This window comes from Arachis hypogaea, chromosome 14 (genome assembly GCF_003086295.3).
Source record: "Arachis hypogaea cultivar Tifrunner chromosome 14, arahy.Tifrunner.gnm2.J5K5, whole genome shotgun sequence".
NCBI classification, from domain to species: Eukaryota; Viridiplantae; Streptophyta; class Magnoliopsida; order Fabales; family Fabaceae; genus Arachis; species Arachis hypogaea.
In genome coordinates, this window is record NC_092049.1 from 57,037,050 (window position 1) to 57,109,138 (window position 72,089).

The 72,089-nt window shown below is 35.2% G+C and overlaps 4 protein-coding genes across 4 annotated transcripts; all 4 read left to right on the forward strand.

The window, feature by feature from the left end:
- Nucleotides 1-2,435: 2,435 nt before the first annotated feature.
- Nucleotides 2,436-39,363, forward strand: LOC112742049 (MLO-like protein 6). Its single transcript, XM_025791265.2, has 15 exons — nucleotides 2,436-3,026; nucleotides 3,175-3,232; nucleotides 3,338-3,588; nucleotides 4,425-4,541; nucleotides 4,667-4,727; nucleotides 14,493-14,581; nucleotides 18,317-18,391; nucleotides 18,492-18,586; nucleotides 35,628-35,677; nucleotides 35,999-36,039; nucleotides 36,128-36,301; nucleotides 36,967-37,002; nucleotides 37,668-37,735; nucleotides 37,846-37,906; nucleotides 38,749-39,363. Exons 1-15 carry the CDS (start codon nucleotides 2,904-2,906, stop codon nucleotides 39,169-39,171), a joined length of 1,722 nt encoding a protein of 573 aa, XP_025647050.1. The 5' UTR covers nucleotides 2,436-2,903; the 3' UTR covers nucleotides 39,172-39,363.
- Nucleotides 32,592-33,737, forward strand: LOC140178294 (uncharacterized). The gene is made up of 2 exons (XM_072214105.1): nucleotides 32,592-33,349; nucleotides 33,427-33,737. Exons 1-2 carry the CDS (start codon nucleotides 32,737-32,739, stop codon nucleotides 33,585-33,587), a joined length of 774 nt encoding a protein of 257 aa, XP_072070206.1. The 5' UTR covers nucleotides 32,592-32,736; the 3' UTR covers nucleotides 33,588-33,737.
- Nucleotides 39,364-40,365: 1,002 nt separating the features above from the next.
- LOC112742050 (uncharacterized) lies at nucleotides 40,366-45,157 on the forward strand. Its single transcript, XM_072215793.1, has 9 exons — nucleotides 40,366-40,493; nucleotides 41,061-41,209; nucleotides 41,408-41,469; nucleotides 41,681-41,761; nucleotides 41,844-42,041; nucleotides 42,374-43,705; nucleotides 43,802-44,085; nucleotides 44,427-44,525; nucleotides 44,867-45,157. Exons 1-6 carry the CDS (start codon nucleotides 40,366-40,368, stop codon nucleotides 42,569-42,571), a joined length of 816 nt encoding a protein of 271 aa, XP_072071894.1. The 3' UTR covers nucleotides 42,572-43,705; nucleotides 43,802-44,085; nucleotides 44,427-44,525; nucleotides 44,867-45,157.
- LOC114925258 (nudix hydrolase 14, chloroplastic-like) lies at nucleotides 42,574-44,899 on the forward strand. The gene is made up of 7 exons (XM_072215794.1): nucleotides 42,574-42,587; nucleotides 42,940-43,045; nucleotides 43,208-43,270; nucleotides 43,613-43,705; nucleotides 43,802-43,885; nucleotides 44,427-44,525; nucleotides 44,867-44,899. The coding sequence occupies exons 1-7, from the start codon at nucleotides 42,574-42,576 to the stop codon at nucleotides 44,897-44,899; spliced, it is 492 nt and encodes a 163-aa protein (XP_072071895.1).
- Nucleotides 45,158-72,089: the final 26,932 nt, after the last annotated feature.

The following is a 72,089-nucleotide window of genomic DNA, read 5'->3' on the forward strand; positions in this document are numbered from 1 at the left end:
GCTTGGAATAGCTTGGTCATTCATACTGTTAAGAAAAACTTATAATATTTTGAAATAAAAGGTTTCGGATTTTTGAATGTAAACCTTTAGTTTTTTAAAAGATACATAAGGCGAACAACGATCACTGTACTCTGAAAACAGTTTTATTTTACGTATTTTATTATAGTAATTCTGTAACCCTATAGTGAGAACCAGCTAGGACGATGTTCTCACTCCCCTATAGGTGTTTCCTTTTTTGGATATCGGCAAAGAAGTCACGAAGAGTATCTTTCATTTTTGTTTATATGATGTATTGCATTGTTTTAGATATTATATTTTTTCCTCACCTTTATCTTTACATATTTTGTAAGAGGGATAGGATTTGTATTATGTAATGTTTGTAAGTTAATGTTATATATATATATATATACATATTCTTGTTAAGTGTGGTATATGGTTTATGACTATGTATTTATGTTTTCAACAAAAATTCTTTTGAAAAGTTATACGGTTTTAAGTTTTAGCTAGGCTCCTATCTTAGTATTAAATATATTTAGAGTCGTCGTAATATCCGAGCTATTAGAGTAGCGCAGCCAGAAGCGTGACATTCTGATAATGAGGGTGTTAAAAGAAGAGTGGCGGCGGCTAGGGGTGAAGGTGGCTGGTAGGGCTTCGCAACGAGCACAGAGACATTGAGGAAGAAAAGAGTCGCGGCGACTAGGGGTGACGGTGGCTGATGGGGCTTCGCAACGAGCACAAAGACAGTGAGAAAGAGAAGAGTGGCGGCTACTGCAAACTGATGGTGGCAGCGGTGTTTGTTTTGATAAGGTTAGTTGGGTGAAATTAGGCATTCATTTTGGTGAATGTGAGAGTGAGAGAGAAGAGAAAGGGGTAGGGTGTCATGCTGTTTGGGAGGTGGGTTTTTTTTTTTATTTTTTTCCTTCATCAAAACGATAGTGTTTTGATGCTGAAGGGGGAGAACCGGGCCTTTAAAAAATCTGGCCGATTCAACTGGTTCACCAGTTAACCGTCGATTCGACTAGTTTTATAATCGGTTTTTTGCCAAGCGATTTTGGGAGTCAACTGGACCGGCCAAATGACTGGATCCCGTTTAACCCGGTCGAACTGGCCGGTCCGATCCGATTTTTAGAACCTTAATTTGTAGTAAATTTCGGTGTAAAACTAAGACATTTTTGTGTATTGTTACAAAATTTCAGTGTATTTGTACTAATAAGTTCTGCATAATTCAAAACTCTTCTTCTTCCTCCTTCTTCTTCTCCTTCTCCTCCTCCTCCTCCTCCTCCTCCTCCTTCTCCTTCTCCTTCTTCTTCTCCTCCTTCTCCTTCTCCTTCTCCTTCTCCTTCTCCTTCTCCTTCTCCTTCTTCTTCTTCTTCTTCTTCTTCTTTTTCTTCTTCTTCTTCTTCTTCTTCTTCTCCTTCTTCTTCTTCTCTTATTCATATTTTCTTTTTTGTTTTACCTTCTCAAGTTTCTTCTTATTTTACTCTTTTAACAAGAATAAAAACAAAAAAATATATCAAACAAAAAAGAAGAAAAACACATAATGCTGCAAAATTACCTGAAAGAGGATGAACCTACATTCATTTAACTAAAAGAAAGAAAGAAATTTAAAAAAAAAAAGAAGAAGAAGAAGAAGAAGAAAATACAGCATTATTAAAGAATATAATTTTGTGTATTTGTAGCAAATTTTGGTATAAAACTAAAACATTTATGTGTATTGTTAAGAATTTTTTATGTATTTGTACTGATAAATTCTACATAATCCAACTTCCTCTTTTTCCTCCTCATCTTCTGCTTCTTCTTCTTCTTATTTTTCATCATCGTCATCATCATCATTCTTCTTTTTTTTTATTCATTTTTTTCTTCTTATTTTACCTTCTCAAGTTTCTTCTTATTTTACTCTCTTAACAACAATAAAAAAAAAATCAAACAAAGAAGAAGAAAAAATACATAATACTATAAAATTATTTAAAAGAGTATGAATCTACATTCATTCAACTAAAAAAAAAAAGAAATAAGACAAAAAAAAACTTATTTAGTCAGGGTTAATTTGTTTTTACTTGTTTGCCAAAAAAAAATTATATGTATAGTAAAACTGTATCACTAATTGATTCAGATACAAAAATTTTTTATAACAAAAAAAACCCATAAAAAATTAACCACATTTGAATTTAATCATTGTCACATGTCAAGTGTTAATTGGTGAAGATACTATGTCTTTATAAAAAGATGTAAAAAGATGTTCTTCGCAGTTTTATAGAAGTGGCTCCCATTGCGGAAAATTCAACTCCCGTTATTATCTTCTACTACCAGCCAGGAAAAAAGAAATGCATTAATTGTTGACTTAAAAAGAAGTCCACTTGTCATGGGTACGGAACTTCGCCCGTCGCTCACTCTTGTGTTTATTTCCTCCTTCCTTCCATTGACCAGACAAAAACATATTGCTCTCAACTTGTCAAATAAAATGAATATAATCTTGCTTTCTCTAATATCTGATGTGCGTTACCTTCTTTCTTTCCTTTAATATCTATCTCTCTCTGAAAATTTCACCGTCATGAATACGACGATATTCCAACTTGTTTAATTTTACGTTGAATTTGAATGCTATCTTCCATAAAATAAAAACAAATTTTTTTCCTATCGCTACCGTGGAACACTTTCTATTTTCATTATCTATATGTTTGTATCAGTAATAATATCCAAACCAACTTTATATATTTAATTTCTTTAAGCTAAACCAAAATACACGACACAATCACTTTCTAGTGTTCCGTTAGATGTCCTTCCTTGAGTTCCTTCTTATATATATCCATCTATGTATCTATCCAATCTTCTGAACCTCTGCTTGCAATTCTTTTCTCTCTTTTAAGTTTCATAAAATTTTACAATAAAAATATTATATAAATATGGCTGGTGGAGAAAAAGAGCGAACGTTGGAGGAAACGCCAACCTGGGCTGTTGCAATTGTGTGCTTTGTTTTGCTTGCTATTTCAATCATCATAGAACATATTATTCATGCTATTGGAAAGGTAATTAAATAAGCTTTGGACAGGTTTCAATTTGTCAAAATTTCCATTTCGTAAATGTTAAAAATTGATATGGTTCTAACTATATATATATAATCATAATGAATTTATCATATTGTGAATTTGTACTTTACTCGTTAATTGTCTGCAGTGGCTCAAAAGAAATAACAAAACTGCTCTTTATGAAGCATTAGAGAAGGTTAAAGGAGGTACTTGTATTTTTTTATTTTCTTTTTTCAACTTCACCTCCAATGTTAAATTCTATAAAAAAAAAGAAGCAAAATTTTCTAACAACTTACTATGTTCTGTTTCAGAGCTTATCTTGTTGGGATTCATATCTCTACTCCTCACGGTGTTCCAAAATCCAATTTCTAGAATATGCATATCAAAGAATGTTGCTTCAACGTGGCATCCATGTGCCGTCCCAAAGAAAAGTAAATCTGGTTACGAAGATTCTGATGATGATGATGGTGATGATGGTAATCGTCGAAAACTCTTAGAGTATTTAGGCCACATACCTCGCCGTGTTCTTGCTACAAAGGGATACGACAAGTGTGCAGAAAAGGCAAGTTTCAACACCTTTAACAATTTTACTCTTCAATCTTTTGATTCTAATTTTTGCCCAAGAAGAAGGGTAAGAATATTAAAAGAGTAAAAGAGGTTGATGATGATGATAATGAAAATCAGAAGGGTAATGTTTGAAAAATTAATCTAATACCATTTGAAGTTTAGCTCTTTGGCAAAAATTATTCTAAATCTTGAGAGTAAAATTAAATGGAATTAAATATTTTAAATAATTTTAAAGAATTTTTAAAAGAGACCTGCTACACATACAAGTCTTTTTGGCATACAAGTTTATACAAGTTAACCCTAACTCAATAAAATTCACTTTTATAATGCAAGAAAGAAGAGGAAGAGTTTTAAATTATACAAAACTTATTAATACACATATACCAAAAATTTTTAAACAATACAATATAAATGACTTGTATAAACTTGTACGTGTAAATAACTTGTATGTGAAGAATAATTCATTTTAAAATATTATAGAACAAAACTATATACTTCGATCAATTAATAAAAAAAAAGTCCCCGTCCTAATGTTTTCTTTCTTATTAATGTTATTTATTGGGTTAATGCCCATGAATTATCGCCGGCCGGAAATAATTAATAATAAAATTACCAATAAAAATGAATTATGAAACTTTTCTTTTATTAAAAAAAGTCAAAACTAATTATATAATTTGTAGAGAAATGTTTAATTAGTCAATAATTTAAAATTTGTCATGTGTTATGTTAGTAGAACTTATAAGGATGTTTAAAAAATTATAAAATCGAAAATAATAATAATAATAATAATAATAATAATAATAATAATAATAATTTCTCTTTATCTTCCAGGGAAAGGTTGCTTTTGTTTCTGCATATGGAATTCACCAGCTCCATATATTCATTTTTGTCCTGGCAATTTTTCATATACTACAATGTATTATAACACTAGCTTTGGGAAGAACCAAGGTACACTTCTATTTTCCCCTTACATATACTATGAAATTGAATATCATGGGACCTTATTTCTGTCCTTCGTTTAGTCATGGTATTAGAAACTTAATTAATTGTGTGATTTAATGGATCCATAACAGATGAGACGATGGAAGAAATGGGAGGACGAAACAAAAACAATTGAATATCAATTCTACAACGGTAACGTTGACTTTAATTGCCTACATTTAATTAAAATAATTAAATGACTAATTTTATACGTGAAACCAACTTGCCAGTTGCCAAAGAATCCCAGCGATTCCGTACTCTCGGCGTTTACGTTGTACGCCGTGGCTGATAAAACGCTGCAATAATGCCACGTGATAAAATTAAGCATAAAATAATTCGTATTTTCTCAAAATTAGAAGAAATTATAAAAGCGTTTTTTTGACAAAATTAAGCATAAAAATATTCATAATTTTCTCGTAATAAAAAAATTAGCAAAATTGTTGGTTAAGTAACAAGATTGTTTTCTTAAAACTTAGAAGAAATTATAAATAAATATCATTTTTTTTCTTTTCGAAATGGTCTCTCGTAATAAAAAAATATATATATTCTAAGTTTTGTTTGATAATTTTTTGTTAAATAAACTAGTTTTTAGTAAAAGAAAATTGACAAATTAGTTTTCGACTTTTTAGAATATTAGATAAATTAGTGTTAGATAAAACAAATAGACAAATTAGTCTCCTAACTTGTATATTAAAATTTTAGAGAATTATTTAACCTCTCAGTTATATTCCTTATTTAGAAAATTAAAGACTCAATTATTTCTTTTTTAGAAAAAAAAAATCGAAGTTGATTTAACTTTCTTAGTTGATCACAAATTAGTTTATTTGATATTCTAAAATATCGGAAATCATTTTCTCAAAAAAATTATTAAGAACTAATTTGTTCTATATATATATATATTTTAAGTCTATTCAAAATGAGGGACGCTTTCACCGCAGGCATAGTGCATTTGAATCCAATTATCTTTGTCCACGTCTAGTAGTTTTACTTTAGTTTTAGAATAATACCTAAAGGTAAAGTATATTTTTTGTCTTTGAAGTTTGTTAAAAATTTTAAAAATACCCCTAAGTTTTATTTTGTTTCAATTTTGTCCTAAAAGTTTTCGATTTGCATCAAATATACTCTCAGAGGCTAAATTTTCAAAAAATTTAAGACCAATATAACAATAATGCATGAAAATTATGCTTGATTTGCTTGTGTTGAGAGGTTGTTCTTATGAAATTGTTGTTGAATCGATCTTAAATTTTTTGAAAAATTAGCCGTCAGAGGTATATTTGATGCAAATCGAAAACTTTTGGGACAAAATTGAAACAAAATAAAACTTAAGGATATTTTTAAAACTTTTATCAAACTTTAAGGACAAAAAATATACTTTACCCTACCCTAAATTAAGATTTATGATGTATGTTTTTAGATAAGTTAAAAGAAAAAACATATTGGTCACTATTTATTTAGATGATACACAATTAATTGTTAATAATTTTTTAAATTAATCCATAACATTTTTAACAGAGACAAATTCATTTTTTTTTCTAAAAATGAATATAGTTGAAGAATTAAATTATCTTAACTTTTAAAAGACTAGTATCCAATTTATTTTTTTAAGTTTAATTATTCTGCAAGTCTCTATAATTTTATCAAATTTTTAATTGATTTTTTATATTCTTTTCTTTTTAATTAAGTCCCTGCTAACGTTAAACATCTAAAAAACTTTAGTGAAATATAAATTTATTTATTTATGTATATCCTACATTTATAATTTTCACCTTCATCGCCATCCACTACTCTCCCTTGCCTCTCATTACCATCTCCTCACCCTTCTTCTGTTTGAGCAATAACACTAATATAACACCTCGGTAAAATTTTGATTTATATGACAAATAAAAAAAATAAACATTTTACACAAACAATTCAAAATTATAAATGGACACTGCATGAAAAGAAGACAAAAAAAAAAAAAACTACGCAAACTGATTTCTTTCCTAATCATGCCTCCAAATACCAGAGGAAATAACTAAGTTCTACTAAAATAGCTCATTTATAGATTTTTGTATTCTAACAAATTGTTCAATTGTATTTCAACACCGCCGTATTTGTTTAACTCATACTAGATCTGAGGCCAAGTAAAAGGTATGTAAAATTTTAAATTTCACCATCTTTGAGAGGCACAATACCACTTTTGTTAATTTTACCAGGAACTCAGTCTGGATGCAGGCAAAAAAAAGAAACAATTGTATCAGAAAAAAATATGCAACCGCAGAATTATTTCTCAATAATCAGAATAAAATATTTTGATTCTCAATTATACAAATTTCAAATTAGGTTCAACAACAAAACTACCACAAATTCAAATTACAACAATAATGCTAGATCTGTAATTGGAACTTCTGATTCAAGAACCAGCCTACCTAAATGCGAAATACAAGCTCTGAATGTTGGTGATCGTACGTGGTGGGAACAGAACCGGCTGAGAAAGACAACAATATCCACAGCGACAGTAAAGAAAATCTCATGTCCTAAAATATTCAAGCTGTGATGTTAATGATTTGATGAACTAGAAGAGAGAGAGAAAGAGTGAAAGTTAAGAGAATGAGAAAATTAAATTCTTCTCATTTTGAAAGCTTTTAGATGAATGAGAACAGAAAACTAAAAAAAATGTTTGGTAGTTAACCTTATATACTTCTTATGTACTCCTACTATAATTAATTACCATTAGTATTAAACTAATAAAAAATAATCTATATAACACCCTCCCGCAAGCTAGAATTGTATAAATTAAATCTAATAATCCTAGTTAGGAAACATTAGAAAAAAAAGAATCCGGTGGCAGAGCTTTGGTAAGAAAATCAGTAAGTTGGTCTTTAGAATGAACCGTCATAAGATGAATGAGATCAGACAAATATTTTTCACGAACAATATGATGGTCTACTTCAATGTGTTTAGTTCTTTCATGAAAGATGAGATTATTGGTAATGTGAATGGATGACTGGTTTTCACTAGAGTGGTAGACTTTGAAAGCGACAAACCAATGAAATCCATTAAGAAAGATAATCAACTAGCTTCACAAGTGACAACAGCAAAAGACTTGTATTTAGCTTCTGCAAACGACTTGGCAACGGTAGTTTGCTTCTTACTCTTCTAGCTAACAAGAGAGCTCCCAAGCATGAAGCAATAACCGAAACAGAGCAACGGGTATCGGCACAAGTAGCCGACTCAGCATCGGTAAATCCAGTGAGATGCAGATGAGAAGTAGAGAAGAAGAATAGACCAGTTGCAGATCTGCCTTTTAAACATCGGAGTACATAGAAAGTAGTCTGTAGGTGAGAAGTAGTTGCACAATTCAAAAACGAGCTCAAATATCCCACAACATAATATAATCAAATGGAGTGGAGAGAGGCTTGCAATCTAGATAACAAAAATCCTTGAGAAGGTCCATGTCGTACTTTCGCTGATAAATGTGAATTCCAAAGTTAGAGCGTGCTACTTTCATTCCCAAGAAGTACTTGAGATCACCAAAATCATTTATTTTGATTTGTCATCCAAAATTTTCTTAATGGAATTGATTTCGCCAATGTCATCCCTGGTTAAAACTAAGTCATCCACATATACTAGGATGATAGTGAAGATTTCGGATTGTTTCTTGATGATGAGGGAATGATCATTAAAAAACTGCTTATAACCAGCATCAACAAGAGTCTAAGTGAGCTTAATGTTCTATTGCCTGCTTGCTTGCTTAAGCCCATATAGAGAATTTTGTAATTTACAAATCAAACCTAGTTGTGACACAACTAAACTGGGTGGTATCCTGATATAAACTTCTTTATCCAAATCTCAATGAAGGAAGGTAGTATTGACATCCAGCTGTTTCAAATGTCATTTATTTGCTGTTGCTAATGCTAACATTACTCGTAGAGTAGTCATTTTGACAACTGGACTAAAATTATCACCATAAGCCACTTCTTACACTTGAGTGAATCCTTTTGCAACTAGCCTGGTTTTGTACCTATCTATGGTGCCATCAAAATTGAATTTTACCCGAAAAATTCATTTGCAATCCACACCCTTCTTGCCTTTTGGGAGTTTAGTGAGACACCAAGTTCTGTTCTAATCTAGAGTTGCCAATTCAGCTTGTATTTCCTTTCTCCAATATTCATGTGCAGCCGCTTCCTCATAAGTGTTAGGTTCTAGATTTGAGGTGATGGCTAGAGAAAGGGACTTGTATTTTGGGGTTAGTTTATCATATGACAAGTGTTGTGAGATATGATATAAAGAATTAGAGTTGACAAAGTTGCAAGTGCGAGCTACGTGGGTTATCATACAATGGTAGTCCTTCAAATAAGTAGGCGGTTTCTTGATTCTTTCATATTTTCTAGTGATGCAGTCATGTGTGATGTCATAGTTTTGTGATGTAGGTGCATTGTTAGTATGTGATATGGTAATGGATGCATGATGTGTGAGAAAATTGGTAAATGCATTGAGCTTGAGAAATGTTCATTTGAATCTATGAGTGTGGTATGTGTGGGTGATTACATGATGTGTGAATGGTGTTGACAGTGGTAAATTCGTCGGTAAAGATTTTCACAAATATAGTCGCATTGCAAGTATAGTTCTAAACCGACAATTAAACCTCAATCAAATTTAAATAGTTTGTCACTCAAGCAAACCCAATAAAAATCAACCGAAGTATTTAAATCTCGGGTTGTCTCTCAAGGTATTGCAGGTAAGTGTTCTTATAATTGGTTATGTAAAAGTATATTTTTGGGTTTTTGAAATAAGAAACAAGAAGGTAAAATGGCAAGAAAATAAATCACTAACTAAGAAAGCTCCTAACAAGGAAAGAGAATTAGAAGTCCTATCCTAACTATCATTATCAATTTTGTGATGATAATTTCCTTTTGCTTTCACTTAGTTAACCTCTAACAATGAAGGAAAGTCAAGTGAGCAAAATCAACTTAGGTTCACAAGTCCTAATCAAAGACTAGATTTAGTGATGCATAAGCTAACTAGCAAGTCTCAATTACCAATCAACAAAAGACTTTTGATAACTCAAGAGTCTCTAAATAATCAATCCAAGTTAAGAACATAAAAATCTAATTTAGAATCCTCTCAAGCATTTTATCAAACACTTGGAAGGTACAAAATAAAAGCATGGAGAATTACTAAGAGATAATAAAATCTAAACTAACAATTGCAAGCAATCAGTAACAAAAAATAAAGAAAGAAGCAATAAACATGAAATACCTCAAATTGCATTAATAAGAAATTGAATCTAACATGAGAGTTCATAAACCAAATTAGCAAAATAAGGAAATCACAAAGGGAAATAGATAACTAAAGAACTAGAATAATAGAATGTAGAAGAGAAACTAAATTAAAGCAACATGGAAATCTGAATTAGAGAAGAAATAAAGCTAAAAATCCTAAAACCTAGAGACAGGAGAGAGTCTCTCTCTCTAGAAAACTACATCTAAAACTTAAAATTGTGTATGAAAGTGTGAATGAGTGAATGCATCCCATTTTGCTCCACTCTGCAGCCTCTAATCTGTGTTTTCGGGCTTGAAACTGGGCCAAAAATAGCCCAGAAATTACCCCCAGCGATTTCTGATACGTACAGCACGTGTCTCTATCACGCGTACGCATCACTTGTCTGCCGCAGTATCCACGTGTCCGCATCATCCACACGTACGCGTCGCCTAACAGTAAGGCAACTATGGCAAATTTCATATCATTTCGAAGCCCCGGATGTTAGCTTTTCAACACAACTAGAACCGTCTCATTCGGACCTCTGTAGCTCAAGTTATGATCGATTTAATACGAAGAGGTCAGACTTGACAGCTTTGCAATTCCTTCAATTTCTTGTGTTCCTTCCACTTTTGCATGCTTCCTCTTTATCCTTTAAGCCATTCCTGCCCTATAAACCCTGAAAACACTCAACAAACATATCACAACATCGAATGGTAATAAGAGAGGATTAAAAATATCTAATTTAAGGCCAAAGAAGCATGTTTTCAATCATAGCACAAAATTAGGAAGGAAAATGTAAAACATGCGACTTTTATGAATAAGTGTGAGAATAATGGGTAAAATCTACTGAATTAAGCACAAGATAAACCGTAAAATAGCGGTTTATCAAGTGTATCATATTGAGAAAGATCAATACATTGTGAAGTACGAGTGGGTGCTATAGGAATGTCAGTGCTGGTGGAATGTGAAAATGGAAAGTGAGTTTCATAGAAGGTTATACTTCTAGATATAAAAATTTCTTTTGATTTTAAATCAATATGACGAAAACCCTTTGTTCTAAATTTAAAACCGAAAAAAGTTATTTTCCTAGCTCTTGAATCTAATTTTGTTCTTGAATTTATTAATGTGGAGGCATATGCAAGAGAACCAAATACTCTTAAATATGAAAGGATAGGTATGTTACCATACAAAAGCTTATAAGGACTAGTATTATCCAGTTTAGTGTTGTGCAACCTATTAATTAGGTGAATAGCATGAGCAACTGCGTATTGCCAAAAACAATATGGAATTCCTGATCGAAATAACAGTGCTCTAGCAACACCTAAAATGTGTTGGTGTTTTTGCTTTACAATCTCGTTTTGTTCTGGTGTTTCTACACAAAAAAATTGGTATAAAATTCTAGTTGATATAAAAAATGATATTAGAATGAATTTTGGCCTATTGTCAGTTCTTATACACTTAACTTATTTTTTTAAATTGTACTTTGACAAAATTCAAAAAATTAATAACCAATTGTGATGCCTCAGATTTGATTTTCATAAAAAATTCAGGTGAATCTGCTTTTACCATCGACCACAGTAAAAAAGTACATATGTCCTTCATTAATAAGGATAGAAATGGGACCCCACATATTCATGTAAACAAAGTCAAAATAATCTTTTATTTTAGTTGTACTAAGATCAAAAGATAATTTTTTTTGTTTTTCAAAATGACATGAGTTACAAGGAAGTTTTGAAGCAATACAATCTATAAAACGGATAATATTTCTTCATTAAAATTAGTTTATGCATGGGTATGTGTCCTAATCTAAGATGCCAAATGTTGTTGTGCTCAGTGTGTGAAGGTGTTATGTGATGAGTAATAGTCAAAGTTGCCGCCAATGAAGCTTGTTTTGTTGGAGGAGGGAGAAAGTGAGAGAATTCTAGTTCTCTACTCATTGTATATAACCCTTCTCTATACTTAGTAATGCTAATCATCTTTGATGTGGATTAATCTTGTCTCTCCCCACACTTATTATTGATTAACCGTTGCCAATATAAGTTTGAGGTTAATTTTGACATAGAGATCAATTTGAAATCAAAAGAGGGAACGTATAAAACATTTTTGAGAAAATTTTTTTTATAGAAAGTAATTATGCCAATTATGGTACTGACAGTTTTCGTCCCATTTGGCAATATCACATTGATTGGAGCAATGTTTTGAAAGCTTGCAAAATATTTTAAGTCGAAAGTCACATGACCCATAGTGCAGATTTTAGAGTGATAATGTTCATAATTCTTCATTAAAATGTAATGCAATGGTATCATCATGATCCTCAGTGATCACGTGATTGATTGTGGTGTTATGTTGCTGTCGTTGCTGAAAATGGGAGGACTACCCATACTTCTTATAGCACACATATTCTGTGTGGCCTTGCTTGTTGCAATGAGAGCATGCCATTGTAACTCTACGACCTCTACTACCTAGATTTTCTCTAGGGTGGAGAAAATAAGGGTTTGATTGATTTGTGTTAATTTTCGAAATTTGAGATTGAAGATTCGTGAATTGATGAAGGAGATTGGCATTGCTCTAGTTGTCAAAACCACCACTCGAGGATATCTGTTCACCATGTCCGCCATTTTTGAGAAATCAATGAATCACAGAATAATAAGAATTCAGATCTTCTTCTTCCTTCCAATTCGTTGATATGGAACAATTATGTTCACCAAGAAAGAACTTGTGAAATAGCCTCTCATCAAACTCTATTGGATGAGTTTGAAGGAAGTGGTAAGAAAGGGGAAAAGAAAATGTCGAAGGAAAAATAAAGGAAAGAAAGAAAATGACGTCATTGGCAACTATTGGCAATTCACAACCTTTTAATTCGATTCACAACTTGATTGCTCTCCACGCTCACCGTACCATGAAGAAAATCTCATGTCTTAAACTATTCAAGTTGTGATGTTAATGGTTTGATGAAAGAGGAAGAGTGAAAGTTGAGAGAAAGAGAAAAATGAGTTCTTCTCATTTTGAAAATTTTTAAATGAATGAAAACAGAAAACTAAAAAAATATTTAGTGGTTAACCTTATATACTCCTTATGTACTCCTACTATAAATAATTACCATCAACATTAAACTAATAAAAAAATAATCTAGGTAACAGGCAGAACCACCCAACGCGACGATGGCGGCCCAATACACGGTCAGAAACTATGTAACAACCCAGACCACCCGCTAGCACGATATTGTCCGCTTTGGCACACAAGGCCTCACGGTTTTGCCTTTGACGATAGGGATGCTAGCCGAAGCCCCCCACACTCACTCGTCAAAACGCGTCATGCTAGGGAGAGGTATCCACACCCTTATAAGGCATGCTTCGTTCCCCTCTCCAACCGATGTGGGCCTTACAATCCACCCCACTAAGGGAGCCCAGCGCCCTCGCTGGCACATCGATCCGGGTCCCGGCTCTGATACCATCTGTAACAGCGCAGACCACCCGCTAGCACGATATTGTCTGCTTTGGCACACAAGGCCTCACGATTTTGCCTTTGACGATAGGGATGATGGCCAAAGCCCCCCACAGTCACTCGTCAAAACGCGTCATGCTAGGGAGATGTATCCACACCCTTATAAGGCATGCTTCGTTCCCCTTGTAAGGCCCACATCGGTTGGAGAGGGGAACGAAGCATGCCTTATAAGGGTGTGGATACCTCTCCCTAGCATGACGCATTTTGACGAGTGAGTGTGGGGGGCTTTGGCCATCATCCCTATCGTCAAATGCAAAACCGTGAGGCCTTGTGTGCCAAAGCGGACAATATCGTGCTAGCGGATGGTCTGGGCTGTTACAGATGGTATCAGAGCCAGAACCCGGATCGATGTGCCAGCGAGGGCGCTGGGCTCCCTTAGGGGGGTGGATTGTAAGGCCCACATCGGTTGGAGAGGGGAACGAAGCATGCCTTATAAGGGTGTGGATACCTCTCCCTAGCATGACGCGTTTTGACGAGTGAGTGTGGGGGGCTTTGGCCATCATCCCTATCGTCAAAAGCAACACCGTGAGGCCTTGTGTGCCAAAGCAGACAATATCGTGCTAGCGGGTGGTCTGGACTGTTACAAACTACACCGAGGATGGTGCCGTCGTGAAGGGGAAAATGGAAACGAAGGTTTGCAAAATAGCTGGTGTGGCGATACCAAGGCAGTGCCTCCACGAAGGAAAAGTAGACAATCACAATGGTGGATGGCAGAACAACGACACTAACGGAAGGCAGAACAACGATGGAGGAGAAGAAGAAGCAGAACTCACGATCGAGAGAAGAACCATTGAAGATTGAAAAAAAAGGGTGATTTTTAAAATTTAAAAAAGTATTCAGGTGTCCTCAATTAAGTTTAGTATCCTTAATTTTAGAATATTAAAATTTTTAACCGAATATTCAGATATTTCAAATGTTTTTGTAATAGTAGAGATTTAATTAAAAAAAATTAAATAGTATAAAAATTTAATTAAAAAAGTATAAGAATTCAATTAAAAAAAATTATAAAGTCTGCAGGATAATTAATTTTTTTTTTATTTAGAGATTAATTTTCTTTCTGCGAAACTAAAAATGATAGGATCAATGGGAGTATGTCTATTATTTTTACTTTCAATCGTTTATACATAGACGAATCAGATGGCTCAACTTTATTTTAAATCTGAAATGCAGATCCTGAAAGGTTCAGGTTTGCAAGGGACACAACATTTGGACGAAGACACTTGAGTGCATGGAGTCGGACGTCAGTTTCCTTATGGATTGTAAGTTCACAATTATTATACATTAATCATTTACTTAAATTTTTTAAACTGGGTTATTATTGCCAGATTAACAAATAAGCTATACGCGAGTTCTGAATCTTGGGTGGTTAGAATTAGTTTGCTATAAGAACAATTATTATGAAATATTTTTGGAGTATTATTTTTTATATTTATAAAAAATAAACTGATTTAATATTGAAATTAATAAATAAAATAAAATTAATCTAACTTTAAAAAGATTGTATCATCTTAATAAAATATTAAAAAAATATATTTATATAATTATATTAATAAGATAATTAATATAAAATTTAATTAAATTATTATTATTGAGATCTAAATAAAATAAAAATAAAAATTAATATTAGAGTTGTTCTAAGTGACTCTAAATGTCAACAAATAAACTCTTTTTTCTATTTTTATGTTGATGGAATAATAATTAAAAGTAAGTATATATTTAAATAGGTCTTTAAAATATTTTATATTGATATTTTTGTTTACAAGAAAATTTTATTACGTTGAGTTCTTTGAACTTTATAAACGTAAAACATATAGTTTCTTCCGTCACACTTTTAACGATCTATTTGTCTAAGTGAAAATAATGAATCTGACTAAGGTAGAGGCTTATATGTCTTACTTTTGTAAAGTTCATGAACTTCAATGTAATAAAACTATTTTAGAGACGAAATCGTCTAACGCAAAATTCTTTAGGAACCGATTTGAATATATACTCTAAAAGTAATATAAAATTTAATAGAGTAATTACCAAAATTATTAGTTCATGAAGTTTTTGAAATCGAATACTTTAGTCTCTCAGATTTTAAAATATAAAAAATAATTTTTAACGTTTAATTTTGTTAGGCAATACAATCTTCATCTATTAGTCATTAAGGGTAACTTGCTGATATAGAATGTTAACTTACACACATAGTCATTAAGTGTCCACGTGTGCAAGCTAGACAAATTAGTCTCCAAGGTAAAATACAAAATAGTCCCGGAAAATTTTGAAAAATCTCAAAATAATTCTTAAAAATTTTTAAAATTCCAAAACAATTCCTTCGAATATTCTTAATCTTTTTCAAAAGTCAATGTCTTATAATATTTTTATTAATCAGAATAATAAAATATTATAAAAGAATATATAATAAATAAAGAATACAAAAAAATAAAATATATATTAAAAGATAAATTTTATTCACTAACACTAAAATGTGATATGAAAATATTATTTAATCATTAATCTATGATACTTACATCGAAGTGATTTAAAAACTATAATAATAACAACTAAATCAAAGAAGTTGTTGCATTATAAAGCTCATTATTTATATATCTAATAATTATTCTCTACATACAAGTCATATTTTTATACAAGTCTATACAAGTCATTTATATTCACGCGCGCACGTTCCTCTTCGTGGTATTACCGCACGTTCTTTTTCTTCTTCTTCTTGCTACACCTTCTTCTTCGTCGTTATTTTTCTCTGTCGCTTTCGTCGTTACCAACACCACCTCCTCCTCTTCCTCTTTTTTTCATTGGAATTTCTTCTCTTCATTCCTTTTCCTCCTTCTCCTCAATCATTAGTTTTCTCGTTGTTGAAGATAATGAATAATTCAAGTTCAGATTGTCAATTGAACCAAAATGAAATTGATTATTGTTTTGAATCCAATTAAGTGGTTGAGGTATGATTCAATTCTACTTAATTTTTTCGTTGTTAGTTTATGATTTTGTAGGTGAATAATGTTTCATCGTTGATGGATTGAATTGAATGTAATGTAAAAGTTCTGCATTAAAAAAAATATTTTTCTGTATTTCAGCAAATTTGGGTGTAACACGAAGATATTTGGATGTAAAACGAAGATATTTGGGTGTATTGTTTAAGAATTTTTGGTGTATGTGTGCTGATAAGTTCTGCATAATTCAAAACTCTTATTCTCCCTCCTTCTTATCTTCTGCCGCTTCTTCTCTTCTTTTTTTCATCATCATCATTATCATCTTTTTTTTCGTATTCATCTTTTTTTTATCTTCTCGAGTTTCTTCTTGTTGTACTCTGTTAACAAGAATAAAAACAAAAAAATTAAACAAAGAAGAAGAAGAAACACATAATACTGCAAAATTATTTGGAAGATGATGAACTTACATTCATTCAATTAAAAGAAAAAAATAAATAAGGAAAAAAAGAAGAAAAAAATGCAGCAATAGAGAAAATATTTTTCTGTATTTGCAGCAAATTTGGGTGTAAATCGAAGATATTTGGGTGTAACACGAAGATATTCGAGTGTATTGTTTAAGAATTTTCAATATATATGTGCTAATAAGTTCTGCATAATTCAAAACTCTTCCTCTTCCTCCTCCTTATCTTCTGCTACTTCTTCTTCTTTTTTTCATCATCACCATCTTCTTCTTCTTTTTTTGTTATTCATATTTTTCTTTTTATTTTACCTTCTCGAGTTTCTTCTTGTTGTACTCTTTTATCAAGAATAAAAACAAAAAAATCAAACAAAGAAGAAGAAGAAACATATAATGCTGCAAAATTACTTGGAAGAGGATGAACTTATATTCATTCAACTAAAACAAAGAAAGAAATAAGGAAAAAAAGAAGAAGAAGAAGAAGAAAAAATGCAGCATTAGAAGAAATATTTTTCTGTATTTGCAGCAAATTTGGGTGTAACACAAAAAAAATATTTTGGGTGTAACACGAAGATATTGGAGTGTATTGTTTAAGAATTTTCGGTGTATGTGGGCTTATAAGTTCTACATAGTTCAAAACTCTTCCTCTTCCTCCTCCTGATCTTCTGCTTCTTCTTCTTCTTCATCTTCTTGTTTCATATTCTTATAATTCATTTTGGGAGGAAAAATCAAACAAAGAAGAAAAAAAATTCATAATGTTACAAAATCAATAGAAAGAGGAGGAGAAACAAATGCAGCAACAACAACAGTAATAAAAAAGCGACGATGAATATGAAACATGCGAAAAAAAAAGAGGAGAAACGCAAAGAATGAGAAAATGAAGGAAGAGGAGGAGGAGGAGGAAGAGGAACGCAGGATACAAAGAGGAACAACGTGACACGCACAATTTATGTAAATGGCTTGTATGATTTCTATGCCAAAAAGACTTGTATGTGTAGTAGTACTCTATATCTAAACTCCTAATATATTGGCATCAAATAAACATAGAAAAATATTTATAAGTGAAAAAATATTTTTTTATATAACTATTAATTGTAGTGGCACAAATAGTTTTAACTGAAAGTCTATTTTATATAATTTTATAACCAGAAAAATCTAAAATTTTTAAAAAACATGAATAAAATACTTAATTTGCCAAGACTTTTTTTTTCAAGTGTTGCAAAGCATTAGAAGTTTATAATTAAAAAAAAAAGATACTACTTTGAAATATTGTATTTTATTTTTGGAATTAATTTGTCCAAATTATACACGTAGACACTTAATAACTATATATGCGAGTCAATATTTTACGTCAGCATACCGTTAGTAACTAATGGAAAAAACTGTGTTGTCTAACAAAACTAAATGTTAAAAGATTATTTTATATATTTTGAAATCTAAGGAATTAAAGTGTTTAGTTTTAAAGACTTCAAAAACTTATTTAAATAATTCTTAATTAAATTGTTATTTATAAGACTCAAAATAAAATTAAAATGAAAATGAGCATTAGAGTTGCTTTAAGTTACACCGACAAATGAATTTCTTTCTTATTTTGCTGAATTTAGGTGAGCTTCTTTAGACAATTTTACGGATCAGTTACTAAAGCTGACTATGTAGCATTACGACATGGATTTATCATGGTGAGTTTGTAATTAAAAAAGAAAGATACTATCTTTTTTTCCTTTAACTTAAAAGGGCTTCCAAGTATATAATATAATAGAACATGTGTGATTATTCTAGGCACATTTGGCACCAGGAAGTGAAGCCAAATTTGATTTCCAGAAGTATATACATAGATCACTTGAAGAGGATTTCAAAATCGTTGTAGGAATAAGGTAAGTTATCATTTTTTTTTAAACAAATATTTTAAATATTTTATTTATCAATATATAATAATTGAATAAAATCCAAAATATCTCCTGACAATTACCTCAAAAGACAACGAGGCCCTTAATAAAAAAAAAACCCAACCCGGTCCCTGACAATTATTTTAAAAGGACAACGAAACTCCTGTGCCAAAAAAAAGTTAATGTTGTTTTTTTTTTTTTTTTGCACAGGGACTAATCAGTCCTAAAAAAGATATTAGGGGTTGGATTGGGTGTTTTTTTTCTTGGGACCTCATTGTCCTTTCGAGATAATTGTCAGGGACTAAGTGGGGTATTCACTCTATATAATTTGAACGCAATTTATATTTTTGTATCTTATTACTTATCTCGTTTTTTTTTGGGTGACTATTACTTATCTCGTTTACAGTGTAAATAACTTGAATTTATAATAATTTGAAAAACGAGAGTATCTACATTAATCTAATATTTTAATTTTTTAGCATGCAACTACTTTAACAGACTAAATAATCTATTAGATTTGAAAAGCGGGAGTACGTACTCCTCATCTAGCACCCCATGAGTTCGTCCACGCTTTGTCAGAATTTCACTGCGCCGCCTCCATGGTTACGCCTTTTTTTGTCTTTTCTTGATCAAAGTCTTTTCTTGGTCAAAGTCTTTTCTATCATCTTCTACTTTCTTCTCTTAATTTCTTTCCCACTTAGTTCCCTAATTTTCGTTTTTTCTCCCAATTCATTTCTCTTTTAATTCATTCCATTTTCTAATTCACCCATTCCATATATCTTATTTCTCTCTGGAATCATTAAATACCAATTCTGATTTTTTATACACCATGAATAACAAATCAGAGACTCAAAACCCTCATATAATTGATAGTGATCAAGAGGATGATTTGATCGTTTTAGCTTATGAAGATATTTCGGAAGGAATTCAAGCCTACACACGGAGCCTGTCTGGAAGAATTTTTTTGGATCGGATCTTTTTCGTAGGTACCATGGAAGGAGCTCTCTATGCAATATGGAATAAACCAGAAGGATTCAAAGTAGTCAAAAAATTCAGGAACCAGTTTTAATTTTTCTTTGAGAATGACTCTGATGTGACTCGAATTGAGAGGGGTTCGCCTTGGTTATTCAAGAATTATGTTATTCATGTTCGCAGATGGAAGCAGTCAATAAACATGGAGCATAATCACATCTCTTTTTTTCCTGTATGGGCACAATTTTGGAGATTGCTTGAACAATACAAAACGCTTGAGGTTGGTCGAAAATTGGGTGGGAGACTTGGTGAAATTGAAGATGTTGCTCTATTTGAAGTTAGAGGCAAAGATACATGCATAGTGAAGGCTAAAGTGGAACTGAACGGTGATAAAAAAGTGAGTGATACACTGAAATTGCTTGATCTTAATCAGAAAATGCTGAAAATTGGAGTACGCTATGAACATATAGGTGTGTTCTGTACTTATTGTACAAAATTGGAACATGAATCTAAGAACTGCCAATTTTTTATTGATGATTCTGCCCAAAACAATATCAAGGAAGATAGAGTTGGTGAATGACTTAAGGCAGATCAAGTCGGTAGGCGTTTAACTGAAAACAGAGCTTCCTTCAATCCTAACTAACCTCGGGATGATTCTATTCCAGCTCAACCGAAGAAAAAATCTGCACCTGCTTGGCTTTTTGATAGTTTCTCAAAATGAGTGTGCAAGATTATCAGAAAAAAAAGAATAATGAAAAAATTACTGCCAATTCGGGTTCTAGAGCAGAAAATGAGGGTGAATCAGAAAACACAGGTACGACTACTGATACTAATTCTTCTTCTAATGCTTTATTGGAGATATCCTATCCTATGAATAATGTCCAACACAATAACAATGTCATATCCAAGCTTAAAAAGGAGAACAAAAAGCCAAACCTGAAATAACTTGCCAAAAAATCTGTGATAGGTTTCAAACGGTGGAATGGAGGTAATGGTACTGAAGATATTTCAAAGAAAATTTGTCTCAATGATAGTGTCTCTGAGGCTATGATGGTGGAGGGTGCCAGCCTTCAAGTGGCACCCAAAGAAATATGAAACTGCTCTCGTGGAATTGTCGGGGTTTGGGGAGACCCCTGACAATCCACAATCTTAAAGGGATTTACAAATCCTACTCCTCCGAGGTTGGTTTTATCTGTGAAACAAAAAATCAATCTCGATAAGTTGAAGAAAAACTAAGATCTTGTGGTTTCAAGGAATGGTTTATTGTGGATCTGGATGGATTATCAGGGGGTTTGGCAATGGCATGGAGGGATGGTTGCACTGTTCAGATTTTACAGCATGGTAGATTCTTCATTGCGGCATCAGTTCTGACAGCTGGTTCTAATGATCCCTATGGTGTTCTAGGTGTTTATCTCAGTTCAAATGATCAATATAGAATGGCTCAGTTTGCTGAATTAACTTCAGTCATCCAACAGTTCGATGGTAATGTTGTGTTAATAGGTGATTTTAATACCATTTCTAATCAATTGGAGAAAGCAGGTGGGGGTGCTAAATCTCCTTCTTCTATTAAAACCTTTAACAGTTTTATTGATGATAATTCCCTGATTGATATTGGTATGGTCGGAAGACCATTCACTTGGTCGAATAGACGGAGGGGTGATGAGTTGATACAGAAAAGACTGGACTAATTCCTGGTAGGAGTTGATTGGCAGCAACTCTATCGCAATGCAACGGTTCTTAGACTATCAGAATCAGGGTTGGATCACTCCCTTCGTCTCTTAGACTCTAATCCGAGAACTGAGAGATATAAATGCTGATTCAAATTCCAAGAAAGATGGTGTTCTAATGATGAAATAAGGTAGATTGTTAGACAGGTTTGGCACGAACAGATTGATGGTTCAGCCATGTATATTCTAGCTCAAAAAATAAAGCGTTGTCAGCATAAGATTGTCAGATGGCAGCAAGATCACAGATCTAATTCGAAGGTGGAGATTGATTTACTACAGTCTGAATTAGAGGAACTTCGTTTAGTAGGAATTCATGGAGGAGACATCATTTCAGAAATAGAGGACAAACCTGAAAAAGCATTGCAAAATGAGGAATCTTATTGGAAAGATAATTCTAGAGTCAAATGGCTCAAATCCGGTGATCAGAATACACCTTTCTTCCATTAGAAATTTAGAAATCGAACCCGAAGGAATAAAATTTGGCAACTAACTGGTAGTGATGGTGAAGTGGCTACTTCAAATGCTGGTATTGCTTCTGTGGCTGAATCTTATTTCAAGGACATCTTTTCCTCCACTTGTCATGAGAACCCTGAACCTCTGTTTACTGATTTTGAACCTAAAGTTACAGCTCACATGAACTGTAGGCTTCAAAGACCAGTGACTATTGAGGAAGTGAAACATGCAACATTTAGCATTCACCCTCAAAGTGCTCTAGGAGATGATGGTATGACAGCAAAATTTTTTCAAAGCTTTTGGAACATACTTAGTGGTGATGTGTTTCCAGCAGTTAAGAGCTTCTTTTTAGGGGTAAAATTTTGAAGAATTTTAACCACACTTAGATCTATCTTATTCCCAAGATTTCTGATGCTAAAGATATGACTCAAGTAAGACCGATAAGCCTAACCTCAGTCTTTTACAAGATTATCTCCAAAGTATTTTACATAGACTTCAGGGTATGATGAATAGACTAATTAGCCCTACGCAGAGTGCTTTTATTAAAGGCAGATTAATCTTTGATAATATCCTAATTGCTAAAAAAAAGGGGACTCAAAAATGAAATGGTGCTAAAATTAGATATGAGTAAGGCATATGATAGGGTGGAATGTCACTTTCTTTGGTTTATATTGGAGAAGTTTGGTTTTGATTCTCGGTAGATCATGTGGATTCGAGAATTATTGACAACTATTTCTTATTCTATTATTGTGGAAGGACAATCCTATGGTTTCTTCAAACCAAATAAAGGTATTTGACAAGGAGATTCTATATCTCCCTATCTTTTTCTTTTCTGTGCAGAAGGTCTTTTCTTCTTGCTACACAAGGCAGAATAAAACAGACTAATTCAGGGTCTTCAGATACATAGGCAATGTCCCAAGGTCAACCACCTCCTCTTTGCTGATGATTCCATCTTATTCTGTAAGGTTAATCCTGAAGCATGCTCAAATATCCTGCATTTGTTGAATTCTTATGAAAGCATTAGTGGCCAGAGGGTAAATCTTAATAAATCTGTTGTATTCTTTAGCCACAACATTTTCTCCACTACTCGTTCACTACTGGCTAACTCTATGAATATTAATCATATTGGGGCTCAGGATAAATACCTGGGTTTGCCGTCTGCAGTCTCTAAATCGAAAAAGGCTTCTTTTAGTATGATCAAAGAAAAAGGTTCGGAAAAAAATCCAAGGGTGGAAGCACAATCTTCTATCATCAGGTGGTAGACTCGTATTGCTTAAGGAAGTGGGAGAAGCTATTCCTATTTATACATTGTCTTGCTTCAAGTTGTCTGATGGTTTAATTTCGAAAATTCACTCTCTACTTTCTCAGTTCTGGTGGGAACAAAAAGGTTCTGAAAGGTGGATGGCTTGGATTGGTTGGGAGTATGACTTACCCATGAAGAGAAGGAGACCTTGGATTTAAAGATCTCAGAATCCAAAATCTGGCACTTTTAGGCAAACAGTTTTGGCGACTCGTAACACAGCCTACTTCCCTAACATCCAAAATTCTTAGAGGTAAATACTTTAGCAATGGTAATTGATACGTAAAAATTAATTCTCCATAATAACTACCGACAAGTATACAGGGTCGCATCAAGTAATAAAACTCACAAGACTGAGGTCGATCCCACGAGGATTAAAGGATTAAGCAATCAATAGTCAATTGATTATTCTAGTTAGACAATTATTTTGGAGTGATAAGCAACAGGAAATATAAATGACTAGAAATTAAAAGAAAGCAATAAAGTGCAAGAAAAGTAAAGGGCAAGAATATAAATTGCTGGAAAGTAAAATTGCACGAAAGTAAAGAACATCAAAGTAAAGTGCAGGGGAAATAAAATGCAGGAAGGTAAAGTACAAGGAACTAAATTTGCAAGAAAGTAAATGACTGAAGTAAAGATGGAAGACATAAGGGATTGGAGATGTTGATTTCTCTTGAATCAATGGGTCTCACTCCATCCCAATCATGTAAGATAGATCCATGGCAGATTGTAAATAATTGGGTCCCAATCTCTTGGTGACTCAATTTCTCTCAACACAATCAATTTCCACTCTCGTGATCTAATTGCTCATGAGAAGAGATGAAGTTCAATTTCTAATCCAAAGACCACACAACCCTCAAGACCTCAATTCAAAGTGGTTACATCTCACATACCAACTAAGAATGTATTGATCAAGAGGATTATGAGAGAAGAGCCTCAAACTAAATTCCATGATCCATTTATCAAGGCTCACATGTAATTCAAGTAGATCCAATCCCCCTCTCGGAAGTAATTGGATCTATGAAGTACAAAGATTCTCTCTTAGATAAACAAATATGATTTCTAATCTCATACTACATAAATCCACAGACCCCAATATTAGAGTGGTTATATGTCACGTACCAATTCTAAATCAAGAATCAACTTCATTATGCCAAGAGAATTCAAACTGAATCCTATGTTCCCTCTCTCAAGGTTCACAATAGAATTCTAATAGATCCAAGGATCTTTGAAGAACAAAACTCTCTTGCAAGGATTATAAAAGATATCGAAGTATGAAATTATAATGAAGAAGAGAAGAAGAGATAAATATTAATTCAATCAAAATTGAAACAAAGCTCCTTTCCCAAATGCAGAGGGAATTAAGTGGTCATTGCTCTCAAATAAAAATCAAACTGCATAAAGTTAAAATACAGAAAATGAAAGATGAAGATTAAGAATTCAAAATTGAAAATTAAAGAATTCATAAACGAGATTACAAATTAAACTAAATTACTACTAAGGAAGAAGAAAAGAGAAAGGGACGAAGAGAGTATAAGGGGAGGGATCCGAAGACCCACTCCCAGTGGAGTATGCCAATTCACAGAATTCAAATTGGTTTTCACTCTCTCCCCCAATCCAATCTTCCCTAATTCTATGAACCTAATGCCTTTATATAGCCTTTCCTAAATTGCAAATTGAAATGAAATTAAAAGCAAATTACAATCAAAATGAAAATTAACTATTCTAGATCATTCTTGTGGCCTTGATTGGTTGAGATTTATGGGCTTTACTTGCTTGAGTTTGGATGGACCTTGAAGTAATTGAATTGAACCAAAACCAAGCTGCAGGGGTCACTTGGGCGTTAGTGGCAATAACGCCTTCACAAGCCCAAGTTAGCAACGTGTGTGTTAGTTCCCTGGAGGTCCAAGTCTTTGCTCTTATTCTTGGGGCTTAAAGATGACCATGATTTGAGCTTCAATTTCATACTTCACTATAGACTATTATCCATCGTAGGAAAGCTCTGAATGTCAACTTTCCAATGCAACTGGAAGCATCTCAATTGGATCTCTGTAGTTTAAGTTATGCTCCATTGAAGGGGACATAGTCAGCCTGCCAGAATCGCAGGAGTTGTTGGCAAACACGCCTTTGTATTTCCAAGTTGCCAAGGCCTTCAAATTCTGAAGCTCTAAATAAAGCCCGCTTTTGAAGCTTTAAACGAATGTCAACCCCATACTATGATATATGCTTGGAAAGCTCTGAATGTTTACTTTCAAACGCCGTTGGAATCACTTCATTTGAAGCTTTGTAGCTCAAGATATACTCCATTGAAGGAGGTAAGGTTAGGCTGCCAAGCTCACCAGCGTTTTTGGCAAACACTCCCTTGTATTTCCAAGTTAGCAATGTGCTACCTCCATTCTTCATCATCCAAAGCTTCCTGGCGTTGTTGCCAAACATGCCAATGCTTTCTTGAGTTGGCAACGTGATCGTGGCTTCCATTCTTCACCATCCAAAGCTTCCTGGCATTGTCATTGGACACGCCAATGTGTCCTGGAGTTGGCAACGTGCTTGAGCTTTCCTCATGGCTCCATGCTTGCTTCCTGGCATTGTCATTGAACACACCCATGTATCCTGGAGTTGGCAACGTGCTTGGGTAGAAGAATCATCATCCAGGGTCGCCTTGAGTTATTTCCAAACACGCCAACACAATTCTAAGGTGAGGAACGTGCTCGAGCCTTCATCCTTCTTGCCAAGTTTTGCTTCTTGGCGTTGTTGCCAAGCACTCAAGTAGTAGTACAAGTTGGCAACATGCCAATCCTTCCCATAATCACTCCTTGCTCCAGGGCTTCCTTGCTTCATCATTGGCATTCATTGACCAAACAAAATGCATCAAAGTATTGCTATAATCACAAGATAATGCATCATTCATAGCATCAAACAATTCTTTGCATAAATCTCATGAAAATGCACAAAATCAACCATGTTTGATTGAATCAAGACAAGCATAAATTTCTCATCCAAGAACTTACTTATTGCCTAAGAAAATACATGAAACCAACCTAAAGCACACAAAAAATGGCTAGTAAAACTAGCCAAGATGCCCTGGCATCACAACACCAAACTTAAACCTTGCTTGTCCTCAAGCAAGAAAAGAACTATGCACAAAGAATTCTCTTAATTGGAATGTATTGAAGAATTGCTCATGATGCCTTAGTGGGTGAAGTAATTAGGTGATAGTGGGGTGAACTCCAATTTATATGCTTATGCAAGGATTCCAGTGCTCATTAGTCCTTACATTTTGGAAGTCTTAGATCTTAGGACTTTCATTCAAATGATATTATGGAAGTCTCTTTATAGATAATCACCTTGAAGTAGCACTTATTTTCTAGCCTTTTTTACTTTTTGGATTTTGACCTCGACTCTAAGTGTCATGTCTTAAAGCAGCTCTTTAGATAAGCTTTTAATCAATACTCCCAAACCAGTTGGTTTTAAGGTATTAGGTGTTGAAGCACCCCTTAGGATTTACTTGCTCAAGCCTCTCTCTTTGACACAATTCTACCACAAGCATTTAACTAGGATAGTAACTCTTTGAGTTCTCATTTCTTTCTTTTTCTTCCTAGTAATTGATGCTCACAGCCTTTTGCCATGTTCTTTTGTTTTTCAGTTTGTTTTGCTTTCTTTTGTTGGTGCTTCTTGGATCAATAGATGTTTGAGAATCTCCATAATATTTCTTTGAACTTCATTTCCTGTCTATGAGCTCCCATGCAAGTTTTCACAAACATGCAACCTCAATACATAATCATACAATTAGAACCTCCACTCCTCTTAATCTTTTGCTTGCCCCAAGATTTATAAAATTCTTCAATATTTTCCTTTCAAATGAATGATTTCTTTTTTGTATTCTTAGAGATATTGGGTGCAAGTAAAATTCAGGATGATAATCATGATATCATAGCAACATGTTACAAATCAAATATCAAATTATGCTTATTCACAAGGAGTAATCACACATGCATAAAAAGATAGAAGACAATCATGCAATTTAAAGTGCTGAAAACAAATAAGAGGAAAAGGAGCTTTACCACCTTGTAGTTCATCTTCATTGTTGTTGTCATTTTCCTCCTACTCTTCCACCTCCCACACCAAACTTAGAATGATTGCTTGTCCTCAAGCAACAATTAAAATAGTGGTGATGGGGTTTATGATGGGTCATGAGTGTTTTCAACAGTGGAGTGTATGTAGTACATGTGTTCAAGCAAGCGAAATAAAAAAAATGACAATGAAGGCACAAGAAACAGAGACATTGATTGCAAAAACAAGTGGGGTGTGCATGATACATTGCATGAAAGATAAGTGGTACACCAAACTTAGTGTGACAATTTCACTTGGAATTGATGCAAGTATCCAGGAAAGAATGGAAACAAATTTTGTTGCATAGCAACACCAAACTTAGAATGCAATCATATGCCAATTTATTTGGAATGAAACTAAGCAAAAGAAACTATTATATGTTAATAACACAATCACCAAAAGAAAAGATTGTCACGAGTAAGGGTTTCTTGGTGAGGCATTAACACAAATAGTTGGGGTAAATAGAAGAAAGTATTAAAAACAAAATAATGACTAAAACAAAGAGAAAGAAAAGTGTCTAATATAGGTAATCAACCACCGGTAGATTGTTAATCACAATTAATCTCCAGTAACGGCACCAAAAACTTGATACTTAAAAATTAATTCTCCAAAATAACTACCGGCAAGTATACCAGGTTGCATCAAGTAATAAAAATCACAAGAGTGAGGTCGATCCCACGAGGATTAAAGGATTAAGCAATCAATAGTCAATTGATTATTCTAGTTAGACAATCATTTTGGAGTGATAAGCAACAGGAAATATAAATGACTAGAAATTAAAAGAAAGCAATAAAGTGCAAGAAAAGTAAAATTGCACGAAAGTAAAGAACATCAAAGTAAAGTGCAGGGGAAATAAAATGCCAGAAGGTAAAGTACAAGGAACTAAATTTGTAAGAAGGTAAATGACTGAAGTAAAGATGGAAGACATAAGGGATTGGAGATGTTGATTTCTCTTGAATCAATGGGTCTCACTCCATCTCAATCATGTAAGATAGATCCATGGCAGATTGTAAATAATTGGATCCCAATCTCTTGGTGACTCAATTTCTCTCAACATAATCAATTTCCACTCTCGTGATCTAATTGCTCATGAGAAGAGATGAAGTTCAATTTCTAATCCAAAAACCACACAATCGTCAAGACCTCAATTCAAAGTGGTTACATCTCACATACCAACTAAGAATGTATTGATCAAGAGGATTATGAGAGAAGAGCCTCAAACTGAATTCCATGATCCCTTTCTCAAGGCTCACATGTAATTCAAGTAGATCCAATCTCCCTCTCGGTAGTAATTGGATCTATGAAGCACAAAGACTCTCTCTTAGATAAACAAACATGATTTCTAATCTCATACTACATAAATCCAAAGACCCCAATATTAGAGTGGTTATATGTCATGTACTAACTCTAAATCAAGAATCAACTTCATTATGCCAAGAGAATTCAAACTGAATCCTATGTTCCCTCTCTCAAGGTTCACAATAGGATTCTAATAGATCCAAGGATCTTTGAAGAACAAAAATCTCTTGCAAGGATTATAAAAGATATCCAAGTATGAAATCAGAATGAAGAAGAGAAGAAGAGATAAACATTAATTCAATCAAAATTGAAACAGAGCTCCTTTCCCAAATGCAGAGGGAATTAAGTGGTCATTGCTCTCAAATAAAAATCAAATTGCATGAAGTTAAAATGCAGAAAATGAAAGATGAAGATTAAAAATTCAAAACTTAAAATTAAAGAATTCATAAATGAGAATTACAAATTAAACTAAATTACTACTAAGGAAGAAGAAAAGAGAAAGGGACGAAGAGAGTATGAGGGGAGGGGTCTGAAGACCCACTCCCAGTGGAGTGTGCCAATTCACAGAATTCAAATTGGTCTTCACTCTCTCCCCCAATCCAACCTTCCCTAATTCTATGAAGCTAATGCCTTTATATAAGCTTTCCTAAATTGCAAATTGAAATGAAATTAAAAGCAAATTATAATCAAAATGAAAATTAACTATTCTAGATCATTCTTGTGGCCTTGATTGGTTGAGATTTATGGGCTTTGCTTGCTTGAGGTTGGATGGACCTTGAAGTAATTTAATTGAACCAAAACCAAGCTCCAGGGGTCACTTGGGCGTTAGTGGCAATAACGCCTTCACAAGCCCAAGTTAGCAACGTGTGTGTTAGTTCCCTGGAGGTCCAAGTCTTTGCTCTTGTTCTTGGGGCTTAAAGATGACCATGATTTGAGCTTCAATTACATGCTTCACTATATACTATTATATATTGTTGGAAAGCTCTGAATGTCAGCTTTCCAATGCAACTTGAAGCACCTCAATTGGATCTCTGTAGCTCAAGTTATGCTCCATTGAAGGAGACATGGTCAGCCTGCCAGAATCGCAGGAGTTGTTGGCAAACACGCCTTTGTATTTCCAAGTTGCCAACGCTTTCAGATTCTGAAGCTCTAAATGAAGCCCCTTTTGAAGCTTTAAACGAATGTCAACCCCATACTATGATATATGATTGGAAAGGTCTGAATGTCTACTTTCAAATGCCGTTGGAATCACCTCATTTGGAGCTTTATAGCTCAAGATATACTCCATTGAAGGAGGTAAGGTCAGGCTGCCAAGCTCACCAGCGTTTTTGGCAAACACTCCCTTGTATTTCCAAGTTAGCAACGTGCTACCTACATTCTTCACCATCCAAAGCTTCCTGGCGTTGTTGCCAAACACGCCAATGCTTTCTTGAGTTGGCAATATGCTTGTGGCTTCCATTCTTCACCATCCAAAGCTTCCTGGCGTTGTCATTAGACACGCCAATGTGTCCTGGAGTTGGCAACGTGCTTGAGATTTCCTCATGGCTCCATGCTTGCTTCCTGGCGTTGTCATTGAACACGCCCATGTATCCTGGAGTTGGCAACGTGCTTGGGTAGAAGAATCATCATCCAGGGTCGCCTTGAGTTATTGCCAAACACGCCAACGCAATTCTAAGGTGAGGAATGTGCTCGAGCCTTCATCCTTCTTGCCAAGTTTTGCTTCTTGGCGTTGTTGCCAAGCACTCAAGTAGTAGTGCAAGTTGGCAACATGTCAATCCTTCCCATAATCACTCCTTGCTCTAGGGCTTCCTTGCTTCATCATTGTCCTTCATTGACCAAACAAAATGCATCAAAGTATTGCTATAATCTCAAGATAATGCATCATTCATAGCATCAAACAATTCTTTGCATAAATCTCATGAAAATGCACAAAATCAACAATGTTTGATTGAATCAAGACAGGCATAAATTTCTCATCCAAGCACTTACTTTATTGCCTAAGAAAATGCATGAAACCAACCTAAAGCATACAAAAAATGGCTAGTAAAACTAGCCAAGATGCCATGGCATCAGTAATGCTATAACGGCAAAAATTGGTGTCTTAGCTTCTTGGGAATGGAGGAGCATACTCGAAGGCCGAAAGATTGTTAAAAAAGATCTTAATTGGGCTGTAGGTATTGGAGAGAATATCCGAACATTTGAGGATCCTTGGCTGCCTCCTCTGTATCCTTTAATGATTTCTGATATGCCAAATAGACAGGCTAATTCTGAGTTAGTTCCAAGAGTTAAAGAACTAATTACTGAAGATAGGAATTGGAATCAGAATTTCATTCAAGAATTATTTTTCCAAGATGTTGCAAACAGGATTTTGTCAGTTAAAATTTTGCAGAGTAAGGACAAATTGCAATGGGATTTGAACAAATCCAAGCAATATGATACAGCTTCAGGTTACAGAATTGGCTATTTATTTTACCATCCGCCTCTGGAGCTTTTTCCTAATTATATGCAGCAGAAAAAGCCGTGGATTGTTCTATGGAAGTTGAACTTGCCTCATAAAATTAAGCTATTTATCTGGAAAGCTCTCCATGGCCGGCTTCCGGTGCTTGCTCAGATTCATCACCGCATCCCATCTATATATCACTAATATGCCCCTACTGTCATGAAGCAACAGAAACAGTCACTCATTGTTTGATCGATTGCTCTAGAATTAAAGATGTATAGTCTCAGAGTCATCTTCGTGACTGTCTTCCCCAATAGAGTCCTAATGACTTTTGGACATGGTGGACTGCATCAACAGAGATGCTTAACCCGTTGAAGAATGCTGACCATAATCCTCAATTTCTTGCCATCATTTGCTGGAAGTGTTGGAAAGCTCGCAACCAGTTGATTTTTGAAGGTTCTACTTCAATGCCGTTCTACCATTCTAGCAAGCTCTATCAAGTTGCTCCGTGAAATCCAAAGAACTCCCAGTTTAGGTCATTATCTCCATGAGGCAAACTCTTAGTTGCATTCAATTTGATTTATCATTCTTTCTTCTTTAAGTTTTTTCTTTGTTTTTTGAGCACACACCGTTGGATGAATACCTTCAGTATAGTGTTATTGGAAACTTCCCACCTTTTATTATGCTGTCTTGCTTTTGGACATCTTTGTATTTTATTTTTCAATAATTAATGAAATATAACCTACTATCTTTGGAAAAAAAACCTACTTTAATAAACTAATGGGTGGTTTCAAATCTAATTTATAGGAATTCAGAAAAGAAAAATCAATAAACAAGGGATTTAAATAAACGATGAAAGAAGATGCCAAATTAAAAATACTGAAAGTTGAATAAATTTAAATAAAACTTTTATATACTCTTCTAATTATTAAAAATTTAAATAAAACTTTTAAGTACTCTTTTAAGTATTAAAATTTGGATTATTGTAATATTTTTTATAATAATACACATATTTTTATTTTATTTACAATGTAAACGAGATATGTGTATTTTTTTAAATTCTAAAATATTTTGTTTGTAAACAAAATACGTGCAAAATAAAACTTGGTTTATCTTGATTTACCGTATAAAAAAATACATTTATAATTATCTCATTTATACAATAAACGAGATAAACTAATTAATGTAAATCACTATAAATTACATATTTTAATAAATAAAATAATTAAATTATTTATTTAAAAAAAATTCCGACAAGTCATATATAGGCAAGAAATGTTATAACGTACCACACTTTTCTTTTCTATATTAAAATCCTCCTTTTATAATAACTTTTATTATTAAAAAAAATGCAACACTTTTAATATATATAATATAACAATAGTACACAACTCAATATATATAATATTTTTCTTTTCATGAAGTTATTCATTAGGCTAAAGAACTTTAATATGAAATTTAGAGGCGAGTTTTATTTGGAAATGGAGGTTTTTGGTGTATATACAGATGGATGGATGTTGTAAAGATGTAGGTACAACACGCAGGTAATATGCTGATTCAGCACGCAACTAACATATTGGATACGTATCACAATCGCATGCAACATGCAGGTAACGTGTTGCTACGTGGCACTCATCCCTTTAACATGCAAGTAACATGTTTCACATGTGGCAGCATGGCAAGTAACACGCATCCTGTGTGTTGCACACGTGGCAGACGCTGGTTGGACGGCATTGCATCACGTAGCCTGCGAGGTAAGTCTTCTGTCTATAAAAATCAAAACTCGTAACCATTTTGCTTCATTGTGAGAGAAGTGTTTTCTTCCAGGGTCGGTACGATGGAGGACACTGCAAATATAGTGGTTTACCACAACGGTAAAGTCATACGAAATACATATGAGGGTGTGAACTTTGCATGTGAGAATATATTTTCGTTTGTGGTTCCGTATACTATAACATTCGCAGAACTACAGTATGAACTCTGTCAAAGAATAGAGGCTGATATTTTAAAGAGGGTGACTAACATTCTCTATAGGAGTCTGGTTGTCATATTTGGTAGCCTGATAAAGTTTGAGGTTATGCCAATCGTCGACGAAACTAGTATTCAGCGGATATTTTATATTCACCAGCAAACTCAGGTGCAACACCCGAGGATTGAGTTATACGTTGAGTTTGTGCATATTGCTGCAGATGAGGTTCAACATGACACAAATATGCAAGATGACAGAGTTAAGGCGTATTTGGGAATGAACAATGATAGCGATGAGGAGTTCAAAGCTACGTACGAAGCCGTTGATGAGGACAAGGACGGTGATAAGGGAGGTGAGGTAGTGGCAGAAACTTTAGTGCTTTTAGCCGCAGTTAGTCAACCGATGGACGTTCCACTTTTTTTGCGTAGCTTGGATCTTGACGCCATGCATGCACCGAAATTTTTCGAATATAAAAACATAAGTACGTGAGCAGTGGGTAGTATGTTTACTTGATTTTGTTTTAGCAGATCGATGAGTGACAATTTTGTTTTCTTATAGGTGTTGATTATCCTGAGGATGGCGAGTTTAGAATCGGAATGGAATACGGTTCAAGAGAATCAGTCATTACGGCAATTCGGAGTTACACTATCTCCAGAGGAGTCGATTACGTTGTTTATGAATCCGAGCCATATATACAATACAAGTCAAATTCGAAATAATGACGGTTACCTGCGTGCCACCAGCATCTCAGCCAGCGCAAGCTGGTGTCGGGGAATCGGCGCTAGCCACAGCATACTCTCCCACGCCCAAGCAAACAACAAATCAAGTGGGTCATCCATCTCCTTACAATTGTACCATGATGTAGAACACAGTGACCTGTAAAGGTGCGCAAGACAAGTTGACCCCCAACTGTAATTGCCGATCTAATCAAAATTCTGGAGCAGTGGTAGATACTTTGCGTGGGCATATGCCATCGACTTATCTGGGAAGAGGGTGGTACCCAACAGACAGAAGATGTGACACCTAACATAGCGCATAACAGACTTCTATATGTCCAAAGGTTGTGTGTCTCTAATATGGCAAACCCATGAAAGATTTATGTAGCTCTTGGAGGAACTGCTCACTTGGGGTTCGCTGCCGAATATTGCGAGGCTCTGGGTGACCAAGAAGTCTTGACTGCTATCGGTCCAACCAGTCACAACCTCTCCGTTGATCAGTAGGCCGAATATGTGTAAGAAGTTCTCCAGTGTCACTGTAACCTCACCCACTGGCATTAAAAACGTATGTGTCTCCGGCCACCACAACAGAAGCTAGCATCGCAGAATGCCTTTTGAACACTCTAACTCTCGAGAGCTAGTAGAATTCGGTAGTTTGTAAGGCTTGGTCAACCTCCGAATACCACGTCTTTGGCTAGTCAAGCTTACGAGGCAGAAGATTCCTATTAGCCTGGTAAAGTTCAACTATAAAAAGAATTAATTTAATAAATAGTAAAAAGAATAAATTAATAACTTCTTTTAACAAAAAATAAAATAAATCATAATTACAAAAATTCGAATTTCTTATTATTCACATTTATATTCTTTATTTGTTTCATTATAACATATAATTATATATTATTGGCTAGCAAAATATATGTTTATAATTCTAATACTGATGTTGAAACAAAAAATAAAATAAAAAACCACATAAAATTTGAATTTTTATGTGTAAATATTTTTATTATTTTTCAATTTAATCATCAAAATTTATATAACATAAACAATAACCACAATATTATAACAGACTATTTAAAAAAAATATGTCTTATTTATTAATTTAAAAGTTAACAAAAATATCATATTTTAATAAAAAATAAAAAAATAATATTCATTAATTTTAACAATTATTACAAATATAAAAGATCGTATTTTAATAAATAATAAAAAATTAAATATTCATACTAACAACACAAGACTAGAAAGAAAAAGCAACATAAGATTAATTTCGAAAAAAATTATTATTAATTATATTATTAATTTATATTAATATTTAACAGTACATTTAGAATAATATTATCCAAATAAATAATACAAAACTACTTAATTAATGTTAATAAAGTAAATACTAATAAATTAATTAAAAATAACAAATTTACATAATTAGAATGTCCCAAATAATTGATAATATGATCTTCAGAGGACATATAATTACGTACCATTTTAAATATTCTAATTTCAATCTTAAAACTAATTCAAAACTCTAAATCCCAATATATGGCCAATACGTGGCGTAGCATGGTTAACATGCAGCTTGCGTGCTGCTTGGATGAAGACACGTAGCCTTCGCGTGTTTGGAGCCACTGATCATACACCTTGGCTTGATGAGCTGAGAATATATGGTGTATGGTGATAGTGAAGGGGAACGAAAATAATATGCAGCCCAACTTCATTCTTCCTCCGTTTTTATACACTAGAAGTGGGTCTAAAGCCATAAATATCATTTGTTTCTAAAGCAAAGTTGCCTCTTGCATCTAGACAGCAGACAAAACGTTATCTGCGTGTTGCTGAATGACCGACACATTAACACAGAACTTGTCTGTTGAGCAACATATTACCTACATGTTGGACTACATTTTTAATATTTTTACAATTCTATAAAACATTCCAAACACCAATATTTAAATAAAATATTATTTTTTTATATCTAAAATAATTTCTGTACTTATTAACCTAATGAATCAAACTCTTTCTTTTTCTTTTATTTTATTGTTTAAATTGCAGTCCAATCATATGGATTTTTGCCGTGCTATTCTTGCTGACTCATACTCATGGTAAGCCTTTTGAATTTTGAAATAATTTTAAATACGACATGTTAGTCATGCTTAATTGACGGTGCAATATTTGAGTTGGTAAATGTTTGATAATCAACCATTAATTTGAGTCAGTCAAATAATTAATTTAGATGTTTATTTAATCAAAAGTTAAAATTTAAATTCAATCTTGTATATATACCGTTGTTTATTTTATCTCAATAGAAAATACACAATTTCTATATTTATAATTAATATGAATTTTTTTTTTATTTTTCTATTTCCATTTTTCTTTCTATATATATATATATATATTTTAACCTTTTATTATACCATGGCCAGGCTGGTACTCTTACTATTGGCTTCCGTTTATCCCATTAACTGTAAGAATCCTAATGACCCTGTCTACATTTTCTTCCTTGAAGTATGGTTTCAAATAATTGAGTTTCTCATTATTGTGAATCTATACAGATAATCTTATTAGTGGGTGCTAAGCTTCAAACAATCATAACAAAGATGGGACTAAGGATTCAAGAAAGAGGAGAAGTGGTGCAAGGTTCACCTTTGGTTGAGCCTGGAGATGAACTATTTTGGTTCAATCGACCAGGCCTGCTTCTCTCTTTGGTTCATCTTGTTCTCTTTCAAGTACTTTCACCATCTCCTTTAGATTCTTTCAACCTTTAATAAATTAGTAAATTATTAAATTAGTACTTAAAAGATTCTAATATTAACAATAATTCTAAAAAAATTATATATTTGACAAATAATTAAATTTTTATATTAGTTCCTATAATTTTATCAAATTTATAATTGAATTTTTATATTTTAAAAGTTTTAAATTAAATTTTTACATTAATTTTAAATTTGTAATTAATTTTTTAATAATAAACATTTTTTTCTTCCATCTCACACCATTAGTATTAGTATATTCCGTTAAGTTAAATGGTTTTAGAACACTAATTACATAATTACAAATTTAAAACTGTTGTAGAAATTCAATTAAAAACTTTTAAAGTATAAGAATTCAATTATAAATTGGATAAAATTATAGCGGCTAAAAGAGTAATTTAACCTTGACAAAATTATTCATCCATGACTTAATTAAAGACAACCTTTAAAAAGTATAATCTCCAACAATGATCATTTTGTCGAATTTCCCGTCTTTGATGATGGGTTATCGGATTTTTTAGTTCTTCTGGGATCCATTGCGTCAGAACTAAAATTTTTTGGATATTGTTTAGATAGTTTACTATTTGATCAAATTCTAACATTCCTGTGTTCTGAAACTCTATTTTGCTTCCGTGGTGCAGAATGCATTTCAGCTTGCATTTTTGGCTTGGAGCACCGTAAGTTAACATCCGTATCAATTTTTCTAAAGTTTGTGATTTGATGGCTTCACTAGCGATAGTATTTGGACAACATATTCTAACAATGCTTAGATAACCTAATAAGGGTGACAAAGATGTTTCATTTAGATTCTCTGCCTTGAAATAATCTGTTTGGAAGAAGATTATAAAAAAAAAAATTTCTGAAATCTGAATTTTTAACCAAAACTAATTTTGATTAGTATATCAAACATGTCAAATCACATAAACTCCTTCCATCATAAAATTGCCTATCAAAATGATGGAAGCCCCTTGTATATTTTCTGGAGCTCCCTTCCATTCTTCCAAAAACTTTAAACCCAAACCTAGTGTATTATGAGTCTTACAGAATCAATAATACTTGTAAAAGAGTCACTCTATCGGAGGGCCAACACCTGAAAAATAGCTTAATAAGACTTTAGACTCTTTCACCATATAAACTAGCTTTTGTGGTAACCATTATCCCAAAGTTTTGTAGCCCATTACATAGTGCTTCATGCATGCATGGCTAATTAGAAGATAACTACTACATACATCTCGTGTTGAATTCTAATGTTAATACGGATATTACAATCGTTGAACACTTGATCAGTAGAAACAGCAATACTAAAACGAACATTCTAATTTTTACCTTTTTTTTGTTCCAGTATGAATTCTCGATACGTTCTTGCTTTCACAAAACAACTGTAGATGTTGTCCTGAGAATTTCAATCGGGTAAGTTCTTCTTATTTCCCATGGATGATTTTGTTTCTTGTATTTTGGAGATAGGACAAGCTTGCATTGTTAAAATTGTAGACTAATAATAGGCGTGGCAATTTTTTCAGAGTCGTCATTCAAGTTCTTTGCAGCTATGTGACTTTGCCCCTTTATGCTTTAGTCACTCAGGTTAGAGAAGGAAGACATATTTAAGCATTTCTTTCTTTGTTGTTTGTTAGGCCATTTATCTCGTTTATAATTTAGCAAAAAGAAAATGAAATCCCTCAATGTTTAAAACATCTTCATTTTACTCCAACATTTTTAAAAGATTTTAGTTTTATCCATCCATTCTAATTTTGCTCCAATATCTTAATTTTTTTCTAATTTTAGTATTATCCATCCATTATTCTAGTTTTTTTCTAGAGTAATACCTCAAATCAACTTTTAAGAATTTTTAGTTTAAAACTTTAGTTTTTAACAAATTCTAATTACTAAGTTAGTCCCCAAAATTTTATTCTGCTAGACAAATTAAATTAATATCTACATCAGTTTGTTCATTTATATGAAAAGAGTAATATGAAAATTTTAAAAATTTAGAGACTATATATTATGTGTTCTATTAAATAGACAGCAACTGATTTATCTAACTTTTTATTAAAATTTGATGTGAGACAAAAAAAAATATTAAAAACTAATTTAGTAATTAAAATTTATTAAGTGTGAAATTATTTGACTAATTTTTTTTTTGAAACTGATTACGATATTACTTTTTTTTTTTCTATTTTCAAATTTATCATTTTTCCATCCATACACCTTGTTCCTACTATAATGTTGTGGTGGCCATAGCCTCCACCACCGCAGCTGCAGTAGAGTTAGAACAAAGTGTATGCATAAGAGGGTAATTTTGAAATAAAGTAATTCACTAATCGTTAATTGTTAATAATTAAAAAAAAGGGACAAGTGAAAACGTCCGTTTGAATATTCATTATGCTTTTGCCAAACACTAATTTGATGATTTGGGGGAACAACAGATGGGTTCAACTATGAAAACCACGGTTTTCAACGATAGAGTAGCAACAGCATTGAAGAACTGGCACCATAGTGCAAAGAAGCATGTCAAAGATAGTAAGCATGGAGAGGGTAACAACAGTGTGACACCATTCTCAAGTAGGCCAACAACACCAACTCACGGTCTCTCTCCGGTTCATCTTTTGTATAGGCACACTGTGGGTCACAGTGATAGTGTCCAAACCTCCCCAAGGATATCCAACTATGAAAATGAACAATGGCATCTTCAAGCTTCTCCTTCAACTACTAGCAACCATGACACTGATGAGAGGCAAGTTGTAGAGCAACCTTCCACACTAGAATCACCTGTCATCGGTGCTCAACATGAAATCAACATTAGTTTGTCGGAATTTTCTTTTGCAAATAGGCAAAATAGTAGAGATTAGATATCAGTTCTCAATAAGTTCGAATGCACTGCAGAATAACTTTTGCATATGAAATGCTTGCTTATGTAGTCACGAACCAAATGTAAACTATGATAAGATGCAGTTTCGAAGCCCCATTATTAACATGAGTAATCTATTTGTATTAAATTGAACATCAGTAATGAAAAGATTCTACTGATTTTACAAACTTAGTTGAAGAGTACAATCCAAGGTGATCTTCAACGAATTTTCGATTAATACTTTCATTCTTAATAAATTTTTATTATTTTTTAAAGTCTCGAATCTGTCAATAAGTTGATTCCTCATCGCTTATAAAATTTTATATATAAATATTGATTCTTTATATATATTATTATAAAATAAATTAATTCTCTTATAAAAAAGTAATCCATCTAAAAAAATGCTTAGAATAATAAAATTTGTTAAAGACTAAAGTGTGTGATTTAAAATTTTTTAAAAATTAATTTAAGTATTTTCTCTTTAATTGTATACTTTATGTGATTGAGATGGACTTAATACTTAAATTGGCCCATAATATTTGACTCAAACTTTAAATTGGCTCTTAAATCACTACAAGAAAAAAGGTCTATGGCCACGCTTTTTTTTGCCACGCTTTAAAAGCATGGTCAAAAATGGTCAATGAACACGCTTTTATGAGAGTGGCAATTGAAAAGAGATTTGGCCACGTTTTTTCTTGCCATGCTTCAAAAACGTGGCGAAAAGGGTCAACGGCCACGCTTTTGGAAGGGTGGCAATTGATTAGAGAAACGGCCACGTTTTTTTCTGCCACGCTTCAAAAGCGTGACCATAGAGAGAAACAGGGACATTTTAGAAGCGTGGGGACAGAGTTTCATTACGGCCACGCTTACAAAATGTGGCCATATCGTAGTACTCTTTTGGCACGCTTTAAAAGCGTGGCCAAAAGCTTTTTAAAAAAAAAATACCCTAAAGACCCGGCCCCCAACCCAGTCCCCAACCCAATTGACGTTCTTTCAACCCATCCCCAACCCTTATCGAGCTACCCTCATCGAGCTCATCACATCCCTTGGTCACTCTTTCACCCTTGCTATCCTATTCGAGCTCACATTCCCACCGTCTCCAGCACCACCCTCGCTGCGCCGTTAGCCTCCGCTCCCTCTCCGCCTCGTGTCCTCGTCGCCGTTACCAGCATCCTTACCGTCAGCGTCAGCGCCAATGGCTTTCCGCGTCTCTTGCTCGGTGTTGGAGCTCGGAGGCGGCAACTGTTTTCTACATCTCTTGCTCGGTGTCGATGTCGGTCTTGCCCTTGTTGAAGGAATAGTTGCTTCATTGCGTTGTTTCAGGTTCTTCTCCTCTTTCTTTCATGTTTCAATTCGCGCCGGCAGTGCATTTGCAAATTTTAGGGGTTTTTTTAGTGTTGTGCACAATTTGGGGGAGGTTTTGGTGGGGAACGGGAATTGAAAAATAACGATGAAATAAAGGACGGTTTGTTTATGAGTTCAAGCCTCTGGAAATTTTGAATTCCATCTGCTTATAAATGCATTCATGAGCCAATTTTTTGGGGGTTCTTTAATATGATAACATTGTTTATAGAATATTTGTTTGCACCTATGGTTACATGTTTGTACCTGTGATTCTTTTTTTAAGTTCTGTATTCCTCTTTTCTTTTCTATTTGTTTTCTTCACTAAATCAGCTTCCTTTTGGTACTACTCTGTTGTATTCCTCTGCCCTTGTTTGATGTTTTTTCGATTGGAAATTCGGAATTTTGCTAGCAGGCTAGGGAAGTATGTGACTGAAACCTGAACTAGATGTAGGAATGATGTAATTTTCATTGGCTTTTCAAGAAATGTTGCTTGTCATCCTTGAGTTTGTTTATTATTCGAGTTGTAATTTTTTTTCTCTGATTTAGGGACTGGTATAACCTTGAGAAGTTGAAGCAGGTGAAGGCATTTCGTTGTGGAGAGTATGATGAGTGCATCGAGAAGGCGAAGGCATCTGCTGCTAATTCGAATAAGAAGGCGGTGAAGTATGCTCGCAGGGAGGATGCTAGTTCTGGAAGTTAGTTCATCAAAACACTCAGCACCAACTTCTTCTAAAGTTTATTCTGCAACAACTTTTGGCAGTTGCTCCATCCTGGTTCATTCACTTGGTTGGTATATTCTGTTTCGTAATCATCAATATACTTGGTATGTTTCATGGTTGGCCGTAGTAAATTTGTGTACTTAGTGTTTTCGGGTTTTTTCAATTTGTTTGCAGATGGTGAAGAAATTATAGGCCTTCAATATTTTCAATCTAGAGGAATGAACGTGAAATACAATGTTTCTCTTTCTTCTTTTGGATTTATTTTCTTAATAATTTGATTTCAAGGTAGCATGACTTACCACTGATGTGAAGAAAAGAATCACAAGTTCACAACTGTGTTTCTTTGTTGTTGTTGCTTCTCAAAAGTTTTGCAGTGTCATATTCTGGATTTTTTCAAGGTACATCATGTTTAATGTCCTACTGATGTTTGTAATTTTGGCTTTCTAGGATTTTCTTGGCTTGGTGGAGAAATTTTACTATCTCTCTGGCAGATATGACATTGAGCTGACTGTTGGTGATGCTGTCATGGTATCTTGAAGTGTTTGCTCAGCTTAATTTCCCCTTTCTCAATTCTATTGGCAATCTGAGAAAAAAATGTGTATTGTTTCAGGAGAACTCTTTCTTACGGCCACTTGGCCATCTTGAATTAGATCTTCCAGAAGTACCTACTATCAAGGCACCCCGTCTTCCTCCACTAGCTATTGATCCATACACGAGATATGGGCCCAAAGCAGAGATAACCCACTTATTCAGGACTCCTGAAAGTAAAGTTGCTGTAGAAGGGAGAGTTCAGTTTGATCTGCTCCAGGTAATGTTGATTTTGCTTTTCATTAACTACCCTCTGTTTGGATAATCCAACTTTATTGCTAAGTAAGTTTTTTTGGCTTTGTTTTATTTGAAGGTTATGCAAAGAGACTACAAATTAAGTTCTTATTCTTTGAATTCTGTTTCAAAAAGTTTAAGCTTTAAGTGTGTAATTGACCGCAATGTTTAAGACTACAAATTAAGTTCTTATTCTTTGTATTGATTGTATCGAGTTAAGTGTGTAATTGACCGCAATGTAACTTGGCTATAGCATTGTTTGATTTGTATAGTTAACCTCGGCTAATATTTTGATTTTTGTGCTTTATGTGTGTGCAGGTCAGCTTCACCGGTTCGATGGAGGTAGGCCGTGAAATAATGCTTGCTACAGCTAGCAGCAACTTGAAACAAGTTTCACTTGAATTAGTAGGAAAGTCACCTCTTCTAATCTTTGATGATGCTGATGTAGATAAAGCTGCTAGCCTTGCTCTCTTAGGCATAGTATATAACAAGATCAAATTTCTCTTAAGTGAATAATAATGAAGAAACTCAGGTTACACATTATAATGACACTCTTTAACATTTTGTTCTTGTTTTGATTTCAGGGTGAGATGTATTGAAAGTTCAGTGTGTTTGTTTAGGAAGGGAATGTGCTGAATAATTATATTAAAAGATGGATTTAGGCATTCTTTTCTTCCTCTTTCACACCCTGCAGGTTTTGACAGCTACTAAAATTAGATATTGGAGGTTTTGTTCATTTAGATGCTAGGTTTTGACAAGTTCCCATGAGATGTAATGGCAAAAGAGAATTGATAGGCACACAGTTTCTTCTTGTTATCATGCTATATAAAAAACATGTCTCAGTTGTGGTGGTTTGGTTTGGTTTTTGTTGTTTTCCATTGCAGGAATGCTATTGATTCCTCTTTATTCAAGCAATGGTTGCATAACTTACAAAGTGAGATTGGGATTCTAGCTGATGGCACCTTAGCTCTGAGACAAGTTCTAATTCTGGTAATTGTATCATCAGTGTTTAAAAAGTGGATATGATTTCTGATAATTAGGCCTTGTTAAGTGATAATTTAAGTAACTGACTAACCTGTTAGTCTTCTAGTCTTATTCATGTTCTCAAATCAAAATCAACGAAACTAGTTGGACTCTTTTTGGTGTAAACAGGGTGTAGACATGTTTGGAAAGCGCATTGGGTTTCTCAAATTTAAAGCTGACATTTATAAGCCAGTCTATGTTTCCATTTTCTTGTGTTAATTTTAGCAAGGGGCTATGAACTAGTAGACATTTTACCTGTTATGCTCTATATATATTATTCAAAAATAGCTTCTTGTGCTTCAATATCCAAAAATTGGATTCCTCATCATGGCAAGCAATGTATTAATAGTATTTGATTCATAGGCATACAACATTCTGAGCTATGTGGTATCTAAAATGCACAACTATTAGGATCTTTTGCTTCTTACCTTATGTTCTCAGGCATCCATCATTCCTCTTTTGCTTGTAATTTCTGTGCACTTGCACCTGATGCTGATTTCTTTCTTTATATATAATAAAGTAAACCGTGATTAGGTTCCAGGTATTGTATTTGCAAGAGGACCTGCTGTGACTGTGTTGATACTTCTGGAATCAGATGGTGAAACTTATGCTGTCCTTACTGAACAGGTTCTTAGATGTTGGATCCTTGCAGAGAGAATTATGTTTTTTTTCAAACATTTTAACTAGAGTTCCATATTATGCTTATTATTTTTTATTTATCAGGCAAGGGTTCCTACTGGAAGAATTATTTTGGAATTGCCTGCTGGAATGTTGGATGATGACAAGGGTGATTTTGTTGGCACTGCAGTTCGTGAGGCTACTCTCTCTCTCTCTCTCTCTCTCTCTCTCTCTCTCTCTCTCTCTCTCTCTCTCCAATTTTCTTCATGGCTTAGTTGTGCCTCTGATGGGTTGAAGAGGAGACTGGCATAAAGTTCAAACTTGAAGACATGGTTGATCTCACTGCTTTCTTGGATTCTTCAACAGGATGCAGATTTTTTCTCTCACCGGTATACCTTAAGCATTCTGCATCAACCTTATTGCTTTATTGGTTTTGCAAATAAATAATTTTGTCGCTTGAAAAAAGAGCTAATAATGCATCTGCTTTATAGTTATTCAATAATTTAGTTTGGTATTTTGAGCATAGTTTAGTTTCGTGTTATTGTACTTTTAGATTTGCATTTACCAATCAGTGAGCATTCAATTCAATTTCTGGCTATCTGTGGTTCAATCTAACAGTATTTGATAATCCTCGCTTATGGGTCTTTTTTTTCTAAATAAAATAAAATAAAATAGTGAGAATTTATTATCTCTCTCTAAGGATCTAATTTTTTTGCTAAATGATTAACAGACAGTAGACTATAAGAGACCAACCTATGAAGAAGTTGAGAACCTCCAAGCCTTACTTCCAAGGGAGTACAATATCTGCCAAATGCAAATCGGTGAAATGGTGAACTTTATGGATTCAAAATGTAGTTCAATCCATTTTCTTCACTAATTTTCACTTACTATGAGTTTGGAATACCACTGCCACTATTTGTAAATGGATGCTAGGTAGAAGCTGCTCATTAGGTGCCTACTACTTTTTGTAATAATAAAGATAAATAGATGTGCAAGGTGTTTGGAATTTTTATTCCTATTAGCATAACAATGCTGATGAATTTTTATAGTAGAATGTGAACCTGGTTTAATTTGGAATTGTTAATACATGCATAAATTAGATTATTTCTTATAATATTTTTATATATATCATTTTTGTTGGTTCAATTTGTTCTTGATATTTTGCTGCAGGCTAGTATTGGAACGGATAACTTGAACCCTTAATGCACAAAGTGGAGCAGTTTTAGGTTGATTTTGATCTTTTACTAAGTATTTAGGTTGATGATCATCTCTATTAGTGTAATTTGATATATTATGAGCAGTTTTAACTTGTATTGTTTCTGTATTTTTCTTCGGTTTTTAGTTTTGGAATCTGAACTCGAGATTTATTTTGTATTTGAGTAATAGTTTTTTAATGTATAAAACAATTATAGTAAATTATATATCTCACTAATTATTGTTTGATTGGTCTTGTAATAAAAATTGCATAATATATTTGTAGGTTTGGTAATAAAAAAAGATTGAAAATTTATATTGTGTAGCAATGAAGATCAAATAACGAAAAGAAATTTTTTTTTAATTTAACAAGGCTTTCGCCACGCTTTTAAAGCGTAGCTGTATATTTTGCTATGGAGCGTGGCCGTATCTCCACCTATCGCCACGCTTTTAAAGCGTGGCCGTATCTCCACCTATCGCCACGCTTTAAAAGCGTATCCGTATCTCCACCTATCGCCACGCTTTAAAAGCGTGGCCATATTTTCCACCTACAGCCACGCTTTTCCAAGTGACAGTTTGTAAAAAAGCGTGGCAAACAAAAAGCGTGGCAATAGGCTACAAAAAGCGTGGCGATAGAGCAACCGCCACCCTTTGATAGGTCACCCTTTCAAAAGCGTAGCGGTAGCTCAAAAAGTGTGGCGAAAAGCTATCGCCATGCTTTTTTCAGCTTTTTGCCACGCTTTAAAAGCATGGCAAAAGTCGTGTTTTCTTGTAGTGAATTGACAATTTTCTCAATTTGGACTTTAAATTTTCTCTTTGTAACTCATATTAACACCTTGAGAGATTTTCATAATGTTTTGCTAATGTGGTATATTGAGGTAAATAACTAATTCCACATGTCTGAACAAGATTTGGCTACTGAAATAAAGTGATGAAGTATTTGCTAGTGACACATTGTATGTGTTCTAAGACGTAGCGTCACGTATCATAACATAGTTTATCCACATGCCAATTTAATTCCATGTGTTATCATTGTAAGTGATTCAAATTGACTCCTAAATTTTTGTTCATAGCTCATTTTAGTTATTGAAATTAAAAAAAAAAGAGCAAATCAAAATTAGTGCTTCAAATAATTTCTCTCATTTTCCATTTCATAAATTTAAAATTAGTAATATTTTTTAAATTTATTAATTTTTTTATTTTTCACATATTGCATAGGATAAATAATTATTTTAACCTATAAATATTCTGAACGTTGACAAATTCACTTACAAAATAACAAAAATAACTTTGTATCCATAAAAGATGGGTTTCAATTAACAAAACTACTCAAACCCTAAAAAATTATCTAAATTTTTTAAATTACTCTCTTTACCTAAGCTTGTTGGAAATTCTTGGTTTCTTAATCCTAAGATCATCCATGTTAAATCATTAAGAAATAGATATTTGAGAGCGTGGAAATGTACCTAATTTTGTGAGTATGATTGAAAGAGTTTGGTTCTTTGATTTTTCTTAACCAAAGCCTTCTGTATCCCTGATAGGGCTGAATCACAACTCCTTTGATGGAAAAAGAGCTATGAAGGCGGTTTTGATGTGTTGAGGACTAAAATTCTGAAGTCACTATTTATATTTAAATGTGGCACCCATTATACCCTAAATCTCAAATAAAATAGTATCTTTGGTTTTATTATCATTTAATTCCAAATCAAAAGTAATAATGATTTATTTAATTCAACATTTATGATAATAAATGAAATTACCATTATATAAGTAATTTAATGTGAAATAACTTAATTTGCGATTATAGTTAATATACGTGTTGCCCAAAATAGATTATAAGAAATAATAATTTTCTAACAATCTTGAGGCACCTAATGAAACTATACTTGTCTTATTTAGAGTTGAGTATATAACCTTATTAATAATTTACATGTCACTGATATATAAGAATATTAAAAATATATTTACTCCTACTAAACTTTTAACGAGCTAGCTTCTGGCAGGTTCGGATAACTACCAGTAATTAGGTGTCAGCTTTCATGGATATATGAGACTCTAAAATCCGTACTATTTATATACATATAAGCCTAATGCACTATCGGTCTTTCATGAGTTAATCATCATTCATTTCATTTTTTGAAAGGAAAACAAACACATGCATACAATAAATCATAATGCAGAATATGCAAACAGAGAGCAAGTAAAGTCATCATAGGATATCAAACTAATAATCACACACACACACACACATATATATATATGACTAAGAGGACGTTGGTGACATTGCTCAGCCCACCATGGAAGAAGTAAACTATATGAAAAATTCCTCTAGAAATCTCAAAAATGATCCTTATGCAAATACTTTCAATTAGGGATGGAGGAATCACCCTAACTTTGGGTCGAGGGAGCAGCAGAGGCCTCAACAAAGCTTCAATAATAATCAGGGTGGAACTAATCAGAATAGGTTCAACAACAGGCAGTTACAACCCTCTCAGCAGCAAATGGAGACATCCAAACACAGCCTCTCCAACTTAGCCACAATAGTCTTTGATCTTTCCAAGACCACTCACAGCTTCATGTAAGAGACTCGATCTTCAATTCAGAACTTGGAGATACAAGTGGGTCAGTTGAGCAGTAGGATACCTGAGAGACCTCCTAACACTCTTCCAAGCAACACAGAAGTAAGTACAAGGGAAGAGTACAAAGACCTCATTATGGGCAAGAAGGCCGTGCCTAAAGAAGAGGATGCTGCTGAGAAATTGAAGGAGAAAGAGTTTCAAGAGAAGACTGGGAGTGTAATAGTACAAGCCCCAGTAATGATGAAAGAGCCTAAAGAACAACACCCTCTGAAAGTGAAAAAGGAGACCGAGGATGAGCAAATTGCTAAATTCTTGACAGTGTGTTCAAGAAGTTACAAATCAATATTCCTTTTGCTGAGGTGTTGGAGAAGAAGCCTCCCTATATGGCCTGTCTGAAAAGTGTATTCTCTGAGAAGAAGGCCCTGAGGGGAGATGAAACTGTGGTGCTAACCAAGGAGTGCAGTGCACTAGTGCAAAAGAAGCTACCTCTGAAATTGCCAGATCCTGGAAGCTTCGTAATTCCCTGCACCATAGGGACTATCACATTTGAGAAAGCATTATGCGACCTTGGATCAAGCATAAATCTGATGTCCCTCTCTGTGATGAAGAAGCTGGGTATTCAAGAGGTGCAACCCATAAGAATCTCACTGGAGATGGCAGACAAGTCCCTAAAGCGGGTATATGGATTGGTGGAGAATGTCCTTGTAAAGGTTGAAGACCTTTACCTTCCTGCAGACTTCGTGATACTTGACACTTAAGAGGAAAAAGATGACTCCATCATCCTAGGAAGGCCATTCCTAGCTATTGGGAGAACCTTGATTGATGTGGAGAGCGGAGAGCTAGTCCTAAGAACGCAAGAGGACCATTTGCTATTCAAAATTCCTAAGCCACAACCACTCTCAGACAAAGGTGGTACTAGCATACAGAGCTCAGTGTTCAAGCCTTCTCACTCAGTGAAAAGCCATACAGAGCCTGATAAAACCCCAATTTTGTGGTTTATCTTGTGTTGAATTTAGTGGATTTTATAAACTTTTCTCACATTTATTCACTAAAATAGCATAGTTTTGTAATTCTCTCTAATTTGTGCTTAATAGTGAAAACATGCCATTTAGGCCTTTAATTAGCTAATTTTAATTCACTTTAATTCCATTCGATGCCTTGATATGTTTTTTGAGTGATTTCAGATTCATAAGGCAAGGATTAGGTGGAAGAAGTGAAAAGAAAAGCATGCAAAGTGGAGAATTCATGAAGAAATGAGCATTTGCAGAATTTATGGTGATGCGTGTACATGGCCCACACGTATGCGTGGAAAGGAAATCTGCCAGTCACGCGTACGCGTGACAAGTGTCACGTGACCTCATTAAAGGCAACACGCTGGGGGCAATTTCTGTGCCATCCAAGCCCAAATCCAACTCATTTCTAAAGCTATTTGATGCAGAATTCAAGAGGAAACGGGGAGCAATTAGATAGTATAGAAAACATACTTTAAGTTAGTTCTAGAGAGAGAAGTTTCCTCTTCTCTCTAGAAATTAGGATTTTTAGTTTAATTTCATCTTAGATTTAGGTTTCAATTCTTATTTTCATTTAGTTTTTCTTATAATTTTTTGTTATTACATCTTTGTTCTCTATCTTAGTTCTTCTTGTTAATTTCTCTTTTATGCCTCTTTTTAGTTTATGAACACTTTTGTTACTTTTAATTTCATTTAATGTAATTTGATGTTTTATGTTCTTTTCATGCTTGTTTGAGTTATTGTTATTGATTTCAAAACATTCGTTTATTTTGTTTGATATGCAGTAAAATTTAATTCATAAATCCTATTTTTTATTCATTGAGATCTGTTGACTTTGTATACCATTTTCTTGCTCATTATCAGACAATCACTTATTCACAAACCCCCTGTGGGGCTAATAGTTTTAAAAAAAAATACGAGTTTGGTGTATTAAAAAGCTTGTATCCATAGAACATCTGCCGTAACATGTTATATTTCTTGCAATTTTGCCATGCTTTTCTTTTATGCCTTTTTATTTCTTGTAATTTTATTTCTTCTTGTTAATTTTTCTTTTGAGCTACTTTTTATGTGATGAACTTTTGTTAATTTTAATTTTTTTAATGCAATTGATGCCTTTTTATGTTTCTTATTGTTTAATTGAGTTGTTATTATTATTTTCTTGCTTTTGGTGGCTTTAGATTTTATTATTCTTGCAATTTAATATGCTTTTCTTTTTATGTACACCAAGTATTTGATAAAATGCTTGGGTTAGTTTTAGAGTAGATTTTGAGTATTCTTGGCTTGGAAAGAGAAATTAGGCAATCTTGAGTCCTTAATACCGAATTTAGATTAGTGATCTAGAGTTGTTAGTTGATCTTGTTTCCATTAATGCTACTTATGGATTGAGATTAACTAGTCTTATTTGATTTTCTCCCGATGTTGGAGATAAAGAAATAGGATTAGCTCTTGATAGTTATTGTGTTATGATTAATGATTGATGCCAAGGCATCTTAGGCTAGTTTCACTAGCCTTTTTCTATTGTTTTTATTAGGTTTTATGCACTTTCTTGAGCAATAAGTGTTTGGATGAAAAGTTCATGCATACCTTGATACATTAATTTGATACATTTTCATGTGATTTATGCTCTTTTTATATGTGTGTTAAGATTGATGCAAACTCTTGTGAATTTAGCAAAGCTTTGATGCATATTTGATTGATGATAGGTAAAGAGAAGCAAGGAAAAAGCATGGAAAGCAAGGAAGAATGGCCATGAAAGGAAGAAGAGGAAACAACGTTGGTGGCCAAAGTTAGCTCACCAACGTTGCCTCAAACGTGAAAGAAGTGCAAGGAAAAGCAAATTTTGGGTGCTAACGTTGGACGGAACGTTGGTACACCAACGTTACCCCCAATGTTATGTTCTCTGAAAATTGAAAAACACAATCCACGCATACGCGTAGGTGACGCGCACGCGTGGATAGGACAACGTTGGAGGGAACGTTGCCAAGCCAACGCTGAGGCCAACGCTGGCGATACAGGGCTCAAATCTGGAGTTGAGAAAAGCGCATCGACGCGCACGCGTAAGCGATGCATACGCGTGGGCGTGAAGTTTGACAATCCACGCGCACGCGTAGGTGACGCGCATGCGTGGGTAGACCAACGTTGAAGGGAACGTTGCCAAGCTAACGCTGAGGCCAACGTTTGCGATAAGCTTTCAAAAAACTGGAGTTGGGAACTTTGCAGCGACGCGTACACGTGGACAGGCATTTCATTCCAACCTCGCACATGCATATGGAATGTAGACGCGTGGAATGGCAAATCGACCATTCACGCATACGCGTAGGCCACGTGTACGCGTGAATAGGTGAACATTGGTGCCCCAACGTTGAGTCAAACGTTGCTTAAAACACCCAGAATCCATTTTCTTTAAAAGAACGTTTGATCCAACGTTTGGTTAAAAACGTTGACCCCAACGTTGATACCAGAACTATGAAATTGAGCACCTGTCTCCTCAACATAATGGAAATCCACTTTAATCTGCTTCAACAAAAGGCCAAGGCCCACATCCAAGACTTGAAGACTAGTTGAAGAAAGTGTATAAATAGCAGATAGTCTAAGTTAGAAGGGGATTTTTTGGCTGACTGAGATCTAGATCTAGAATTAGACTCTGCAATAATTTCTTTTGTAATTTCTCCACTTCTCTGTACTTTTCTTTCATTTTGATTTGAAATGAGCTATGAACAACTAAACCCATCTTCATTGGGTTAGGGAGCTCTGTTGTAATTCAATGGATCAATACTAGTTTTCATTCTTCTTCTTATTTCTTTTCTCTTGATTTTGCTAGAAAGCTTTCGGTCTTCATCCAATTGGGTAGTTGTCTTGGAAGAGAAGCTATCCATAATTGGATCTCCTCTGAACCTTGGAAGAGGAATGAAGAGATCATGCTAGAATTACTTTCTCATGTTGGACCGGATTGGGATTTGGATGGATATTGTGACATTTAATCCTACCAATACTTTGATTTGGAAATACAGGTGGTATAATCAGTGACAATACTTCATCTCTTCTCATGAGAAATTAAATCAAGGAATTGGGCAATTTTTTAAGCTTAGAGAGAGTGGATTGCCAAGAAATTGGGATCCATTCACCTAAGATTGCCAAGGAGATCAATGAATGCATTGATTGAGGAAGAGATGAAAATGAACTTGATCCGGAGGATTATAACATCTCCTGACCCCAATGAGCTTCGCATTTCTAATCTCACCCATTCTTTTAATTCTGCTGTTACATTTATGCTTAAAAATCCCCATTCCCATTTACTTTCTTGCAATTTAAGCTTCTGCACTTTAATTCCCTGTAATTTCTCTTCTGCCATTTAATTTCTGTCATTTACACTCTGTTATTTATATTTTTTGCACTTTAAGTTTCCTGCCAATTTAAATTCTGCAAACCTAAATTCAAATTCTGCTTCAGTTCAACTAGAACAATTCTCTAATCAAAATTGATCAACCAACCAATCCCTGTGGGATTCGACCTCACTCTATTGTGAGTTTTTACTTGAGGACAATCCGGTGCACTTGTCGATGGAAATTTGTTGAGAGACAAGTTTTCGGGTACCAAGTTTATGGCGCTGTTGCCGGGGATTGGTTTTGTATTGACAAAGATTAAATTAGAGGATAACTAGATTGAGCATTTTTCTTTTCTTTTCTTGTTTACTGTTATTTTCTTTTACATTTTCAGTTATTTTTCATTGTTCATTTACTTTCCAGCTGAACTAATCCAATAACCCCACTGACTGTTTGTTTAACTACTCTAACCATAATTTTCATTAACTGTGAGTTTTCCACTTGTTGTTTGCTTTTTGTTTATTGAGTGTATGACAGGTAGAAGAGGGGCTTCAACCTCTTTTGATAGTGAACTTAAGAGGACCTTCCTTAGATTATGGAGGGAAGCAAGAGACAAGGGAATAGTTGGAGAAGAAGAGTTGGTAGAAGATCTAGACGTTGTTATGGAGGAAGAGGTCCACAACTGATGACTGGAATTCACTATCCCACATATATAATGAATCCATTCTTTGGCAAGCGCACCAAATATCGTCAAGTAATAACCCACGAGGAGTGGGATCGTATCCACAGAGATTGATTGATTGAGCAGTGTTAGCTAATGAGTTAATTAGTTAAGCTAATCAAATAGAGAGTATTGAGTAATGTAAATTAAATTGCAGAATTATAAAGAACATGGAAGTAAAGGAAAGCAATAAAGTGTAGGAATGTAAATGGTAAGAATGTAAAGAACAAAAACATAAATGGCTGAATTGTAATTGGGAATGGGGAATTAGCAGAATGTAAAAGAAAGCTATAAAGAATGTGGAAGATAAGAATAGGGGAATTCATTGGGATTAGGAGATGTTGATCTCTTTGGATTAAATTCAGTTCATCTCACCTTCAATCATGCAACTCATTGACCTCTTGGCAATCATGATTGATTGAGTCCTAATCCCTTGTTAACTCAATCTCTCAAATCTTAATAATCATCCAATTCCTTGGTCTAATTGCTCATGAAGAGAGATATGCTTGGTCCCTGATTATACCACACATCATCATAGATCCAAATAATGGGTGGATTATATGTCACCATATCCAATTCCAAAACCCAGATTCCACTCAAGTGTGAGAAGGGATTTCAAGCATGGTTTCATGTTTCCTTTTCCAAGGTTCCCATCAAACCCATTTTGCATTCAACCTCTTTCCCAAGATGATTGAACATAAGCATGAAGAACGAAATTCCTTCTAGCAAATCAAAGAGAAGATGAAGAGAAGAAGAAATTCACTATCATTAATCCATCAAGTACAACAGAGCTCCCTATCCCAATGAGAGGGAGTTTAGCTATTCATAGCTCAGAGAAAAGTACAAGAGATGATGTGTAAAGTAAAACTAGATCTAAACTTAACAATGTCAATCCAATACAACCCAACTCAACCCCCTTTTTCAGTACTTTCAGGGGGTATTTATACTACAATTATCACTAGAATTAAGAAAATACAAAAGATAAAAGAAAATTACAATTGGAGGGAAAAGGAAAACTCAATAAACATGACCTTCAGGCTTAGCGTGTGGCTGGCGTTTAAGCGGCGTGCCACGCCTAGCCACTAAATTTGGCTTGGCGTGCCACGCCCAGCTCTTCAAGTGGCATGCCCCATGTGTTGGCATCCCTGGCGTGCCACGCCTTTGAACCCAAGTGACACGCCCAGGGTCTTTTTAAAGATTGGCTAGCCTGGCGTGCCACGCCCTCGAGCCAAAGTGGCACACCCAGGGTCTTCTTGGAACCTTGGTTGGCCTGGCGTGCCACGCCTTCGATCTCAAGTGGCACGCCCAGGTTCTTCTTAAAGCATTGGTTAGCATGGCGTGCCACGCCTTGGACCTCAAGTGGCATGCCTTGGCTCTTTCTTGGAGCTTTGAACTAGCGTGGCACGCCCAGGGTCTGGCGTGCCACGCCCATTGTGGGTGCTTCATCTTCTTCTCTGAGAAACATAACTGGCATGCCATGCCCAGTGTGTGGCATGCCACACCCATGGTACATGCTTCTTCACGTCTCTGGAAAACATAACTGGCGTGCCACGCCCAGCATTCTTCCTTGCTCCAGTAGCTGGCATGCCACGCCTAGCATTTAAGTGGCACGTCCAGGTAAATAATGAGAGTTGGCGTGCCATGCCTTTGACCTTAAGTGACACGCCCAGCTTTGGTGCTTGGTCTTCTTTAGTGTTGGCATGCCACGCCTGGGACCCAAGTGGCCCGCCCAAGTGAGGATGATACCTGGCGTGCCATGCCTTCGACACCAAGTGACATGCCTAAGTGTTTGGGTCTTCAATTTCCTCTCTGGAAACTTCAACTGGCGTGCCATGTCTTGATGTTCAAGTGGCACGCCCATCTTAAGTTGACTCCTCCAAGCTTGGCATGCCACGCCTGGGTTATCAAGTGGCATGCCCAAGTGATGGGCTAGAGTTGGCGTGGCACGCCTTCGATACCAAGTGGCACGCCCAAATGATGGTCCTTCTCTGGATTGATGAACTGGCGTGCCACGCCCAGCTCTTCAAGTGGCACGCCCATGGTGTGTGATGGACTTGGCGTGCCACGCCCAGCTTGGCGTGCCATGCCCCATTTTTGGCCTTCACCATTACTCTCTGGAATTCATTACTAGCGTGCCATACCCTGGTGCTGGGGTGCCATGCCCACTCATTTTCATGGCGTTTGTTCTAAGTGGCACGCCCATTACACACGCCCAGCTTTACTTGTTGTTTTCCTTCCCTTTTTGTTGCTCTTTTCTCTTGAAATTCAACACAAACCCATTTCAAAGTAATGTACCATAATATATATCATTCGGTTCATGAAATTGCATTGAAAAAATATGTGTTCTTTTTATGGTCCTTTTAGATAGGTAAAAAGGATAAATGATGCAAGTCATCACAACACCAAACTTAAGCTTTGCTTGTCCCAAGCAAATCAATGTGAATTGTTCTTAGATAGATTGAGACTTGACCATGAATAGGTGCATACATTACCAAGGATAAGGCTAAGTATTTATCACATGCATGAATATTATTGTTTCAATGTCACAATGAACACCTAGATTCTTGAGGATTCTTCCAAGTATTAGTCTTAGGGGCCCTTTTTATTGATTGTCACCTTGAAGTAGAAAGAGTTGTTCCTTTTTCTTTTTCACTTTTCTTTTCAATTGACCACGACTCTAAGTGTTTTGTCTTAAGACGACCCTTTGATGACATGTCACCATGTCATGTTTTTCTATGCTTTTTTATACAAGAAATTTATAATTAGTGCTTAATTATTGCATTCTTTTGTGCTTAAATGGTATATTTCCTTGATCTTTTGATTTTATAAATTTTGTAGGAAATAAGAAGAAAAAGAAGCAAAAGAGCACAAAATAAGCTAAAAAAAAAAGAGGCATTTTGGACACATTTTGGAGTTGAGGCACGCTTTGGAATCTTAGGCCACGCTTTTAAAAGCGTGGTCCATTACCATGAAGCCATGGCATGATATATATGCCTTACGCATGCATTCAACTCAATAAATAATGGCATTACATGAATGAACGTTCAAGTTCATTAATTAGCATTGCTAATAAAAATTAATGCATGTATAAAGCACTTGATCATTAAAGAATGAATGCTACATTAATACATTGGCATTAATTAATAAAGCCAATAAAAGCATGCAATATTAAAGCCAATTGGCTAAAGAACATATCAAGCCCTTTCAACGTTAATGCAATTGGCTTTATTAATTAATTAATGAATGCATGCATGATTTTTAATTGCCAATGAATAAATGAATGAACATGAGCAAACGTTGGCATGAAATATATGCACCCAGGGGAAGCCAAGTTTGCGTCCAAGTTTACCTCAAATTTGGAGGCAAACGTTGGCATAAAATATGTACACCCAGGGGAGGCCAAGTTTGCGTCCAAGTTTGCCTCAAACTTGGAGGCAAATGTTGGCATAAGCATACGTCCCAGGGGTGGCCACGTTTGCAACCAAGTTTGCCTCAAACTTGGAGGCAAACGTTGGCACCAAATGTAATCTTGGAAGGAGCACGTTTGAGTTCAAGTTTGACCCCAAACTTGAACTCAAACGTGAATGACAGACAAAAACCTTTCTGTATAATTTTAGCAAACCAACGTTTGAGTTGAAGTTTGCCTCAAACTTCAACTCAAACTTAAAAGCTCAGAGTCCAAATTGTAAAAGGGTTTTTCTCTCAAGTCCAAGAGCAATCAACAGAGGCCATCTTCAACCCAAATCCAAAGCAAGCAAAGCCCATTATCATCACTCAAAGGCACAAGAGATAGATAAAATAGGAATTTCATTTAATTGTAATTTGTCTTTAATTTCAATTTCATTTTCATTTTGTAAAAAGCCTATATAAGGCATCATTTTCATTTTTGAAGGTGGGGGGGGGGGGGGGCTCTAATAGAGAGCATTGAAGGCGAGCTCCATTAGAGAGCACTAGAGGCTGGAACAGAGAGCTCTCTCTTAGTTTTCATTTTTGTTTTAAATCTGAGGTTGAGAATTGAAGAAATTCTGTTTCAATCTCACCTTGAGAATTCTCTCTGTTTACTTGCTGCATAATTTGAAGGAATTGTGATTTTGGATCTAAATTGTCTTTACTGCTTTCTTCTTTATTTTCTTCTGCAATTATTCTCTGTTGGATCAAGGAAGGAATTGAGATCTAGACTTGTTTTCTAGTCTCATTGATTTCCTAAGATCTTGAATTTCTCCTTTAGATTTCACAATTGAGCTAAATTTAGATTCTGTTTTAATTCTCCTGCACTTCTACATTTTCGTTTTGGTATTGAATCAATTTGTTTCTGAATTTCATAACCTGAGAGTTCTTTAGTTTACTGCACTTCTTATTTTTCAGTTCTGTTTTAATTCCCAGCACCCAATTCCTTTTACTTTTCATGCAATTTAACTCTTCGGCAATTGTTCTAAGTGCTGCTTATTGCTTTCTTTTAAATCTCCTGCACCCAATCCCTTTTACATTTGATGCAAGTTACATTTCTTGTCATTTAAGATTCTGTCAATTTACTTTTCTTGCTCTTTGAGTTTCTATCCAATTTACTTTCTGCACTTTATAATTCCTACAAATTTACTCTCTGTTGCTCCAATCTCACTTCAATTCACATCAATGTTAGCTTGACTAAACTAATCACCCACTAAAGTTGCTTGATCCATCAATCCCTATGAGATCGACCTCACTCTAAGTGAGTTTTACTACTTGATGCGACCCGGTACACTTGCCGGTGAGTTTTGTGTTGGATCGTTTTCCACACATCAAGTTTTTGGCACCGTTGCCGGGAATTGATTTAGATCAACAATGATTAAGTGGGTGAGAGGTCTAGATCAAGCTTTTTCTTTATTTTTATTTTCTGTTTTAGATTGAAACCAAGGTGTTTGAGCTTTTGCCTCACTAAGAAATTCTCATCTCTGATATGAGTAATTTCAATTTTCCTTGGTGTTGTGTTTTCCAAAATTCAAATGGAGTTTAACTCATCTTATGATCAAACAAATTTTATGGGATATTGCCCACCATCACCAATCTCTAATAGTGGCTGGGAATATCACCAAGAAAATATAAATTCTAAGCACTCCAATCCATGGAGAATTGCTTCAGAAAGACAAGATGAGAAAGAAAATCATATGGAATATTTCCTTCCACCACAAAATGATTCAAGTCATTATTCCAATGGTGGCTGGGAGTGTTTCCAAGAAACTACAAATCCTGAGCAGTCAACTCACATGAGAAATTATCCAACCTCAACTCCCACTTCTACATTTGAAAATTCTTCATCACCTAAATATGCCTCAACATAAACCTCCACGAGCCAAAGACTCTCAAAACTTGAGTCCATGTTTAACAGAATGGTGGAGGAACATCAACAATCCTGGAGGGAACTAGAAATCCTTTCGCAGGAGACGGATGAGCAATTAGAGGACACAGATAAACGCTTAGAACTACTAAGCAAGGAAAATGAAGACCAATTGATGGATGTGAAAGATAAAGTAGAAGAGCAAGATGAGGAGGCTACTGCATCAAGTGAACTTTCAATAAAGAATGAGGTGGTTGAAAATGAAACTGCACTTGAGGTGACAAAGGAACATGAACATTCACAACCCTCACAAACTTCCCTTGAATCTGTGATCGAAAAATATGAAGAGGAGATGAAGAAATCTTGGGAAGAACAACAGACCTCCTCTATAAAAGAACTATTAAGTCAAATGTTGAGTACAAAGAAAGGAGTGGAGGAACAAAAAAGTGAGGAAGTCATTCAAGAATATTCACACTCATGTTGGGCAGAGAAGTACATGAAGGAAGAGCTCATTGAGCCACCAATTCAAAAGGCTCAGGATGAAGACAAAACTCCAATAATCACACAGCAACCAAGTCTTGAATCCAAAGAAGTGAAGGCAACTAGAAGGAGCACCAATCCTGTCCCTGATTCAGCAAGCAAGATCAATCAAGCCATTCGCAAAAGAAAGCTTGCTGAGGAAAGGCCAAGACAAGGGACTGTAGCTGAATCTTCTCCCCTCTTAAGGTCATTCCTCTTAACAAACTGGAGGAAGAGGAAGAAAGTGAAGAACAACATGTCAAGCTAATGACACTAAAAGAGCACTCGTTAGGAGGTAACCCAACCGTAGGTAACATTTCTTCTCTGCTTTGTTTTCTTTCTGTGCTTTGTTTAAATTCAATAAATTGGCATATGGTTACATTCTAAGTTTGGTGTTGCCCTGCAAGAATTTGTTTTCAATTCCTTTGGATGGTTGCATCAATTTTACATGGAAGTGTCACACTAAGATTCTAAGTTTGGTGTGCCATTTATTTTTCTATGCAAGTCATCCAGCAGCACCACTTGTCTACATAACCACAATGCCTTTGTAGTGTTAATTTTCTTTTGGTATGACACTTTGTTATTCTGTTTACTTTAGTTATTTCTTTGTTTTTAATGCTTTCACTTATTTTGCTTCTTAACTGTTTTTGTTAATACATCACCAAGAAATCCTTATTCATGACAGATTCTTCACTTGGTGATTGTATTTAACAAATGACAGTTTCATTTGCTTAGTTTTAGTTCAAATAAAATGAACATGTGATTGCATTCTAAGTTTGGTGTTGCTATGCAACAAAATTTGGTTCCAATATCTGCTAGATACTTGCATCAATTCTAAGTGAAAGTGTCACACTAAGTTTGGTGTACCACTTATTCTTTATGCAAAGTATTATGCACACCTTCTTAAGTTTGCAATCACAATGTCTCTGTCTTTTGTGCCTTGATTGTTATCTTTAATTTTGCTTGCTTAAAACACATGTGCTACTAATATTTTATTATGTAAGACATTCATGATCCATCTTAGCCCCATAGCCATTGTTCTAATTGTTACTTGAGGATGAGCAAGCATTTTGAGTTTGGTAAGGGAAAGGAAAGAATGGGAGGAAAATGACAACAATAGAGAAGATGAACTACAAGGTTGTAAAGTTCCTTTTCCTCTCATTTGTTTCCAGCACTTAAATTGCATGATTGTCTTTATCTTCCCTGTTTACATGTGTGGTATGGATAAACATAGCCTGCATCTTGATTTGTAACATGTTGCCATGCCATTATGACTATCAACTTGAGTTTTGTAAAGTTCAAAGCATTAAAGTATCACGATCATAAACAAACAAGGCATTAAAGAAGAACTTAGCATGTGCATACAAGTATTGGAAGGCTAGTATGGTTAATTGTTGCTCAATTGCATTAGATTTTATTTAATTGAAGTTTTCATCTAGGACATTTTGTGAAATCTTTTGAAATCATGAAAACCTTGAAAAAGCAATTACAAATTAAGGCAAGAAAGAAAAAGGGAAAGAATGAGAAAGCTGAAGGTTCTGAGTACCAATGACAATTCAATTGTTAAGTGCTTGTGGTGTTTATGTATCAAGCCAAATGCTTGAAAACAAAACACTTAGAAGTCAAGGTTAGGCTCAAAGTGCAAAAGCACTCCCTCAAGGCTCAAGGCTCTGAGCATCAATGATTAGAGAGTTAAGAAAAGAAACAAATGAGCTTAATGAAGTCTTCTAATTAAATGCTTGTGGTGCTTATGTATCAAGTGGTAATACTTGAAAACAAAGCATTTAGAAGTCGTAGCTTTGTTATCAACTCATGGGGGAAAGCACCCAAAAGGAGAAGCTGATAAGAAAATCAAAAGCTTGCTTCAAGGAAGAAATATAAGAAAAAGATTTCATAAATTGAGTTAGATGGAAGCATCAATCATTTACATTTTTTTTGTGATTGTAGCATACATAGAAAACTAGCTAACCATGAACATTTACTTGCTATCCTTCTTACCTTGGATTGTCAATCTTTATCGCATGATTCTTTTCTTGCTTGGGGACAAGCAAGGTTTAAGTTTGGTGTTGTGATGACATGTCACCATGTCATATTTTTCTATGCTTTTTTATACAAGAAATTTATAATTAGTGCTTAATTATTGCATTCTTTTGTGCTTAAATGGTACATTTCCTTGATCTTTTGATTTTATAAATTTTGTAGGAAATAAGAAGAAAAAGAAGCAAAAGAGCATAAAATAAACTAAAAAAAAAAGAAAAGAGGCATTTTGGGTATATTTTGGAGTTGAGGCACGCTTTGGAATCTTAGGCCACGCTTTTAAAAGCGTGGTCCATTACCATGAAGCCATGGCATGATATATATGCCATATGCATGCATTCAAGCCAATAAATAATGACATTACATGAATGAACGTTCAAGTTCATTAATTAGCATTGCTAATAAAAATTAATGCATGTATAAAGCATTTGATCATTAAAGAATGAATGCTACATTAATACATTGGCATTAATTAATAAAGCCAATAAAAGCATGCAATATTAAAGCCAATTGGCTAAAGAACATATCAAGCCCTTTCAACGTTAATGCAATTGGCTTTATTAATTAATTAATGAATGCATGCATGATTTTTAATTGCCAATGAATAAATGAATGAACATGAGCAAACGTTGGCATGAAATATATGCACCCAGGGGAAGCCAAGTTTGTGTCCAAGTTTGCCTCAAACTTGGAGGCAAACATTGGCATAAAACATGTACACCCAGGGGAGGCCAAGTTTGCATCCAAGTTTGCCTCATAGTTGGAGGCAAACGTTGGCATAGTATCTGCATCAGGGGAGGCCAAGTTTGCGACCAAGTTTGCCTCAAACTTGGAGGCAAACATTAGCATAAGCATACATCCCAGGGGTGGCCACATTTGCGACTAAGTTTGCCTCAAACTTGGAGGCAAACGTTGGCACCAAATGTAATCTTGGAAGGAGCACGCTTGAGTTCAAGTTTGACCCGAAACTTGAACTCAAACATGAATGACAGACAAAAACCTTTCTGCATAATTTTAGCAAACCAACGTTTGAGTTGAAGTTTGCCTCAAACTTCAACTCAAACTTAAAGGCTCAGAGTCCAAATTGTAAAAGGGTTTTTCTCTCAAGTCCAAGAGCAATCAACAGAGGCCATCTTCAACCCAAATCCAAAGCATGCAAAGCCCATTATCATCACTCAAAGGCACAAGAAATAGATAAAATAGGAATTTCATTTAATTGTAATTTGTCTTTAATTTTAATTTCATTTTCATTTTGTGAAAAGCCTATATAAGGCATCATTTTCATTTTAGAAGGTGGGGGGGGTCTAATAGAGAGCGTTGAAGGCGAGCTCTATTAGAGAGCACTAGAGGCTGGAACAGAGAGCTCTCTCTTAGTTTTCATTTTTGTTTTGAATCTGAGGTTGAAAATTGAAGAACTTCTATTTCAATCTCACCTTGAGAATTCTCTCTGTTTATTTGCTGCATAATTTGAAGGAATTGTGATTTTGGATCTAAATTGTCTTTACTGCTTTCTTCTCTATTTTCTTCTGCAATTATCCTCTGTTGGATCAAGGAAGGAATTGAGATCTAGACTTGTTTTCTAGTCTCATTGATTTTCTGAGATCTTGAATTTCTCCTTTAGATTTCACAATTGAGCTAAATTTAGATTCTGTTTTAATTCTCCTGCACTTTTACATTTTCGTTTTGGTATTGAATCAATCTGTTTTTGAATTTCATAACCTGAGAGTTCTTTAGTTTACTGCACTTCTTATTTTTCAGTTCTGTTTTAATTCCCAGCACCCAATTCCTTTTACTTTTCATGCAATTTAACTCTTCGGCAATTGTTCTAAGTGCTGCTTATTGCTTTCTTTTAAATCTCCTGCACCCAATCCCTTTTACATTTGATGCAAGTTACATTTCTTGTCATTTAAGATTCTGTCAATTTACTTTTCTTGCTCTTTGAGTTTCTATCCAATTTACTTTCTGCACTTTATAATTCCTGCAAATTTACTCTCTGTTGCTCCAATCTCACTTCAATTCACATTAATGTTAGCTTGACTAAACTAATCACCCACTAAAGTTGCTTGATCCATCAATCCCTGTGGGATCGACCTCACTCTAAGTGAGTTTTACTACTTGATGCGACCCGGTACACTTGCCAGTGAGTTTTGTGTTGGATCGTTTTCCACACATCACCCTTTAGATTAGGCTTTCTGATGAGCGGATAATTTATACACTTTTTGGCATTGTTTTTAGTATGTTTTTAGTAGAATCTAGTTACTTTTAGGGATGTTTTTATTAGTTTTTATGTTAAATTCACATTTCTGGACTTTACTATGAGTTTGTGTGTTTTTCTGTGATTTCAGGTATTTTCTGGCTGAAATTGAGGGACTTGAGCGAAAATCAGATTCAGAGGTTGAAGAAGGACTGCTGATGCTATTGGATTCTGACCTCCCTGCACTCAAAGTAGATTTTCTGGAGCTACAGAACTCAAAATGGCGCGCTTCTAATTGCGTTGGAAAGTAGACATCCAGGGCTTTCCAGCAATATATAATAGTCCATACTTTGAACGAGTTTAGACGACATAAAAGGGCGTTGAACGCCAGTTCTACGCTGCTGTCTGGAGTTAAACGCCAGAAACAAGTCACAAACCAGAGTTGAATGCCAGAAATACGTTACAACCTGGCGTTCAACTCCAGAAAGAGCCTCTGCATGTGTAACATTCAAGCTCAGCCCAAACACACACCAAGTGGGCCCCGGAAGTGGATTTATGCATCAATTACTTACTTCTGTAAACCCTAGTAGCTAGTTTAGTATAAATAGGACTTCTTACTATTGTATTAGACATCTTTGAATCCGGGATTGTATCTTTGAACATCTTTGGATGCCTGGTTCCTAGATCATGGGGGCTGGCCTCTCGGCCATGCCTGGACCTTTCACTTATGTATTTTCAACGGTAGAGTTTCTACACTCCATAGATTAAGGTGTGGAGCTCTGCTATTCCTCAAAGATAAATGCAAAGTACTACTGTTTTTCTATTCAATTCAACTTATTCCGCTTCTAAGATATTCATTTGCACTTCAACCTGAATGTGATGAACGTGACAATCATCATCATTCCCTATGAACGCGTGCCTGACAACCACTTCCGTTCTACTTTAGATTGAATGAGTATCTCTTAGATCTCTTAATTAGAATCTTCGTGGTGTAAGCTAGATTGATGGCGGCATTCATGAGAATCCGGGAAGTCTAAACCTTGTGTGTGGTATTCCGAGTAGGATTCTGGGATTGAATGACTGTGATGAGCTTCAAACTCGCGATTGCTGGGCGTAGTGACAGACGCAAAAGGAGGGTGAATCCTATTCCAGCATGATCGAGAAGCTCAGATGATTAGCCGTGCTGTGACAGAGCATTTGGACCATTTTCACAAGAGGATGGGATGTAGCCATTGACAACGGTGATGCCCTTACATAAAGCCAGCCATGGAAAGGAGTAGGATTGATTGGATGAAGGCAACAGGAAAGCAGAGGTTCAGAGGAACGAAAGCATCTCTATGCGCTTATCTGAAATTCTCACCAATGATTTACATAAGTATTTCTATCCTTCTTTTATTATTTAATTTCGAAAACTCCATAATTATTTTATATCCGCCTGACTGAGATTTACAAGGTGACCATAGCTTGCTTCATACCAACAATCTCCATGGGATCGACCCTTACTCATGTAAGGTTTATTACTTGGACGACCCAGTGCACTTGCTGGTTAGTTGTATCGAAGTTGTGACAAATTATGAATTGAGATTAGAGCACCAAGTTTTTGGAGCCATTACCAGAGATCACAATTTCGTGCACCACTTTCAATTAGCACTCTCAAACCAGTTGGTTTTAGGGTGTTAGGTGTTGAAACACCCCTAAGAATTTACTTGCCCAGGTTTCCTTTGTTGACACATCTTCACGACAAGCATCTACTAGGATCTTTAATTCTTTTGAGCTAATTGGTGCTTCTTTTTATCCTAGTAGGTGATGCTCAGAGCCTTGGATCTTTTGTTGCTTACTACTTCTTGGTTCTATAGATATTCAAGGGACATCCTTAGCCTTTACTTGTCACTCCCTCTAAAGTCTAGTTGCTCATCATGACTCATTTTCTTTCAAGTTCATTCAAAGTCCTACACTTAGTTCCTTTATCTCCTGGCTTTGAATAGTCTTACTTAGTCTTAGTCTCTTTTACTCTTGTTTTTGCAATAACTCATCATAGACTCTTATGGAAACAAACTATTCTTTTATTTGATCATGAGACTTAAACAACATTGCATTTTCTTTCTTCAAATATAAAGGACTCATAAAAGAGTTTCAAAACATAAAGAAATTAAACATTAAAAATAAACTATCCTAACATTGCAACTATTATTAATTAGAAATTAAACATAAGGAAATCAAACAGAAATTCATAATTTAAAAGTATCAACCATGGGACTCAACAACCTTGAGCAGCTTCAGTTCATTGGCCCTTTTCCTTTGTCCTTCTTCTTGGAGCGGGAGGAGTCATCATCATCCTTCTTGGAGGATCCTTCTTGTGCCTTTGTGTTTTTGGGCTTCTAAAATCCCAGCCTTCTCATATAGAACCTTACATTTTCTTTGTGCTGGTATGCAATTTCTTCCTGCCTTGCACTGAGTTCCTCCATCTTTTGTATGTATGTTGGATACTTGGGGTTCATGTTGGCTACTGCATTACACAAGTAGCTCAATTTTGTTTGTGCGTAGCAGTCATATTCTCTTCTTGCTATGGTTCTAGCTTCATAAAGATGCCTAAACTCAGCAAGGCTCTCTACTTGGACTTGTTGTTGTTCCATAATTGTTCTGAGGCTGCCTTACATCTCTCCCCAGTTGAACTAATCTTATTGCTCCTTCATGTGCTCCATACTTCCTTGGAGTTGTTGTATGTTCTCATTCACTTGATTCCAGTGGTGTTATTGTTCCTTGAGTTGGTTGACATCCTCTCTTAGGTGGTGTATATCTCCTCTCATTTGGTGTATATCTCCTTGCAATTGCTCCCAGTTGAAACCTTCAGGAAATTGTGGGTATGGTGATGGTGGAAGTGCTAAGTATTGTGGTTGATCTTCAACCTTTCCTTCTTGTTGTGGTGCCCCTTGTGGCTCACGGGCATGAGCTCTGTACTCTCTTGCTCTCTGAAGTGGGTTGACAGCCACCACTTTGGCCATCTTCTTGGCAGTTATGGGGTTGTCTTGATCTACCAGGACTTCATCAATAATCTTTTCCACCCCTGCCTCATCACATAGCCTCTGAATGATGCTAAGGAATGCCAACCTTGAGCTATCCTTGGTGCTTTTCAGTACTCTATTGATTTTGTTGGCAATCATTTTCCCAACATTAATATTTTCTCCCTTCATTATGCTGTATATGAGCCCATCCCTTTTTAAAGTCACCTCTGAAGTGTTGGATGTGGGGTCGAGAGACTTTCTTACAAAATCTAGCCACCCTCTAGCTTGGGGGCTTAGATCTCTTCTCCTCAGTTGATTGGGTCTTCCATATTTATCATTAATTCACTGCACATTTAGCACACATATTTCATTGAGGATCTCATCAAGAGATGAAGAGAAGAAGAAGAAGAATAAAAATAACTTAATCCATTAAAAATAATAGAATTCTCTTTCCCAATGGAAAGAGTTAGTGATTCATAACTAAAATATTTATAAGTAAGAAAGTGGAAGAGGAGAGAAGTGTGGGTGAGAAGAGGAAGTCCGAAGACCCCTCTCTAGCAGAATTATTGGTGCCCAAAAGATCTCCTAATTCTATGAAACTAAGGCCTTTATATAGGCTCTCCTAAATTACAAACTTAAATAAAATTGAAAGCAAATTACAATGAAATGAAAATGAACTATTCTAGAGGCTTCTTGTGACCTTGATTGGTTGACAATTATGGCTTGAATGAGAGTTGGAGTGGGCTTGGTTGAAAGTTGGGGGCTGCAGGAAGAAGTTGAAGTGCCATCCCTACTTGAATTTGCTCTTTGGAGTATGACCCATTTAACACACTGAAAAGATGGAGTTGTTTGGGCCTGAAATTGAATGTCCACTATAAAGTATTATATATTATTGGAAAGCCCTAGATGTCAGCTTTCCAACACTTCTGGAATCAACTCATTTGGACCTCTATAACTCAAGTTATGCCCATTTGAAAAGTGACTAGGTCAGTCTGTTAAGTAGCCCCGCGTGCCACTTCCATTTCTGGCTTGCCACGCCCCATATGTTGTGAAACTAGCGTGCCACGCCCAAAACAGGCATGCCACTCCTTCAATGATGCACCAAAATCTACTCTCTGGCCATTAGAACTGGTGTGCCACCCCCAGAATTCCAAGTGGCACGCCCATTATGAAAATAGAACTAGCGTGCCACGCCTTCGATATCAAGTGGCACTCCCAGGTTTTACAATGCTGAAATAATGGCCTTTTTCACCTTCCGTTTTAATGTCCATGATGCCGGCAGAAATTAGCGAATTAAAATTATTAAAATATATACGTTGCAAGTATAGTTCTTAATTCGCCAGAAATCCGCCTATCAATTTAGAAAGGTGTCATAGAAAATTGAATTTAAAATACTGGGAGTATGAATCCCAGGTCGTCTCCCAACGAGTTGCAGAAAAGTGTGCAATTTTATTAATCAGAGGTTTTCAAAAAGGTTTGAATTGGGCAAGCAGGAAATTAAATTGGTGAATTTGAATAATGTAAATAAAAGCCTTGACGGGGAATTGATTAGTTGGAATCCCTATTATTGTTGGAATGCTCTCAGGATTAATTGACAATTAAAAGTTATCCTGTTTAGTTATCCTCCACTAGGTGAAGGAAAGTCAAACAAGTTGGAATGCTACGTCCGTTCACAAGTTGCAATCCACTTAATTAAAAGGGATTGGTGTTAGTGATTAGGAGGCAATCCAACCATAAACCCAATTACAATTTTTCTTTCAAGCCTTCCAACTCAAGGGTTCCTTTCAATCAATTCCCCATCAAGTTAGGGAACTACTCACTCATTGTAAAGGTAAAATTCATAGCATACGAAAAGGAATTAAAGAAAGACATTGTAAATAAAAATTAAAAATAATCAATTAAAAATAAAAGTGATCCTTGTATTAAATAATCCTAAAAATATTCCAATGGTAAAATTAAACCAAGCAAGGAACATGAAAGAGTAAGCCAAGTAAAGAAAACGAACTAGAATGACGAAGTCTTGATGAGTTAATAACTCTTCTCAGTGTTCCAATGCCAAAAGAAAGGTAAGAGAAACTAAAATCTTAAGAACTATGAATATGTAGAGAGAAAACCTAGAGGAGGAGTAAACTAGATCTAAAAACTAAAACTGTGTAGAATGAATGTTGTCTTCGTTTCTGCATGTTCTCTGGGTCTAGTCTATTGTTTCGGGCCGAAAACTGGGTGAAAATAGGGCCCAAAATCGCCCCAAGCGAATATGCAAATTATGCAGATCGCGCACGTCACGCGATCGCGTCGCTCATGTGGACGCGTCATTCGCGTTTCTGCTTTGCCACGCGGACGCGTTGTCCATGCGGCCGCGTCAGTCGTGCTGTTCCATGCCGCGCAGTCGCGTCATCCATGCGGCCGCGTCGCTTCTCGCTGGTCATCTTCTCAATTTCTTGTGTTCCTTCCATTTTTGCAGGCTTCCCTTCCAATCTCCAACTCATTCATGCCCTATAAAGCCTGAAACACTTAACACACAGATCACGGCATCGAATGGAATAAGGGAGAAATAAAATACATAATTAAAAGTATCTAGGAAGCAAGTTTTCAACCATAAAACATCTTTAGGAAGGAAATATAAATGCATGCTTATTTAATGAATATGTGGGCAAAGATCATGGTAAAACCACACAATTAAACACAATATAAACCATGAAATAGTGGTTTATCAACCTCCCCACACTTAAACATTAGCATGTCCTCATGCTTAATTGAAGGAGATAAATGAAATGAGTAAGAACATGTAAAACTCATGCAATGCAATGCAATCCTATATATATGAATGCAACTATATGATTCTTGCCCACTTGATCAAAAGTAAATAAGCTCTTCAAAACAATTACAAATTAAATTCCACTAATTCTATCATTATACAGTAAGACAGATAAAAGTGCAAGAAGATAGCTTATGAAAGCAGGGAACATGAAAATTCAAGCATTGAACCCTCACTGATGATGTATGTACGCTCTAATCTCTCTGGTGTATAGGGTAATCACTCTATCCTCTTCTAATCATGCTCTCTAACTTTTGTTCTTCTCCTAATCAATCAACAACAGTTAACATACCAATGCAAACATCATGAGGTCTTTTCAAGGTTATAATGGGGCCAAGGTAAAGGTAGGGATACATATATGGTCAAGTGAGCTTATAAATTGAATCTTTAATTAACTCAAGCTTCAACCCAACCTATATATTTTACATAACTTTAGAAATCATACCTAGCTACCCAGAATTCCCTTTTACGTTCCATACTCATGTATCAACTTTTTTATTTTAATTTTATCATATGTGCATTGATTTTTGAATTCTCAATTCAGCATTGGGGTAATTGTGTCCCCTTATTTATTGATTGATTTTTTTTTGAACATAGAAACATAAAAATAAACATAGCTTATCAATGCACATAGATTTTTGATTCTTATAGTTTTACATGAGTAGGTATCCAAATTCCTATTAAATTATCATGACACATTCCCTTAATAACTTTTGTTCCCACAATTTCCCATACTTAACTAGCACATACAATTTTATCTTAAGCTAACCAAAGATTCAATTTGGGATATACAATTTTGTTTCCGCTTAAGGCTAGTAATGTGGTGAAATATAGAAAAGATGGGATTTAAAGGCTCAAAGTGGTTAACAAAGGTAATTGAAAAGGGTAGGCTTAATTTGGATAAGTGAGTTTAAACAAATAATGGCCTCAATCATATGCAAGCATATAAATATAATAAATATTGGACATATAGGATGAAACAAAATACAGATTACAATCATAGAGAAGTAAACACACAGGAATAAAATAATTATCGTTAAATAATGTAACCATGCATAAAGGCTCAAATCTTCACAGGTTGTGTGTTCTTTAACTCAAACATCATGTTCCAAATATAACTTCAAGCAAATTTATCATAAAAATTTTAAAAATTAGTGAAATTTTGTTCCAAAGATAGAGTCTTAGAAGAAACTTATTGTCTTTTCAATCAAGTAGAGCATGCATGCAACTAACCTATTACTATGCAATTTATCCTATTCTATAAAGGAAAGTAAATCTAACTAAATATCCTAATTTATTGGTGCTAGGGAAGAGAAATTACCTCCGGAAGTCAGGTACTGATCGACCTCCCCACACTTAAGGCTTTGCACCGTCCTCGGTGCCATCTGTCAGGAACAGGGGTGGGCTGGTAGCAGTATCTCCACAGTCAGGACCATCATGGCTCCCTGTGCTGGTAAAGGAAGTGGAGTCCGGGGTGTCTGAGTCCTTGAATTTTCCCTTGAGTAGCTCCTTGAGGTGTTTGAATCGGCGCTCGTTACGACGCTCTCTTAACTTCGCTTTCTGTTCTTGCCGATCCAATCTTTTGATTATCTGCTGGAGCAGTTCATCAGTTGTAGGTGCTTGTGGTGTTGAAGAAGGAATATCTTCAACTGGAGCAGTAGGAAGGCTTGTAGTGGCTGCTGGAAGTCTGAGGTACTTCCCATTGAGGACATACTGATCATCCCGTGAAAGCATAGCTTTGCTGTCTCCAGCTCTGTAGGAAACTCCAGCTGCTGAGACAAGATCTGAGACCAAGGCGGAAAAAGGTAAGTTACCCGCGATTTGTACGTGTCCCATGGCATTTCGGATATGTCTTGGTAGATTCAGGGGCTGGTCTGTAAGGATGCACCATAGTAGAACGGCCATGTCTGCAGTGAAGGAGGACTCGTGAGTACTCGGAAAGACGTAATGGGACATGATTTGTGCCCATACGCAAGCCTCCAAGGTAAGTGCTGAAGCCGATATTCCCTTACGGAGGGTACGATGGTATCCGTAGATCCAACGGCTGCCAGGTAATGTGATAACTCGGAGAACATCTTCCCAGTCAAATTGGTACTGCTCGCGCTTGAGTGTGGCTTCTTGAAAGGCGTCCATTCCTTCTGGAATAGGGGGAAGACTTAGAGCTTGTCGAATGGCTTCTTCTGTAATGGGGACTTGCTTCTGACGTACATAGACAGACTGCAGAGTAGGCAGGTAGAAGTTAGAGTAGAACTCGACTACCCAAGAGAGATTGACCTGCCTTGGCTGTCTCCGTAGGAAACCCCATTGTCTTCGTTCAATTTGCGGCTCAACAAAAGTAGCAATATTGGGCGGGAGGATAAGAAGGTGTTCGTTGTTGTAACTCCTTTCAGCCAGAATAGGGAACATCTGCTCACAGTAGCGATTTGGAAATCGCGCAGTGTCTTTTGCTGGAAAGGCTTTCTCCTTTTCATCAACCTTGATGATCCTCTTAACTCGTTTTGTTGAGGGCTTGACTGCAGTTGAAGAAGGCTCTGCCACTAATGCTCTTTTTGTTCCTCTTCTTGCTGGTGGTTTGGGAGTAGCTTTCTCTTTTCCTTTCTTGGTGGCCATCCTGAAAAAGGGAAGAGAAAGTAAATTAAATTCAAAGAGATATATAGCAATGAAGAGAACGAAAAAGGGATGGTTGTAAATGCACAGTAAAAGGTAAATGATGTCAACACATGCTCATGAGTACATGTGAAAGATCATTAATGGAAAATAGTTAGTGCATATGATGAACAAGTGAATGCAAGGTGTTTATTGGCATGCCGGCAAAGGGCATGAGTAGCATAGACCAGCATTACTTTGTAACAAACCATCACATTTGTATTGACAATTAAATGTAATTAATATAATAGTAAAGGGGATTTGTGAAAAGCAAGCATTGAATAGTAGAATAACATAGAGAAGTGCATAATGCCATATGGGCTTTTTCACAAACACATAGCATGCATGGTGAAGAAGGTATAGAGAGTATTAAAGTGAACATGCAAGCAACCCTTTAAAGAAAATAATATATAATTATCAAACAATTTACAACAATCCACAAGCATATAATGAAAAATAATGACTCGAATAAAATTCTAACACCATGTAAAAAGGAAAGAAGAAGGAAGAAAATATGAATAATGAAAAGAAAAAGAAAAGAAAAGAAAATAACATATAAAATAAGAAGAATGATAGAAAAGAAAAGGGTGAAGAAGAAAATAAAACCTTGTGAATGGAGGTGAGGGAGAAAGAGTGAAAGGTGAGATAGAAGGAAGAAGAGAGAAGGAAGAAATAAGGAGGGAAAAGAGAAAAATAGGATTTGGAGAGAAAAAGATATGATATTTGGCAAAGGTAGAGAAACTGTGCGCCGCAAGAGACGCGATCGCATGGGGAACGCCGTCGCGCGACTTGCGCTTAAGGTGGTTGACGCGGTTGTGTCGGTCACGCGGTCGCGTGACCTATGTTGTGCTTCTGGCTCGAGTGCAGCTTCGCGCCAGCACAACTCTCTGTTCGACTTGATATATGTGCCAAATTTGGGGTGACGCGATCGCATGGGGCATGCGATCGCGTGAGTGGGCTGCAGAAGGGAACGACGCGGACGCGTGAGCCATGCATCTGCGTGGGTAGAATTGTGCCATTGGCACCAATCCAGCAC

Excerpts from the sequence above, each read along its gene's own strand:
- LOC112742050 (XM_072215793.1), top strand. The coding sequence starts at position 40,366 with ATGGCTTTCCGCGTCTCTTGCTCGGTGTTGGAGCTCGGAGGCGGCAAC. Across the intron at positions 41,210-41,407 it reads GGAGGATGCTAGTTCTGGAA|ATGGTGAAGAAATTATAGGC; the intron begins GTTAGTTCATCA and ends ATTTGTTTGCAG. Across the intron at positions 42,042-42,373 it reads TTCAGTTTGATCTGCTCCAG|GTCAGCTTCACCGGTTCGAT; the intron begins GTAATGTTGATT and ends ATGTGTGTGCAG.
- LOC112742049 (XM_025791265.2), top strand. The coding sequence starts at position 2,904 with ATGGCTGGTGGAGAAAAAGAGCGAACGTTGGAGGAAACGCCAACCTGG. Across the intron at positions 18,392-18,491 it reads TACGACATGGATTTATCATG|GCACATTTGGCACCAGGAAG; the intron begins GTGAGTTTGTAA and ends TGATTATTCTAG. Across the intron at positions 37,907-38,748 it reads TTTATGCTTTAGTCACTCAG|ATGGGTTCAACTATGAAAAC; the intron begins GTTAGAGAAGGA and ends GGGGAACAACAG.
- LOC114925258 (XM_072215794.1), top strand. Across the intron at positions 43,271-43,612 it reads AAGCTGACATTTATAAGCCA|GTTCCAGGTATTGTATTTGC; the intron begins GTCTATGTTTCC and ends AACCGTGATTAG. Across the intron at positions 43,886-44,426 it reads GTGATTTTGTTGGCACTGCA|ACAGTAGACTATAAGAGACC; the intron begins GTTCGTGAGGCT and ends AATGATTAACAG.
- LOC140178294 (XM_072214105.1), top strand. The coding sequence starts at position 32,737 with ATGGAGGACACTGCAAATATAGTGGTTTACCACAACGGTAAAGTCATA. Across the intron at positions 33,350-33,426 it reads TTTCGAATATAAAAACATAA|GTGTTGATTATCCTGAGGAT; the intron begins GTACGTGAGCAG and ends GTTTTCTTATAG.